The sequence below is a fragment of the Perca flavescens genome, chromosome 24 (assembly GCF_004354835.1).
Source record: "Perca flavescens isolate YP-PL-M2 chromosome 24, PFLA_1.0, whole genome shotgun sequence".
In the NCBI taxonomy this organism is placed as follows: Eukaryota; Metazoa; Chordata; class Actinopteri; order Perciformes; family Percidae; genus Perca; species Perca flavescens.
The window spans coordinates 14,049,317-14,103,221 of NC_041354.1; the positions used below are offsets into that span (position 1 = coordinate 14,049,317).

The 53,905-nt window shown below is 39.3% G+C and overlaps 3 protein-coding genes across 4 annotated transcripts; 1 reads left to right on the top strand and 2 right to left on the bottom strand.

Annotated features, from left to right (window-relative positions):
- Window positions 1-1,031: 1,031 nt before the first annotated feature.
- Window positions 1,032-18,663, bottom strand: atg3 (autophagy related 3). 2 transcript variants are annotated; one of them, XM_028571547.1, is made up of 12 exons: window positions 18,324-18,663; window positions 17,752-17,793; window positions 17,579-17,628; window positions 17,088-17,158; window positions 14,261-14,368; window positions 12,495-12,550; window positions 11,607-11,706; window positions 11,481-11,515; window positions 11,229-11,381; window positions 10,743-10,870; window positions 7,219-7,287; window positions 1,032-2,701 (listed from the first exon to the last, which is right to left on the bottom strand). In XM_028571547.1, exons 1-12 carry the CDS (start codon window positions 18,393-18,395, stop codon window positions 2,620-2,622), a joined length of 966 nt encoding a protein of 321 aa, XP_028427348.1. In that variant the 5' UTR covers window positions 18,396-18,663; the 3' UTR covers window positions 1,032-2,619. The 2 variants fall into 2 exon arrangements, with proteins under 2 accessions (XP_028427348.1, XP_028427349.1); XM_028571548.1 differs by having other exon boundaries at window positions 12,495-12,547; window positions 18,324-18,660.
- cars2 (cysteinyl-tRNA synthetase 2, mitochondrial) lies at window positions 18,480-31,297 on the top strand. The gene is made up of 15 exons (XM_028571546.1): window positions 18,480-18,957; window positions 19,048-19,098; window positions 19,180-19,297; window positions 19,398-19,469; window positions 20,174-20,279; window positions 20,384-20,464; window positions 22,256-22,385; window positions 24,163-24,296; window positions 24,617-24,684; window positions 24,806-24,872; window positions 25,313-25,451; window positions 27,750-27,873; window positions 29,625-29,723; window positions 30,114-30,326; window positions 30,416-31,297. The coding sequence occupies exons 1-15, from the start codon at window positions 18,728-18,730 to the stop codon at window positions 30,500-30,502; spliced, it is 1,719 nt and encodes a 572-aa protein (XP_028427347.1). The 5' UTR covers window positions 18,480-18,727; the 3' UTR covers window positions 30,503-31,297.
- On the bottom strand, window positions 30,694-41,726 carry ddrgk1 (DDRGK domain containing 1). The gene is made up of 8 exons (XM_028571549.1): window positions 41,520-41,726; window positions 40,484-40,633; window positions 39,241-39,359; window positions 37,260-37,361; window positions 37,057-37,179; window positions 36,925-36,963; window positions 36,733-36,838; window positions 30,694-31,796 (listed from the first exon to the last, which is right to left on the bottom strand). The coding sequence occupies exons 1-8, from the start codon at window positions 41,605-41,607 to the stop codon at window positions 31,636-31,638; spliced, it is 888 nt and encodes a 295-aa protein (XP_028427350.1). The 5' UTR covers window positions 41,608-41,726; the 3' UTR covers window positions 30,694-31,635.
- Window positions 41,727-53,905: the final 12,179 nt, after the last annotated feature.

Sequence of the window (53,905 nt, forward strand, 5' to 3'; positions counted from 1 at the left end):
AAACTCTTTATTGATTAATGTACATTACTTAATGTTCATGTACAAAAATGTTCAAGTGTTAACACTGAGCAAGTCACATCAGGAGACTGGACCAACAGGCAATACAGAGTGAATATTTAATCCAGTCAATTTAAAGTATGGGAGCCAGAGCTGATCAGCTATCGGGCTCCTCTCCTGTGGAACCAGCTTCCAGTCTGGGTTCGGGAGGCAGACACCATCCCCACATTTAAGATTAAGCTTAAAACTCTCCTCTTTGATAAAGCTTATACTTAGGGCTGGCCCAGGTTTGCCTCAGACCAGCTATTAGTTATGCTGCTATAGTTTTAGACTGCCGGCGGGGGCTTTTAGACTGCCTAGCAGATTTGGTGGTTCAGGTGGTTTGTTTTTGGCAACTGCTGTTGTGGTCCTGCTCGACGCGCACCCATCCCGCCACTGCTGTGGTCCTGCTCGATGCCCACCCATCCCGCTCTGCACTGGCAGCTGCTGCTGTGGTCCTGCTCGACACCCTGCACTGATACAACTATTATTTCTAGTCATATTTCGATTATCTTTATTGCTACTATAATATATATACCTTGCAGTGCCCTGTTACGCCATGAACTACTAACACTACTACTTTTAGTCATAGTTCCATTATCTTTACTGTTAGGCCTACTATAATTTCCACTGTTCATCGTACCCCCAACCAGCACTGTCAGACAACACCAAGAGCCTGGGTATGCCTGAGGTTTCACCCTAAAAGGAAGTTTTCCTCACCACTCAAGGTTTCTGCCTAAAAGGAAGTTTTTCCTTGCCACGGTTGCACTAAATGATTGCTCTTGGGGGAATTATTGGGTCTTTGTAAATTATAGTGTGTAGTCTAGACCTACTCTGTCTGTAAACTGTCTTGAGATAAGTCGTTATGATTTGATACTATAAATAAAATTGAAAACAAGTAAGCAAGGTTTAATTTAGTTGTGTAATTACTGAAATGCTTGTTACTGTATTGAGCGTTTATAATTCAAAATCTTATCAACAAAATAGACCAGAAATTCATTGAATAGTTTATTGAAGTACACAAAGAGGCTTGTGACAATAAAATAATTCATTTGTTTTGTGAAAATGCCACACAATAGATAGAGCCAACCTTCACACAGCTCTTAGACACAGTAGGTAGTGATACACCATGCTTGTAGAAACAAGTCAATCCGTCTCAAGAGTTTGACAAGCTACAGGGGGAAAATTGTCCAGTTTAAGTAAAACACAAAATCCATATGAGCCAACCACAAAAACCATGGATTAAAGAAAAGGCCTGGCCATCAATACATTCAGAGAATGAAGTATTAAGACAAACTGGCTTACAGAGCTGATTTGCAATAATGAGGTTCAGCCATGCCTTCTACAAAGTGCATCAGAATGGAAGCAATAATAATCACTGCAGTAAGGCATGGGAACAGTATTGTTAATAGTCAAGAAACTTCAATCAATGCTGCTGTTAGGTACAGATACATTTTAGACAGTGATGTTAGCAAGAACACATACATTTCCTACCAATAGTTGTCCAAGTCCAAATCCAGAGATTTGAAATATTTTCTTCTGAATATTATTTGTAGTGGTACAGGAAAATGATGTACTGTACATAAACAGATAACAAAAGTAAAGGTCCACAGTGTAGAACAGGGCATGCTCATTGTTTTGGTTTTATGGACCACAACTTTACGGTTGTTGAGTTTCACTGTTCTCATCAACCTGGTTTCCAGCAATGGCAGGAAGCTGTTTTCAGTAAAAAATATCTGCTAAACCAGCTTGTTCTGCTGTAACCCGTCTAATGTTTAATAACTCAAGAAGCTGACCCTTTGCATGACCAGGGTTAATTTATTTTCTGAAATAGACTCTTACATTTCAAGCAGCAAAGCAGTGTGGAATGGGGTGAATTTTAGTAACATCAGCAAAAGCTCAACAAGGAATTTATGAGAGCTCACCACATTGTGGTCACAACATTAAACCTGTAGAGAAACATCAGATGTACTGTCCAACTTTGGGATGAAGCCTTGTCTGCAGCCTTACCCAGAGTCAGATAATAAGGACATTATTTTCATTTTTGTGTATCCAGTACAGAGGTGTCCAGGATGTGGTTGGCCTAGGTTAGCAGAAAGACTGGAAGTAAAAAGAAACTACAAGCCAGTTTTGTCAAAAGTAAAAAAAAAAACACATAATTCAACAACTTGTTAGATAGCAAGCTACTTTCAATATATCCAAGCCTGTTTTTTCACATTTCTATTTTGCAACAGGTGAAATTAAACGATACATGAAAGTAAGACAGCTCTGACTTTAATCAAAGTTGCACTTTTCATAGCTAGGCTAGCAACAGTTATAAAAAACATGTGTATCTGTACTGAATGCACACCGATAAAACAGACATTGGTCTTCTTATCTGACTCTTGGTTTCCCAAAATGTTAGAACAGTTTAGCCACATACCTCCAACATTCCCCAATGTCCTGCACCCATGCAAAGTGTCTCAGAGTAATACAAACACTCAACAAACTGGTTTTAATCAGACCAGACCAGATATAATCTGATCACAGAGGCAGAAGAGCTGATCTTTCCCATGTTGCATTAAGAGAGGCAGATTTATGAAACTACATGGTGAAGTGTCTTGTGTAGTCGTATTCTATTGTGGGAATGACGGCCTGGACAAACTTGAGGAAAATCAGAAGATACCTGAAAGTCTCAGTTAAGGAAAACACAGTGGAGCATTGAGATAAATTACAATACAGTAACACAGTAGGTGTGACATGTTGGCAGACTTAAATATAACTTTGTATTCAAATGAACAGTAAAATGAAGAGTAGAATCCAAGTTACTAGCAAGGATATGGTTAGGAGTAGAATTAGTCTAAAGCATCAATAGTGGCCCTTTGCAGCTGCAATCATCCCACAAACATACTGTTATCAGACCCATACCACAACAATGTAGCAGTAGAGGAAATGACATGGGCCCAGACAGTTCAATACAACCCGAGATATAAGGGAGATATGAGATATAATAAATAGTATGACAAAATCTCTGACTGAAAATGTATATTGTTATATCATTTGTTTCATCATGATATTTTTTGTGTAGAAATGAACAGGTTTAACTGATGGTGACACTAGAGAAAAGGTCTAGAAGTCACCAACTACCTTATCCATACCAAATATCATGGGCTTAGTTGCTGGGATATCTTCCAGTGTTCAAAGTGTTGGGACAGATGGAACATCACAAGGCCCAAAACAAGCAGGCAAAAATGACTTCAACAATCTCACCAAGGGGGATATTTACTAAATGGACTGCATTTATATAATGCTTTTCTAGTCTTAGCGACCATTCAAAGGACTTTACACACTACACTATTATTTCTAGTCATAGTTCCATTATCTTTATTGTGACTATAATTGCCACTGTTCATTGTACCTCCAACCGGCACCGTCATACAACTGCCACCAAGAACTTGGGTCTGTCCGCGGTTTCTCCCAAAAGGACGTTTTCCTCACCACTCGAGGTTTCTACCTAAAAGGAAGTTTTTACTCGCCACTGTTACACTAAATGCTTGCTTTTGGGGGAATTATTGGAATTGTTGGGTCTTTGTAAATTATAGAGTGTGGTCCCTACTCTATCTGTAAAGTATCTTGAGATAACTCGTATTATGAATTGATACTATAAATACAATTTAATTGAATAGATTGAATTTCACTACATTGTACTCTACGATTGTATGTGACAAACAATAAATTATTCTTTCTTCTCCTCAACATCAGCACCCCAGAGAACCTGTCATGGTAATCACACGTCTCCACCCTGGTAAAGAACACTCAGAAACTGCTGCATTTCTTTAAGAAACTAATGAAGGCAAAATCCCCCTGCCAAGTTACGGTTAACTTTTAGAGGGGAACAATAGAAAGTATCCTGACTAGAAATATTACAAACTGGCATGGGATGTGCACAGCCTAGGACAGAAGGGCTCTGCAGGGGGTCATTAAAACCACCAAGAACATCATTGGTACTTATCTACCAAGCATCAGTGTTATCAGTGAGGTAAAAGACAATACCCGCCCCAGCAACAGTCTGTTCACCCTGCTGCTGTCTGGCAATCAATACAGGAGTATCCACTTCTTTCCTCAAGCTGTGAGACTCCTCAACTCCACCTCATTCTCTGCACTCCAACATAAAAAAATGAATTGGAACTTTCTGTTATGCTGGTTTTATTACATTACCATACCACTACATCACAGTCTCTTGGGCTGCCTACTGGAGTTTCCTGGTCAAAGACCTACCACATCTATCAACAGCGGAGCAAACAGCCTAAGCATCTTTCAACTGTTTCTGAAAAGTTGAGAATCCCTTTGTTGATGAGATTTGGAGTTAGCTTCACACACTTACAACAGAGCTAACAGCGGAGCAAACAGCTAAGCTAACAGCGGAGCGAACTGCTTAGCTGGGTTAGGGTTAGCGGTTAGCAACACGATGCTCTACGAACACTCTACTGGCCAGCTCCACTCCACACCAGCCTGAGCCATGGCGTAGAAGCAAGCACCACGGCAGGCCGTCAGGATGACACTCGTGCCCAGCCTACGACTGGAAAATCGCTACACCATTCTGATGGACGATGAGGAGTCCCGCTCTGTAGCAATCCACCTCTGCCACGTCCCTGTGCCGCTCATCCTGGTCCCTCTACACAGTCGGCGCCCCCTCAATCCCATCCTCTGCTGAACTCAACAACCTCCACCCTGGTCATCGGCAGTTCCATGTCCAGAGACGTCTACATTCCCCCTTCACCTAGCGGTCCCTCCAAGGTCTACTGCTTCCCTGGTGCCAAGGTCTGTGACATCCCACACAAACTCCCAAGCATCCTTGCCTGCCACGCTAAGGTCAACAACCCAAACCGACATGGAGCCAGGTTGCTCTCTGGGGCAGTGGTGGCCTAGAGGTTAGAGAAGAGAGCTTGTGACCGGGAGGTCAATCCCCAGACCAACAGGATAAAATCTGGGTGCGGAAAGTGAAAGTCCCTCCCTCATTACCATCACGAGGTGCCCTTGAGCAAGGCCCTAACCCCAACCACTCCAGTGGAGCTGTTCAGTGGCCAGCAGATCAGACTGTGGTTGTGCTGGGCAGTTTCCAGGTGTGTGTGTGAATGTGATCAGTGAACCTCCCCTGAATAAATAAATAACGACCACACTGAGGCATTAACATTCTGTAGAAAATATCAGATTCATGCCCCCCAGGTATAGATTTAAATGCACTGTACATGTGGATGGATATGAAAATGTTTTCTACATATAGTACTACTGCTTTTTTTTTTAATTCATGTAATAGCATGACTTACGCTTATAGTTCTATTCCAACATTGATTTCTGCCCAACGTATAGTGAAAAGGCAATTTTAAAATTAGAAACCTAACTAATATTCTTTCCATACCTCAGCATGTTCCTCTTAAGCCAGACACATTTTCAGCTAACATGAGTCTACTAAATATAGGCACTCTCACTACTAAAACTTTTTCAATCAATGATTTTATCAGTTTCTTGTTGAAACCTGGCTAAGATTAGACAGCGCAGCTGTTCTTGTTGTGTTGCGTTAACAGCATCGGCACATCTTCCGGAACTGATGGGGGCAGTATACGCTTCAGAGTGTTCCAGTCGATACATTCAGAAGTAGGAAGTCATGAGCAAGTGGCAGAAGTCACGCCCTTCTACTTCCGGTACATAACTTTCGAAAATCTATGAACAGAGTCAAGATTCCATATTACTACTACCTAATACTATATTCCATAGTATTAGGGGACCACTAAGGTCTATAAAAAAGCATCCAAAGAGCACCATGTCATGGGACCTTTAATAAAGAAGTTCATGTTTTAAGTTAAAGTAAATGAAATCTTAGAAAATCCTTTTTTTTTTTTTACCATGGTATTGAAATCGGCATCGGGAATTGTGTTATTTTACTGGTATTGGCACCAACTACTGGAATTTTTGTATCTTGACACCCCTAATGGTAAGACCACTCTTTCGGTTTATTCTACATTGGACTGCTGCTATTAGAGCTGCAGCCAGCCAGAAGCAGATGGGCTACACCTACTAAGTTGGATTCTCATTCTGTGTATGAAAGGTGCTATATAAATAAAGCTCATTATTATTATTACCTTTTGGACTACCCTCAAACCAAACCAAAGTCTCTCTAAGTATATATGCTTTATGTATATAAGGATTTCTATAAGTAACTGTATATATTGTTTTTATAATTTTATTGTTCTATGTGTGTGTGTAGCATAAAGGGGGTATAACTTACATTTCATTGTACAACCAAATTAACCATCAGAGGTGCAAAATGTTGCATCACCACAATTTGTTAATCAGTTAATTTTGTGTGGCATTTTTGCCTTTATTTGACAGAGTAAAGGCAGAGTGGAAACGGCTGGCACGAGAGGGGAATGACATGCAACAAAGGACCTAAGGCTGGAATCAAACCCTGTCCGTTGCAGTAAAGTCACCACTCGGCTTCAGATGCGCTCCATTATATAAATTATGATTGTTTTTCCTGTTGTTGAACTTGGAGTATTGTTTCAAGAAAAGGCACAAAAGGAGCTGCAGGCATACAGTTATTGTGCAAGAGGAAGGCTACATGTGAGGAAACATTACTTAAATAGCCTGATGTCATCTTAACAAAAAGATCAGTGATAGAACAAATTATTCAAGATCAGTGGGAGGTTTTTGGTAATAGTTATAAACCTCATTTGACTAGATTGTTTCTGTAAATAACTATCATGTCCCACTAGACAGGAGCTGCTGTCAGCCATTAACAGTCAAGAAAAAACAAGCAGGAGAACCTGAGGGAAACTGAAATGTAAATTTTTTTTGTAAGAACTAACAGGCTGTCGCTGCTGCTCTTTTGTCTTATGTTGTGTTACTGAACTGAGAGCTTCACTGTAATAACTTTCCAAAGCATCTTATATTTCTTGCATTTCTATCTCACTCATTCTTTTGAACTGGCTATAGTAGCTCTAACTCTTTGTGATAAAAAAGTGCTGCACTGCTGTAGAAAACGTGCAATTTTCTGTGGTGCATGGGGTGGGTCAGTGGTCCATTAGAAAATAGACAAACACAAAAGATTAGTACATATCCTCGTAAGTGTCCAGAACAGTCAACTAGAATTGTTGCATAAGTCAAAGAAGCAGACATATAACCAGCATTACCATGAAAGGATACATATGCACTCCCAGCTCTCCACCCCCTTCTGCCACAGTCTCAATGATCTTTTTCATCACTTCAGCATGTCTGAAAGTAAAGGGTGGATCACTGTCTGTGAAAAAGTCTAAAATAAGATTTTTAACACACAGTCACACTATCAAAACACTCTCATTCAAATCCATTAAGACACCAATATAAAGAAAAAACATATGTTTCTATGTAAAAAATAATGGATAATTGCCTGACATCTCTCCATTTAGTGCATGTATAGGTCCTATGCATTTTCAGGTGTGTAATGTGTGTAATAACTAACAAGCGGAGTGAAAATTGTGAACTTCCCCTTGCGGGATAAATAAAGGCATGTCTTCTTCATCAGACGCCGGATGTCCCTCACCTTCCACTCAATGTGCATTACCATTCTTCAAGTTTTGAAGAAAGTTTGGGTCGTGCAAAATATGGCCTGCTTGGTGCTTTTAGGGAATTATTGTACAGATTTACAAAGAAGATGTTTATACAGCATTTACCATCTAACTGGGATGTTTGGGTAAGGGCAAATTACGTTCAACCATGTATCCAGCTAATTTAAATAGCTCGGGTTACTGTATTGTGTAAACAGTTAACTTTAATTAATAAGTTATAAGAAGGAGTTGCTTTATGAGATTATTTTGCAGAGCCACTGTCGCTGTGTCTGGAGCTTAGCGCTGCCCAAGAGGATTTTGATTGGTTTAAAGAAATAAAAACAACCGAGAGCGTTTTTTCCTCCTATGCTAGAATGTATGTGTTGTGTAGCCAGACCTTACTCCACTGTGGAAATAGGTCTGGCAATGCGAGACTAATTTGATTCTGATTCTTGGGGTCATGATATAATTCAAAATCAATTCTCGGTTCAAAATGATTCCCAATTAAAAATCTATTCTGATTTAGTACATAGGGGTGCTAATTTCGGAAACTAGTTTCAAGTTATTTATTGTCAGATGCACAACAATTACAGAAGCAGTCGTTCTATAAAACAGAAAATCACAAATAAAAAATAAAGGAGAATTTAAGACATGCAATAGTGCAAGTTAAAATATAGGGATAAATATATAGGCTACATGATTAAATAATATGGTAACTAATAAAACTCTACTTTAGTCTGCTGTGTGTTTAATAAAGGCGGTGTAGCAAAAAATGTATGGCATGAAAGCAGAGTAAAGTGTGTATATGATTATGGAATTTATATATTTGAAAAGGTTGTATCAACTGTTTGCAATAGTGTAAACATGCAAAGGCAAATCTAAGACAAAAGGTAACATTGATTCATGCTAAACTTGCATTGACTTGGTAAAAAGTTATATTTGATCAGCAACTGTGTATTCAAACTCAAAATGAGCATGCTTAAAGTAACGTGCTGTGGGCCAGGCAAAGCAACCTACAGTACAGGCCAAAAGTTTGGACACAACATCTCATTCAATGCGTTTCCTTTTTATTTTAATGACTATTTACATTGTAGATTCTCATTGAAGGCATCAAAACTATGAATGAACACATATGGATTTATGTACTTAACAAAAAAGTGTGAAATAACTTAAAACCTTAAATTATTCAAAGTAGCCACCCTTTGCTTTTTTATTAATAAGGGAAAAAATTCCACTAATTAACCCTGACAAAGCACACCTGTGAAGAGAAAAACCATTTCAGGTGACTACCTCATGAAGCTCATTGAGAGAACACCAAGGGTTTGCAGCGCTATCAAAAAAAGCAAAGGGTGGCTACTCTGAGGAATCTAATGTTTCTGTGTTTTATGTATTTTGATCATGTGTTTTATGTACTTTGATCATGTTGCTTTGCATGACTAGACTATGCACGGTGTCCAAGACAAATTTCCCAGTGATGGGACTAATAAAGTAAAATATAAGACATGTTTTTAGTTATTTCACACTTTTTTGTTAAATACATATTTCCATATGTGTTCATTCATAGTTTTGATGCCTTCACTGAGAATCTACAATGTAAATAGTTATGAAAATAAAGAAACACATTGAATGAGAAGGTGTGTCCAAACTTTTGGCCTGTACTGTATATGCACTTTTTTTTTTTTTTAGAAGAGGTCTCCACTCTGCGGTCACATCTCATCTTTCTCAGAGAGAGTAAAAATGAGTACCACAATACACTCAGGGGCTATCAGCCCAGCTCAGCAGACAGGAAGTGCTTGCAAGCTGGGTTGAGTAAACAAAGATGGGGAAAGACTGAGGGCTAGGGGCTAGGCTAATGCTAACTCCTTATCGGTCAATTTAATCCAACACCCCTACTGGGCGATATAACAATATATATCGTAAAAATGATATACATTGTCTATTGTATATATTTTTTCTATATCATTTCACTCGCAATGTCAATAACCAGCGGCCAAACTGTGTGATGGCAATATTTACGTCATTCGGACAATAGGGGTGGAACGGCACATGTATTCGTATTGAACAGAAACGGTACGGGCGTCACGGTTCGGTGCATGAATTTACACAGAGAATACAAGGTATAAAAATAAATAAAACTTGCGTGCAAATTAATTAATGTAATGCGGAACTAACGTAATGAGGAACTTCTATTAGATAAACAGGTTCTTTAGAGACACCTAATCTGTAGCCCCGCCTTAGTTCTGAAGCTCTGAGAACAAGCAACAAACGGTGTATCCAAGAACACTTAAATCAGTGTAAATTACGTTAGATCAGACACAGACTGCTGTTGTAGATTAGGGTTACATTTCCAGCGTCGCAGCTCAAAACCGTAACGTTAGTTGAGACAGATGACTTGTTTCTTTATGCTAACTATATTAGCTTTAGCCAGGCAGGTGAAAAATGGCCAGGAGACGTCGTGATAACGTTGCATTAAATCAGGTAATTTAGTTCATCTTTGCAGAGAACAGAGATGCTGTATTTTATAGCTGTGTTTTATAACTGATGGTCTAATTTTGTTTACAAGTTACAGATGGAGTCTGGAGATGATGTGGGGTACTTACTGTTTACATCTTACTTTACACACTTCAGGCTGTTGCAGCTAGCTCAGGGGAGAGATTGTATGACACTAGGTGGTACAGCCTGAGACATGCACAATAAAAAAAATTGCCTTTTGCATTTTTGTTTTGCTTTTCCCTCCATTGTACCAAACTCGTACCGAACTGTGATGTCTGAACCGAACCATGACTTCTGTGTACCATTCCACCCCTATCGGACGAATTACGTTCTGATCCTTGCATGTTATATTAATTTCGCACTAAAGTTCAAAATGAGAAAATAATCAGACCTTTTCATTTATCATGAAGTATTTAACTCACACAACAGTATACAAAAATAGGCTTTGCCATGTGGTTTACAACTATTTATTTATTGAATTAACAGAAAACATGCTCTATTGTGATATCGTTATTGAGATATGAAATGACCTAATATCGGGAAAGAAGATTTTGGCCATATCAGCCCCTAGATTGAATTGCGTACGGCTGGGCAATATTTTAATTTGACCATTTATAGGCATATTGTTTGTACCCTTGTGTCTTTTTTTACCTGCAGGGGTGGACAGAGCACATGGCAGGTGGGGGAAGGTGGGGGTGGTTCTCAATTGTGACTGTCTTCTTCACATGGTCCTGGCTGATGTCCTCATACATCTGTTCTACAGTCAGCGGTTGCCTATCCTGGGAAATGCCACAACAGCTTGATGAGCAGATAGTTTATTAGTGCTGTGTCTAAGTGAGTTTGGTTTGTCTTTCTCTTACCTAGTTTTATAAAAAAAAAAAAAAAAAAAATCACTTTCGCTTACACTTACTACTCTGTATATGTCCTAAAAATAAATGTAACTTAACTGCTACAAAGTATGGTCAATTGTATAAAATCAGAGATTTTCTGAATCTGCTTTACATTTTCATATATAACAAAGGGCTCCCTTCTGCAATAGAACAGATTAACACTTCCATGCTTATATTATTTCAGTTTTTTCACTATTTTATTTTTATTAAACAGGGATATAAAGTCCCATTTTGCCCAAGTACTTACTTCATCATATCCAAACAGCCAGAGTCGAGGGGTCTGGTAGTATTTATCATATGTGATGTACAGGTCATATGTTCTAGTCTGAAGGATGGCATCTTCACTACCAGGTTCTGCTTTGGCTTTGGTTTCAACCATTTTACTGGTATCCAAGGTCGCCTAGACAGAGGAAAGAAGTGTAAGGTGGTAGTTGGAATGACGGTAATTGGTATTAGATCACACAATAAATGATATGCTGCAGCCCTTTGTGACGTCTACCTCATCGGTTTCCAACAGGCCACTCTCCTCGTACTCTGAAGACAGCATTAAGGACAACATAAATTAAAGAACAGACTGTCTGAAAGAAACAAAATAACTGCTTCATTACTGGTCGGGTGGGAGTACCTTCCATATCTGCTGCTTCTCCATCTTCATCATCGTCATTATCATTATCATCATCATCATCACCACAACATGCTGCCGATGTGGCATTCATATTTTTGTCCTAGAGAAATGAAATGAAAAAGACCCATTTGCAACTACACACTTCAACTCTACTGCGGTGCCCCGTCCTCCATTTTCCATTGCAGGTTTAGTACCGCCTCATGCCTGAGGTGAGTGTGGCTGGTCGTCATAGCGACGCCACAGGAAACTGCTGTGACCTAACGCGTCACACACAGAACGATGAAGGTGTGTTGTTTTTGACTCTTGGCATGTGGCTGTTGCCACAGCCAGAAGACAAATTTTGTTTCAAAAGAAGCTGGAGGCAGCAAAAAAAACACAGCCAGCTAAACTTATTTAAAAACGGTGACCCCCGTCTGTCGCTAGCAATGATGACGCAGTGATTAGTGACGATTCTCTCTGACCAATCAGTAGTCTGCAGGTTTACAGGTCACCTTTTGTTATCGGCTCAGCTCATTTGGAACCTGGACGGAGGTGGTACTAAAAAAAGTACCTGTTAACAGGTACCAGGGACTTTTTTTTTTTAATGGAAAACCAAAAAAGGCGAGTAGAGTCGAGGCGAGTCGAGCAGGTACCATGTAATGGAAAAACGCCCAAAGTCAGTGGACACCTGACCCTCACAAAGCTCGTCACATCACCGACAGTATGATAATAACATCAGGACACATACCCGTTCTCACAGCTATAAGAATCTCTCTCTCTCTCTCTCTCTCTCTCTCTCTCTCTCTCTCTCTCTCTCTCTCTCTCTCTCTCTCTCTCTCTCTCTCTCTCTCTCTCTCTCTCTCTCTCTCTCTCTCTCTCTCTCTCTCTCTCTCAATGTATGAAGCATACCTTTATATTGTCCAGTGAAATTTCTTGTACAGCATCTGTAACTCCTAACACACCTGCTGAGACACAGCAGTGTCAGGAAATGTTTAAAAAGAACTAGAATTGATAAGGAATTGACAAGTGGTTTCAGAATCTGGTTTTAAGAAATTGGTATTCAATTCTAAGTAATACCTTCAAGCACACTGTATAACAATTAACTGCAACCACTACTATTACATTAGGTAGTGTATCTATATAATATTCTGTGAATTATAGTGTGATAACTCAATATATTAGTGGATATGTGGTCCTCTGTAAGTCTCTGCTGGTTAGAATGAGGGGTTGATGCACAGATTGAGTGAAGTGAAGCCAAAACATCTCGATCGCCCCATGGTGGCAGGCTGCACTCTAGGTCATAAATCCTTCTCCATCCATGGGAAACGGACCGAACTAAAAAATCAAAGTATGTGTCAAATAAATTTTTCCCAACGATGGTGGCTGTCATTTTAGATATTTCCTATCACACTGACGTTCAAGTGTTAATTTTTCTGATAAGTTTGGTTTTAATTAGTTATTTGATGCTATAAAAACAGGGTGAAACTTCATGATTGACAGCTGTGATTGACTCGCGATTGGATGGGTGGGTGTATGAGCGGGACTTTGATACCGGGTCTCCACCGCCCGATCCTCCAAAATTACAACATAGCTGCGCCCATATCCGGGATATTTTGGCTTCACTTTTGCACAGTGGGATGATGTAGATATGCTTGGTCCATCTTTATTTATTGTCTATGGGTAGAACAAGGTTTGTTACTTCTCAGGCCCTTGACCTCTTTTTAGCTCACACATATACCACAGATGTGATGTGAATTAGGGCTGCACGATTTATCTAATCGCAATTGCGATGCCACCGCAAAAATTGTGCGATTTGAGTAAACGAAAAGGTGTGCTGTGTGCGTGGCCCTCTAGTCTCTGTGTGCAATGCAGTCTCCACCTTGTAACACCCTTCAATTTGCAGACAATATTAACAACAGATCAACGCCAATAACATCTTAAGAAGCTTGTTGTTTTATTGTTCACTGCTGACTCACTTTATAACGTCTTTGCTATCTCTATTTCCTCTCGCTTTTTCCTTACACAGCCGCTACTCAAAGGCCGACACTGCTCACCGGAGGTCGCAATCTTCTCTTGCTTCACCACTCAGTCACTGACGTCACTCATTAGCACCTGCCGTTCTCGCTCTGACTAATGCCTGATTTATGTTGTGTTGAATCTGCCCTCTGAATTACACTTCCCCATGGATGTATTAAGAGCTGCTGTCGGAACAACTTCCACAAAAGATATGACCAATCAGTGTGTTAGGTAGTAGCATGTGTGTTGTGTATGGTCACGTGAGTATCAGAAGCGTAGAAAGTTTCACAACATTCAGACTTTGAGAAGAGGCTGTACAAAGCATATTTTTAAGCAATATTACACAAGAGGGAAACGGACCGAACTAAAAAATCAAAGTATGTGGCAAATACATTTTTTTTTTGATTTAACGTCATTATTGGTACGACAGTAATGAGGCTAGGACCGAAGCGCTTGCGTAATTGCAATATGACTTTTTCTTCAAATCGTGTAGCCCTAATGTGAATTTAAGTTTTTATTATGTATTTTCAACAGCATCAAATTTACTGCCACCCCATCTGCATAATTGGTTCAACCAATATGGGCTTAGAAAAACTGAACTAGATGCAACCATGCTCAGGATAAATGCAATGTATGGATGTTGAGAGATGGTGTCCAACCTGAGTTGTGGTAAGTGTCCACCCAGCCCCCATCTCCGTCATCCTCCTCTATGATGGCTTCCAGCTCATCTGAATACTCCATCTGTTTACAACGTTTGTAACAGGGAACTGCAAGACCACAAAAAAAGAGTGACACACAAGAGAAGGTTAAAAAAGCTCTCAATGGTGATCTATGTTAGCCAGTAATGGTGTTTTGATATTAAAAGGTAAAATTTGTTAACAATAATAGAGTTCTCCTAAAAAGATTTCTTTGGAGGCTGCCAAAATTAATTCATGGGATGCTTATGACAAGCTGCAACCAGTAGCATTTTCTTGCAAAACAGAGAATAAAGAGCAGAACAGCTGCAAAGTACAGAAAACTACTAGAGCAGGTTTAGCCTAATTGGATATATCCCCTGAAAAACTACTAATAATACCTCTCTTTCACACCAATGGCCAGGGTTGGGCCCTGGTTTTCTGACCAGTGTTCAACCCTTCTTTTGGAAATTCATATCAAGCCAGTCAACATGGGTATATCCTTGGCCATGACAATTCAGAAATTACCTGGGTCACAAGTGGGGAGCAATGCATAAGAATTAAGTGCTAGAAACTGGCAGGGCTTTATAGGGCATCATATTCAGTGAACACCTTACATCACATACTCCAATCCAGCTGTACACCAGCAGAACTAATGTTCCCAAAAGGGGGCGCTACATGTACGAAAAGTTTATATCTTATGAACGACTCCTCCGATTTTTACAAAATTTGAATCGTACCATCTAGGGCCACTCCTGAGGCCATGCCTACAATTAGGGTTGGGCATTGTTTGGATATTAATAGTTCTGATTCCAATTCCGATGCCGGTTCTTATCGATTCTCGATTCCAATTTTTTGAGTGGTGGACTTGAAACGGGCCACATGCTTATTTCACAAACAAGAGGAAAGTTTTATTTTGATTCAAAGGTGGGTTACAGTTTGACAGGGCTTTTTCAATGTAAAATAAAGCCACAGTAGAGCGCTGCTTACTGTGCTCCATGGCTGCAACACAACAAGCGCCTGGCCGCTACGGAAACCAAAACTTGCGCATGTTAAATTTGGAACCCATGATCAGATTTGAAACCAAATCCTCCAAACGATTCCAATAAAAAAAAAACTATTCCGATGGAATCGGAATTTTTGAAACGATTCCAAGTAGGAATCGGTTCTCGATGCCCAACCCTACCTACAATGGTGTACTGATTTGTTAAAGTGGGCGTGGTCTAAAGGAACCATGTTTGGATTCACCTGTTAAACTCATGTGAGCAACTTCAAATTTTCAGGGTAGATGTAGAATGCATCATACACCTCACATACCAAAAATTACACATTTGACGTTAAACATGTTTTTGCCTATAACTCCCATATTACATATTTAAAAACCTTATATCCACACATTTGTTAATTCAATCTGAATCAATTACATAGGACACACCCATTTCCGCGAATTACATTTCTCTCACAATCGCGAAATGTACAAAACCTACTTTTTTGTACTGTTCCAATGCTGGTTTTCACAGGCAGCTTTTTAACTACCTCCATATCAACTTTGGAAGTGAACATTGACCTGGGTTGTGAAGCTGAGTCAATCAATTAGAGTTAACCCTTTCAAACACCCTGGTTGACACAGTCAACCCTGGTTGAGCCCTTGGTGTTAAAGGGGTAGCCTGGGGCTAAAAGTTGAAATGGGGCTAAAGGAATGTAGGTTAATTCTAGAATGTTAACATGACCAACTGACACTAAACCCAGGGCTAGTAGAATAAAGTGTGAATCGTGCTTGAGTTATGGTGCGTTCGATTATTTATCCGTGTCGGAGTTCCGACTAGGAAAACATACGTTGCCTAGCAACAAGCACCAACACTCCACTTTTCCTCGGATTTCCGAGCTCGGAACTTGGACAACCGTGAGGACACCGAGCAAGAATTCCGATACGGATTCCAAGATGGCAGCGCCCTGTGTGACTTGTAGTATGAATTGTTGTCATTATTTTTGGACCGCGTTGGCTGTTTAAATGAAGATTTTAATCACTCGTATTACTGCAATACCTTACTGCGTCCGTTTCTCTGCCTGTTGGTATGGGAATCGGTCTTGTTGTGAGTGCAATATTGAATGAAGCCTTGTTTGTTAAATTGGCTAGCGTTACTACTCGGCCAGTGCTACCATAGCAACAGCTTTCCGGGTGGTGTCCGTGTTTTTTCTCCGACTCGGACGCGCAAAACATACCAGAACGCTTGAAGTGTGGAAATTACGTCATATCCGAGGTCCGAGTCGGTTCATTGAGAATAATAGAACGCACCATTAATCCTGGACTAAAAGAATGCACTGTGAAAAAGGCTTTAGAAGACAAACACAACCACCCTATCTGCATTTAAGGAGGCTGAACTGTGCCACTGAAATAAGAATTTAAATGTTGTTAATTAGAAATTGTTTAAAATTAAATCCAGGAGCCTTTAAAATTATGTACTTTTCATTATTTACATTTTCTAATGTGTCATGCAATTACATCCCTGCCAAAATTTATTTACAGTTCTTTTTGATTTAAACAGTAATTTAAAGATGCTTTCCCTTTAATGTAAAGACATGCAGCCGCACTGTGGCCCACACTGCAAATTAAATTAAGTAAAATGCATGGATAATGCAGAGTTGCTTCGCTAGAGAACTTAATTAACTTAATTTATGGAGGAACTGGAGAGTTTTAAATGTAACAAATACATATTGTTGATGTGACAAAGTGATTTGTGGAGTGGACTTCAAATTCAGTGAAGAACAATGACAAAACTAAAAGATGAAATTAATGAAATACACCTCTTACCGTTGCGTGTCAGGAGAAACTGTTTATCCTGGGGCAAATATGGCTTCACCTTGACTTCTTCTCCAGTAGCCCTGACGGGAGATGGAACCACAGATATAAAATACATATCCGTCCTTATTTTAACCGTCACTAAGGCCCTGTCTACAAATATACAGATATTTTTGAAAACGGATGTTTAATGTAAGTATATCAGCAATTTAACGGTAATAGCCTTTCTTATCCGTACTACCCAGTCCAATATATGAGCAAACATCACCGTTGTGGTACTATAGGGTAAAAACAAACTTTACTAAATAATTACAAAATAATAATAATAAAAAATAATAATAATTTAAAGTACTGCTAGCCTCTGTCTATATGAAAGTTAATCATTGAACTTACTCTCCCAAACATCAATCATGCTTCCAAGAGCAAATAATCATATTTCAGGGGGGGGGATCTTACCATGAGGAAATCATATATCTGTGATTCACCTCGAAGTGAACACTCACCATTTCCATGTGGGGCAATGATGAACCATGTGATCTCCAGCTGCTACAAACTAAAATACAAAAAGAGAGGATTAATGAACCATACTTTTACAGATAGGTACTCAAAAATCATACAGCCTATTTACATAAAGTAAGTTAATACAACACATAATCCGAATTTTGTATGTTATTACCTCTTCTGGTGTAATGACTCCAGTCTCTTTGAATTTCGATTCCTGTAAAAACAGAACCAAAACTGTATCATAGAGGGATATACAGGCTTTTAAAATATAGCATTAACCTCCAGCTCTAATGTGCTGCGTATTTACAAAAAACAAATGCAATTTCACATAATTTTGAACCATTATTACTACTTCCATATCTGTGTACATATCGTTGGAAAAGCTAGAGAAGATTATAAATAAACAGGACCCCAAAAAGCTTAAAGACAAAACTTGCTACATAATTCCACTGGGGAACAACTAGAACCATTAGATCTGGGGGAAGTAATTTAGTTAGTTTTGATGCTAAGTGGTATGGCCCAAATCGACATGGGTGCTGCTCCTAAGCCTTATGCTAGTAACGTTAGGTGAAAATCCTGCATTAGGAGTATCCAAGTAAGTCCCATTGAAAACACTAACAAAAATAATAATAACGCATGTTACTGTAGGATATAGCGTTGATAATATGTGCATGTTTGTATGATATCTCATAGTAGCCACCACCTAACAACAAGTTAGCTCGTGTAACGTTAATGGAAGTTTACCTTCAACACTGGAGTGAGAAACTCAGCCACTCCGAGAGCTGTCCCTTTTACTGTGTTTATCACGTTCTGCATCTTGTAGAGTTCCCTTTAGATAAAACCCAAGGTTCTTCAAAACCGTAACGTGAAAATTATAATTATAGCTACTCAAGCACAGTGCCAACAAGAGCAAATCACATGATACGTGTAAACACTTCCGGTATCCGAATCTCACGAGAAGTGTGGGGATGACATACTGTAAATGCGCGTGAAAACGGTCGTTGAAATAGCGCCTAGTTTGTTGATTATAAAAGGGGCTCTGTTGCTACATTAGCTGCAAAGTGACGTCCCTGTTGTTTTTGTGCGAGTCAAGTAGTAAGGCTAAGGTATCAGTGCGCATGTGGCTCCATTCATAACAAGGTCTCACCATGTGGAGGTACTTAAGGTCGGTGTTATGGAAAGCAAAGCTCATCCGCGGCGTTTTCAATACAGCTCAGTCAGTCAACACTGACAAATTCATTTCAAATGGACCGTGTAGCAGTGTTTCAGGGAAGAAATGGGTGAGACCCAGCGGGTTTGCCACGGGTTTAAAGACTTTCAACAGCCTGACCAAACAAAAGGAGCCTCTCATTCTGAAAAGAGAGAGAGTAGCTACCTGGTACGGAATATCATTATATGACAAATGTAACGTTACACCGTATGCATAATAACCTAAGTTACACAGCATTTTACATGTTTTGTGTTACAGGTATAGCTGTGGACCCACCGTATACGACCATGCCCATCTGGGTCATGCATGGTAATGATATAAACACTTTTTTTATGTAAGCCAAAGATTGTAAAATGTGTTTGAGCTAAATGCTTTTGTGTCTTGTCATAGCTCATATGTCAGGTTTGATATCCTGCAGAGGATTTTGTCCAGGTTGTTTGGAATCACTGTCATCCATGCCATGGTCATCACTGACATTGATGACAAAATTATCAAAAGAAGTTGGGAGGTAAGATCACAAGAGTGTGTTAAAATTAATGATTCTTATGACTGCTGCTTTTGATCTGTTGAAAGCATTATTCAGAAAATTTGCTTCTCTTGTTTAATAGGAAAATGTTTCCCCAACCACCATAGCCACAGTGTATGAGGATGAATTCAAGAGGGATATGCTGTCATTAAAGGTGTGTGATTAGGTCAAAGCTAATGTATAATATTTAATTTGCTTCAAGAATGACATAAATTATTTTAGATTAATTGTGTGAGACACTCTTAGAATAGCGCATTTAAAGGTGCCCTAAGTGATGTGACGCGTTTTTTAGGCTACAACATTTTTTGTCACATACAGCAAACATCTCACTATCCGCGAGCTGCCTGTCCCCTGAACACACTGTAAAAAACATGCAGCCTCTGTAGACAGCCCAGGCTCCACAAACCGCAACAAAAACAAACCACGCCAACCCGCACAACGAACCATAACAAACCGTGTTCCAGCCAATAACCGACAAGAAGGAGTTGGTTGACTCATGAACGCACATTGTGGAATAGCATATGTGCTATCGCTGCTGCAGTGATGGCTCAATCAGCTCCTTCTTGTCTGTTATTGGCTGGAACACGGTTTGTTATTGTTTGTGGGGCAGGTTGGTACAGTTTGTTTGTGCTGCCGTTTGTGGAGCCTGGGCTGTCTACAGAGGCCGCATGAGCTTCAGAGACCGCGTTTTTTTACAGTGTGTTCAGGGGACAGGCAACTAGCAGATAGTGAGGAGATGTTTGCTGTATGAGACAAAAAATGTTGTAGCCTAAAAAATGCCTCACATCACTTAGAGCACCTTTAAACATAACATGGAAAAAGGCCACCACTTTTGTTAAAATCACTTTTGTTTTTAAGGTGATTCCTCCTGCAGTGTATTTAAGAGTCACTGAAAATGTGCATCATATTGTCACATTTATTGAGGGGATCATCAAAAATGGACACGCTTATGCCACAAAAGAAGGTGAATATATAGTAACTTTAGGAATTCTTGTTATTTCTCCTATGAAATAATGGCTGTATCCCCACAATACCTAATTCAACATTTGTGAAATGCCTTGGTTGTAGGTGATGTGTATTTTGACATCCAGTCCATTGGTGATCGTTATGGCAAATTTGTAGGAGCAGTGGATTCTCAGGGAGAACCTGGTAAGTGTTTCTGTCTGCTTCACTCAGTGTCAGTCATTTAGCCATATAAGAGGACTGGGGCTGTATTACAGAAACTTCCTGGAGAAAGATTTTTACAAAGCAAACCCTATCTAACTTTAGGAATCCTATATTTTCTCCCTTCATCCTATCTTATGTCAGGTTAGGAAATACTTAGTCTGGATCAATGAAAGTACATTTCCAGGATAAAGCCTGACATCTGGCGCAATGTCAGACCTGCTTGGTTCTTTCAGCGAATGATTGTAAATGTTTACAAGGAATATGTTTTTGGCATTTACTATTTCTAACTGGGATGTTTTGGGACTGACTGGCAGGGATTGCTATAAACGAAGTACACACAGCGATACACTGGTAAGAGCAAATTACGTTTAACCATGTATCCAGCTAATTTAAATAGTTCACATTACAGTATTGTGTGTGAACAGTTAACTTCATTTAATATATTATGTGGTGTTTTTTTTTTTTTTTTTTTTGGGTGCAAACTCATGAGACTATCTAGCAGAGGCACAGTTTTTGCAATTTTTGACATTAATAAATATTAATATATTACAGTAGGTTGTTTCTCTCTTGGGTGTCTGATTGTAATTTCCTGCCTATAGGCCATAATACCATTTAGCATTTGTACATAAGAAATTGCTTAAAGTAGTATATTAGCCATTTAGAATACCAAAGACAGTGATTACATATTAAGATCAGGCAAAATTGAAAAATATTGTCTGCAATATAATGCATAATTATGAGATTATCTTCATGATTGAATGCATGATTTGTTCTCTTGGAGCAATAATAATCAAAATTCTACCAAAATCTTTGTTTTTAGTTCATTCTAGACAGGCACGGTTGACTTACACTCATTAGTTTGAATAAAAAACATTGTTGATGTATTGGTAGAGAGAAATGCAAGTATTATAAAGACAACATGAGCCTCTTTCACCACAGGTTCCAATGCAGAAATTCTAAAACTTGACGCCATATGGTTGATCCCAGAATGGCCAAGTCAAAATTGCATGTCATATGTACTGTTTTATATCTATGTAAAGAAATGCAAACAGCCCAGAGCATTTTTTCTTTTATGAGATTATACGAGACTAGGAAATACTCAATCCAACATCGGTTATCAACTTTTACGTCTGCTACCTAGCAACTGATGCTACTTTCTTATCTCGCCAAGCTAAACACACTGAAACCTACCCTACATTGAAACATACAATAGAAACAAGAAACTGGCATTTGTTTCCCAAATAGATTTTTCTAAATTTGGTCCTTACCGTAATTACCATGTTTACCAACAGTTAGGATAGGATCTGCATGTTAAGAAGTTTCTGTAATTCGGCCCCTGGTCTGTATCACTAAAGACAATTATTTGGATGCTAAAGATGCATTTGATAGAGCGGAGTGCAGTCATTTTTTCCAAATGTGAGACTTTTATGGGAGAACTCTTCCCACCAGGAGAAGTACTTATATCTGTTGATACAGATACAGACTTTAACAAAGTGGGATTATTTCCCACTTTGTTAAAGTAGTTTTGGCCTCAACTCTAAAATAATGTATAATAATGACTCAGTAATAACAGAATATTATTCTCTGCAGCTATTCTTTCAGTTTTAATTTCTCAAAATGTCATTCAGAGTTCTGCTCACTATTCAGTGGGCCATTAAAGGTTCTGGAATGTGTTTTTTTGAGAAACCGTGTAATAAATGCCAGTGCTTGTTCTGTATTAGGCAGACTATATGTTGGCTTTACTAATGGACAACAAACTGCACGGTTCTACAGGCAGCACAAATAAACGAGACTCAAGGGATTTTGCTCTTTGGAAGCAGTCCAAACCTCAGGAACCATACTGGGAATCTCCATGGGGCAGAGGAAGACCTGGCTGGCATATTGAATGCTCTACCATCGCTAGGTTTGGATTTACAACACCTGTCTGCTTTATTTAGTCTTATATTATACACTGAGTTTATCCATGGGCCTTTCTGAGGATGCAGGTTCAACATAACCATGCCCTCAATGCATAAAGAAAAGACTTGAAGAACTGTATTCTTAATTAAGATCTATGCGCCTAAAATGTTGTTAATGAATTACTATGAGCAAATGCTTCCTTTTTTTTTTTTTTTTTTTTTAAATTGAAAGGCCTAAAAAATGTGGTACTGAACAAATGGGAATAATATGAAAGGATTTCAGGACAACTCATATGCAACTGTGAATTTGATTTATTACAGATAAGCGCAGTCTTATAGAGCATCGCAACAGAGACAATCGTACTGCAAACTTAAACTCAGCTGATGTTTTTTTAGGTCTACCTAGCTAAAGCTAATGCAGTCTAATCCTGTAAGAATGTTCCGTTTTTGTTAAAACAGTTTTGGAGAGATGTTGATTCAACTATGATCATTTTGGAGGCTGCAGTTTGTGCTGCTTTTGGATTGTATTAGGTTATGCTGAGAGGTGTTCCTAATATTTAGACTAACCTTGCTGGTATAAATGGGTTGAATTAGTTTAAGCTATGTGTACTTAAAAAAACTGGCAACTGAGCACTTATAAGCCTATTTCGAGTGTATTAACTTGTCATGGACAGTGTTCAGGCTGTAAAGAAAAATGTGAATGCAGTATTTTTTTTCCATATTATGATTGACATCAAATTGATTCATGGCAATTTTAATAGCCTTTTTTTTATTAATCAAGTAGAAAGTTGATAATTTTCTCTCTTTAAAGGGTAACTACCGTTTTTTTCAACCTGGACCCTATTTTCCTATGTTTTTGTGTCTAAGTGACTGATGGGAACAACAATCTTTGACATTGGTCCAGTGTTAAGCAAGAATGTTGCAGTCAGCAGCGGCGAAACAATCTACAATGTAAGTTAATAGGGCAATTATCCAGCTTGTATTTATCTTCTCAAAAGTGCTCGTTTTGCCACTGAAAGGGTTAGATTAATATAAGTGTTGGAAAAGTGGAAAGACAACCTAAAACGGCTTTCCATATTTTTATTTAGTTTCTGTCGACTTTGAATGAAGTGTATTTTACAATGCTAAAATTACTGTTTATTTACGTGGAGTCTGGTGGGTTTAGCGAACACAATTTCGCAAATGTTTTTATGTTTAAAAAAAAAAGGATCTTAACAGAAAGGTCGACCTCTTTAGAAATCCTTTTCATAATGTTGTCAGACAATTAGAATATAAATCTGAGCCTGTTAGTGACAGAACGAGCACTTTTGTTAAGGTAAATGCAAGCTGGACAATTGCCCTATTAACTTACATTGTAGCTTGTTTCGCGGCTGCCGACTGCAGCAATCTTGCTTAACACTGGACTAATTTCAAAGATTGTTGTTCCCATCAGTTAGCCTGATGTGGTCATACTCAGATTCGATAGTCGAACTTCCCGACCTCGAATGTTGTGGGCGGGGCTAAGTTCGGCTGGCATCCAGGCTACCCATCAGTCACTTTGACAAAAAAAAATAGGAAAATAGGGTCCAGGTTGAAAAAAAAACGGAAGTTACCTTTTAATATCATTGTAAAATTAATAACAAACATTTGCAGTTGTAAAAGATCGCTATGGTCTCTTTGAACTTGTGATTGCCATTTTACAGATTTATCAATTCATGGAAATAATCAATAGACTGTTTAATAATTATATTGCATGCTCTTCAGACTCAGTCTTTTGTGTTGTTTTCTCTGTTGCGGTTTCAGCTCAGTGTTTGGGAGTCAGCTAGATATCCACTCTGGAGGTATTGACCTGGCCTTTCCTCACCATGAGAATGAGGTTGCTCAGAGTGAAGCTTATCACCAGTGTGGACAATGGGCAAACTACTTCCTCCACTCAGGTAAATCCTAACTCGCAAACTGTTATTGTTCCTAAAGATCTAATAAATTGTGTTGTGTGAATTCTGTATTGTGGTTGCCAGTTCACCAGAAAGACTTCTTTACACAGTGGTTAGAGACCAAGGGAATATTAAAAATTAAGTATATTCCTGTATTTTTTTTTCAACTAACCTCTGTGAGAACTCTGAACACTGCACAACCACAGCCACTTGGCTTGACATATGGAGAATATGTCAAGTCAAGTGGCTTCCTCTCTAAAGATTGCCAATCCTAGTGTTTCTGTTTTTTAAAATGTTCACCTGGTTTATTGTTATGCTTCTAGGACACTTACACCTAAAAGGCAGTGCAGAGAAAATGTCTAAATCTTTAAAGAACTATGTCACCATCAAGGTAAAGTCATTATGAATTATTCATCACTTATTGAGTAACTTTAAGAATAAATCTCTATCTTCCCCATTGTAAATTGCAGTTTGTCAAAATAGTAATTCTGTCTTTTCTTGTCTTCAATTAGGATTTCTTGCAGTCTTACTCTGCCAGTGAATTTAGGATGTTTTGTCTTTTGACCAAATACAGATCAGGTGGGAAAAATAAGTGGTTCTTTTTTTTTTTATGTCTTGGTTTCTTCACTCTGTGCTTTTGCCCAGTGTAATGTGAAATGAAGGCAAATCAAGAAATCAAATCATTAAATACATTTGAATCCCTATCCAAAAAACTAAATGTATTCATAATTAATGACAGAAAAAATGATTTAACTTCATTGGTTTTAACCTATATTTTTGGAACTGCATAATTTAAAAGCAAAATCAATTGTTTTTCTAATATCCGGCAATTCATGTTTAATGTAATGAACACTGAAAGAAGTAGGTAATTATTTCAGTGGCACACTTCAGCTTCCATATTCTACACAGTAATGGTGAAGGATGTAAGCTGTGTCTTGTGTGACATTTATTGCAGTAAGATGTTTATTTTTAAATATTGAACAGAAGAGCATTCATGATTTCATGGGGTGTCTCCACAGCTATAGACTACAGTGAAAGCAGCATGTTAGAGGCTCGGACCTCTCTGGGCACCATCTCCACCTTCATCCACGATGCTAAGGCCTACATAAAGGGTCAGCTGCAGTGTACACCTGTACAGGAAGCTGTTCTCTGGGAGAGGTAGTAACTTCCTCCACAGTTTGATCAATTCATTGATGTTTTGGATTGTCTTCATTGTATTTGTATCTCATATCTCTCATATCAAAAAGTGCTGTTTTAGCCACTAACAGGCTCAGATTGTTATTCTAAGTGTCTGACAAAATTATGGACAGATAGTGTTTCGCTTTTCGGCGAAAATTGCCGTTTTGGCTTTTCACACAAGTCATTTGGCCAATGACAATCACTGACATAAGCCATTATCTGCCAACAATATAATTGTTTTCTCTAACGTTGTTGTTAACATGTTTAACGTTAACGTTCTAATGGAAAGCAAGCTTTTCGGCTAGTCGCTAAACCATATACCGTGCACGCAAACGTTCGTTGAGCCTCTGTCCAAAATTCTGTCATTTCGTTCAGTTGACAGTTTGTAACTGACTTGACCACCTGACTTTGCTATTTATATACATCAATGATTGAAACAAGGGACGTCCCTTACATTCTAAAACCACCCACTGGCAACTTGACAAGCTGAGTCACAGGCAAAACCATCAGCTTGCTTGACCCGGGCTGAGACGGGCCAGTTTTGACCGCTCCAACTTTTTCCTGCAACGTTCCTAAACGGTTTTGTCTCGCGAATCTTTGGTCCGATTTGGGCCTCACTTATTTTGTTCTGGTTCTGGAGAAAGCCGCTTTGGTCTCTATAGATAATTTCACCCTTCATGACAACCGTACAGGGGGGTGAAATTTTGTATAGCTTACCTGTTTAAATTATATTAAGGCTTAAAGCCACTTACTGTTACTGTCTTCACAAGATATGGTATTGTGGTATGAAAACCTGCATTTTGAATTTAATCAAGTATCCTGTAAATACATTTCTGGCATTTGTACCAAAGCACCCGCTTGAAAATCGGTTGGAAATTAAGCAAGAAATTATGATTTTAATTGTGGATAGACCTCCTCCCTTGATAGACATACATGTATTAGGAGGCGCAGCTTGTCCATCCCAATATGGCAGCACGGTCCAGGCAGGGCCTTTATGTGTGCATGTTCTCCCCGTGTTTGCATTGGTTTCCTCCAGTTGCTCGGGGTTCCTCCCACCATAAAAACATGCATGCTAGGTAACTCTTTAAGGTAGGTACTGGCATTACAACTGGAGTTGGTCCCCAGGCACGTATGTGTAAAATGTACTTAGCACATAAAATAAATATTATATATTACGTCATAATCGCTAAAGTGAATCTGTGACTTAAAACCGACTGATGCATTGTCATCCAGCAGAGTTGGACCTCCGGGCACTGGCATTCATCTGCGCGTACGGCAGTACACATAGCTGGTAAAAAATTTAGCAGACTTTCCCCATAAATTACCAGCTAACGCTAGCGCTAGCTAGCTAGCTTTGGTTGACAAGGTGCTATGGAACAATCAACGAGACATTTTTAGGCTACCAGAATGTTCCATTCAACTCTGATGAAGTCAAAAAAGTGCTAGTATCATCTATTTTAAAAGAAATGGAACCATAATTTACTAAACATCATGCTGTTTTAAGAAATTGTTGAAATTAGCGCTTGAGACCAAAAACTTGTTAGGCAAATGTTTATTGAGGTAATAAATCAAGTGAGAAATGGGGTAATTTCCCCATAGACTTTTATGTAATCTGACTACAGCCATTGGCTTCACTTTTCAGGCCCTGAAGTTGCCGCTTGTTTGCGGCACAAGTTTTCCTACATTTTGACCCAGTTTTAAAATCTGTGTTCAGAACATTTTCAGGGGATCTTACAGCTTCTCCCCAGCCGAGGTGTGATCTCATCCAGTCTAGCTCTGAACGTTCCATTCACTAAAATCTGAAACGGTCTGAAAATTGGACGAAACAAACTGCAGTTTCTTAAGAACCATGCTTGATATCAGAATGCCCATTTAGCCCAATAAAGTCCAAAGTGTTTTATTAAAAATCAATTGCTGACATTAGGATAAACTCATAAGAGGTAAAAACAGGTTTAAACAACCTGTTTAAACTATTAATCATTTTCCTACGTAAAGTATGGCGGACCGGAATGGCTCCAAAAGAGGGGAGGTTTTGAGCTCTGTACACATCGTTTCCGGACTATTTCCCATTATTGTCTATGGGGAAATTCAGCACAGTTCTTTGCGATTTTCATGAAAAAAGACATTTCATTTCAAGTGTTTTTGAAGTCTGTTTTCACGGCGAGATGGCCATATGCACTCTATAGGTAACCCTCCCCCTCAAAAATGAAAAGTAAATACAAAATGATTATTTCTTATTCTATTCATGATTTCAGATGAGGACTTCTTTTGTTTCAGATTGGCTGAGACTAAATACAGTGTGGTGAACGCACTGGCAGATGACTTTGATACCCCAAGAGCCATTAGTGCTGTGATGAATCTGGTTTATCATGGAAACTGCCAACTTCAGCCTGTTTCTAAGGTAACTCACTGCGTCTGACATGTGACTCCTGGAATTACATGGACAGACTAAAGGTTACAGTTCTACTATTTCTGCTATTCATTCAATGGTTATTACTACCTTACCAGTAGTGGATAGGGTTGGGTTCCGAACTCTGTACTTTTTAGGGGGCCGACCAAATTACGTCGGAACTACTGAGTACCGATTCACGTTAAATCAGTCCGTGCCAAATTTCGCAAGCTTCTCTGTTCTCTCCTCTGCAAGCTTGACAGAGGGAGGGGCTCGGCTCTGACACACTTGCGAACAGAGCTGCGGTGCAGATGGAGTTACAATGCAGTGTAAAAAATACATAATTATTTGATTTAATAGGTTGTAGGGACGGGTTTATTTTGTCGATTATGTGAAATTTCTAAATAAATAAAATGTTGAAATTGAGAGGTCTGTACTTTACAATGTGGTTGTACGTCAGTAGCATACATGAAATTGTGTCCCCCCTTCTATTTAGCACCTTGTATTTATTTCTTTTCAGTCACGTGTTTGTGTTAGCTTACTATTTTCTTTTTGTCCCCCTTAACTTGTGTAAAGCATCCTTTGGTTTCACGAAAGGCACGATATAATCTAAGTTATTATTATTACGTTGGTTGCTACGACAAACTCTTGCTAATACTTTAGCTCTACAACTGCTTTACGACAGCAAGTGTGGTGAAAACACTACCCCTTTTGTCCAAAGGTCGTAGAATCAACACAAACTGAAAGTTCCTATAGGCCACTTTAATCAAATCTATATTGTATACGTATACATTCACTCACTCTTTGTAAACTTCCAATGTCAATGATTGTCATAAATTGATATTGTGTATTTTGGTAAACAAAGGGCAATGATAACTTTTGCAATATGGTTTTGGTAAGTTCTTAAATCATGCGACTTAGGTAATTTGCCTCGATGTTATAAAGATGAGAAGACGTGCTGATCAGGCAAATAAGTTAAGTGTTTATAATAAGTTTTTTATTTTAACAAATGCCATCTGGTAACAAGTGGTACCTCTTCGTGTTCATATTGTAGTAACCTGGGGGCTATTTCACAAAAGCAGAATTGATAAATCCACTATAACCAATGAAGCGAGGCTTGACCTAGTCTAATTGGTGCATCCTGGCTATGTGCATTTTACGAGGGCCAAGCCAGGCTGAGGAGGTGCGATTAGGTCGAGCCAGAATTAAGTAATTCGCATAGATGCGCGTTCTTCAACCGACTGCAATGTCGTTAACAGATTTACTGATGCTAAAATGGAGAATATGCAGTGTATACTTTACACAGAGTGAGCAGTTTCTTCTTATGGTCAGGACCAGGGTAGCTTCACAGAATAAATATCATAAATAAATACATTTATGCGTAATAAAGTAATTATAAAGTCTGCTTTCGTGAAACCGAGTAAAGGCTAAATATAGCCAGGATAACTGAGAAATCCAGGCTTAATCTATCTAGGTTTTGTGAAATAAAACAGTTTATTGCACAACACAATGAGTGTGTCAATAAATAGTTTTAAGCACTGTGACTGACTCAAGTAAAACACTGAGTCCTTCCTGGAATTGTGTGTGTGTGTGTGTGTGTGTGTGTGTGTGTGTGTGTGTGTGTGTGTGTGTGTGTGTGTGTGTGTGTGTGTGTGTGTGTGTGTGTGTGTGTGTGTGTGTGTGTGTGTGTGTGTGTGTGTGTGTGTGTGTGTGTGTGTGTGTGTGTGTGTGTGTGTGTGTGTGTGTGTGTGTGTGTGTGTCAGTCTGACGGAGTGGCTCGGAGCCCTGCAGTGTTCGGAGCGATGGTCAGTTACATCAGAGATGTCTTGGATGTGTTTGGGATCGATCTGCTGCATATTAAGGTCAGAGCTCAAGGATAACATTTACATTTACATTATTTTTTGAAGATTCAATCAACTGGCAGCAGGAGGGTGTATGTTGCTATGAGTCAAAATAAATTGTTCATGGTAATGAAAGAACATGCCACCCAGTGCAACAGTGTGTCTCAGTGTGTTTTGAATAGTTTTTGGACAACAATGGAGCTCTGGTGCAGAGGAATAAGATACATCAGGCTTTGGTACACACATAATACTTGTTAGTAGGATACATTCATTGTTGGTTTGGCTCTGCATATTGGATTTGTTGACAATAAGACAAACACAGAATATCACCAGATATTTATAGGAGTCCAGATTAGAAGCTGTTGTTTCTGACACATTTCCTTACCTGTGCTGTTCTACCGTCATATTCAGGAGGCTGATGTCAGTATTTGTGGAAGTCTGGAGGGCATCGTGGAGAAGCTGACTCATTTCAGAAGTGAAGTTCGAGCGTTCGCACTTGCTCATCAGGATGGTCCAATCACTGGATCCCCCAACAAACCTGGACTTTACCCAGAGAGAATCCCTCTCCTCAAAGCCTGTGACATCCTCAGAAGTGACCTGGCACCCTTGGGAGTGCTGATAAAGGTATGCTGTGTTGGCTCACATCGAAATGAAAACTGTATATTACACAATTTGAGTTAAGACTGGACTGATACATTTTTCTTGTTTTTCAGGATAGAGGAGCCACTTCCACATGGGAGCTAACTCAGGGAAAACCGAGTCAGAGAGGACAGGATAAAGATCAGGAGACATCCAGTTGAAATACATCTCTGCCTCCAAGACTGACTCTTTTTGTTTTAGGCTTGTGGATTCAATTTAACTTCAAGAGACCAAACCATCCTGATTTTAGATCAACAAAGGCTAACTTATGGTTAAATGCCTCATGTGCCTGTCATCAGTGTATGAACTATCATATGTATTGCTTCATAAATCGGAAAGTAGATTATGTCTATTTAACCGGTTTAATACATTTGTTTATTAGTTTTTATGGTGCAGATGTTAATATGTATGATACAAGTGAGTAGAACACAGAAGGCACAATGAGTGTTGTCCTCCACTCAGTTTAAATAGTAGTCCCACATCAGGTCATGTGCTGATCCTACAGGACTATAATGCTACTACACATTTAAAGTGTATTTATGGAGCAGTTATATAACATTTGGGGAAATATTACCCACAGTCAGATTAGACATTGGTCTGATATCTCTTTCCACTCAGTACATCAAAGTAATTTGTGCTACATATAAATCCTTGCAAAAATGACATTTGTTCAAACTAGTCTATATCCACGATGTTCCACTTCCATAATTGTTCTGGTGCTGCCGGAAATTCCGCCAAATGACTCTTTTCGGCTGGATGTCCGTCACCTTCCGCTTTCCTTGTGTGGCGAGATGCAGAGATCTACTTATAGCAGCATACTCTTGTCTAACATAGATCAACTCAGATGGATTTAAAGATAATTTTGGACATCTCAATTACATGTTAGGTGAGAAGTTATGTTTAATTGGTACATCTTATCCTCTCACAGCCCTTATATGATGCAATTGTCATGAAGTCATGTCACCGTAAACAAGCCCAAACAAAAAACATATGACAGAAGTATGAATCTTAACCTGTATTTCTTAATTTTCACAATGTTAAATCATTTTTAATGTTAATGGGCTTGCTAATTTAATGTCATACACAGCAGTTACAAGTCCGAATCTATATGAAGTCTGACACCTACTGAGCCTGAAATAAAAGAACACCGGGCACCAAACACCAGCTTATAGCAGATGAACAGTCCAGAATATACTTTTCGCCAGCGTGAGCGCAATCTTCACACAGATTATAATATTCTTCAGCAGTCTCAAGAAAACTGTCTTCCAGGTGTCCTGCACTAGTAAGGTGTCCATCAGGCGGTGCTGCGGCTCTCTGGCATTAGGTTGATCAGAGAGTTACTGGCCTGAGCCAGCTCTGTGATGGACACTCTGCCTCTCTGTCTCATGAAATGAGCCACTGAGTTCAGCTCTTCTGGAGTGATGGAGATGAACTTCCCTCTGTCATCAATCACTCCTGTAAGGAACATACAGCAAAATACAGCATGTCATGTCATTGGAGATACACTAATAACAAAATAACTTCCATTACAATAAGGCCTTTGCACTGCTCAGGCACCAATAAAATGGAAATACTACTTAAAGGTCCAGTGTGTAACGTGTTTAGTTAATTATCAAAATCTGTGTTGCCCGTTCACAAACTTGTCCTTTTTCATGAATATTTACCACAACCATCAATTCCAAGTATTCCTTTTGGTTTGAAATTTTACATTTGCATTTGCATGAACGCTCCATATTCATGTGCCATCTTAAAATACGTTAGCCAGTAAGGGACATATAGGACATACTGCTCCGCCTTTCGCGTTTTCACGGTCACATGATAAGCTCACAGGTGTTGCTAATAGGTTTCGTAGCTTCCCGGCCCCGGCGAGTTTGAAGAAGGAAACAGAGGACCACACGTATTCAAAATCCAAATTTCAGGAACAGGAGTCTTCTTCACCCAGAAAAAGAAAAAGGTATCGAAAAGAGCAAGAGACTGGCTTTTTGAAGTGTGAAGGCTGTAATACGTAATTTGAACTGCATGGTGCGAGAGAGTTGATTGCGATATATGACCTAAACGCAAGATGGGAGAAATTCCTACACATTGGACCTTTAAAGCGTAACTCCCGCCAAAATGCAACCTGGGGTCTTTTTGTGAATGTACCCCAGTCAAACTTTCATTTAAAAGCATAATTAGGACGGAAACATCGCTTTTAAGATTTGGACTTACATCATATCTAACTACCACTGACCGAACCAGGTAGTTTTTTATGTTTGCAAGAAGTGAAGTGGGACGATATGGAGTCTAGATGACATTTATGGTTTAATGTAGCCTGCAATTTCATCCACCGTTAATGGAAAACCTCCCTAGTTCATCAGTGCTGCATTTTCACAGATCTCTGATGTTATTTGTTTGCTTGTCATGCTCCAACATAAATCTGTGGCATTGTTTTTAGGGATGCAACTATCACTTATTCTTAATCAATAAAGATGTGGATTCTTGTCCCAATTAATTGATTTTTTGAATAAAAACAAAATCTGAACAGCTAACACCAAAAGATATTTATTTGTACTCAAAAGAAAAAGAAAATGCTCACAAGTGAGAAGAATGTAATGTAGCCATTAATGCTAAAGCCAGTTACTTCTTTGTTGATCGACTTATCAACTCAGCACTAGTTGTTTTGCTGACATTTCTGGTATTTTAAAGCTTTCAGAAAACATGGAGCTAATTTATGATCAATGTGGTTTTAATGACTGTACACAGCACATCGAATGGTTTTTATTTGTTATCTATATTTCCTGTGTATATTAGGTGTAGGAAAACCGTAGCATTCCCTCTACTGCAACACAGATCTCCGATAAGAAAGGCATTCATATACAGTGGGGGAAATAAGTATTTGACCCCTTGCTGATTTTGCAGGTTTGCCCACTTACAAAGAATGCAAAAATCTACAATTTTAATCATATGTACATTCTAACAGTGAAAGACAGAATCCCAAAGAAAATTCCAGAAAATCACATCATATGAATTTATTAAAATTGATAACCATCTGATGAGGAAAAACAAGTATTTGACCCCCTGGACAAACAGCAAGTATTCTGGCTCCTACAAGCCAGTTAGTCCTTCTTTAAGACACAGCCCCAATCCAAACCAATTGTCTACATCAAATACACCTGCCTCACCTCGTTACCTGTATAAAAGACACTTGTCAACACCCAAACAACCAGCATCCAAGATCACCACCATGGGCAAGACCAAAGAGCTTTCTACGGACATCAGGGACAAGATTGTTGATCTGCACAAGGCTGGGAATGGCTACAAGAGAATCGGAAAGCAACTTGGAGAGAAAAGATCAACTGTCGGTGCAGTTATCAGGAAATGGAAGAAGCACCACACCACCGCCAACCTCCCTCGGTCTGGGCCTCCACACAAGATCTTGCCTCGTGAGGTGTCCCTGATCATGCGAACGGTGAGGAATCATCCCAAAACCACAAGGGGGGAACTGATGAATCAACTGAAGGCAGCTGGGACCACAGTTACAAAAGAAACGGTTGTAACACACACTACGCCGTCATGGATTGAAATCCTGCAGCGCACGCAAGGTCCCCCCTGCTCAAGAAGAAACATGTACAGGCCCGCATGAAGTTCGCCATTCACCACCTGGACGACTCAGAAGAGGCCTGGAAGAAGGTGATGTGGTCAGATGAGACCAAAATAGAACTTTTTGGCCTCAACTCAACTCGTCGTGTTTGGAGGGCAAAGAACACCGAGTACAACCCAAAGAACACCATCCCCACCGTCAAGCATGGTGGTGGCAACATCATGCTTTGGGGGTGCTTTTCAGCCAAGGGGACGGGACAACTCCATCGTATTGAGGGGAGGATGGACGGGGCCATGTATTGTGGAATTCTGGGCCGACATCTCCTTCCCTCAGTGAGAGAGCTGAAGATGGGTCGAGGATGGGTGTTTCAGCACGACAACGACCCTAAGCACACCGCCAAAGCAACAAAAGAGTGGCTGAAGAAGAAGCACATCAAGGTTCTGGAGTGGCCTAGCCAGTCTCCAGACCTGAATCCGATTGAAAATCTTTAGAGGGAGCTTAAAATTCGAGTTGCCAGGCGACAACCTCGAACCTGAATGATTTGGAGGCTGTCTGCAGGGAGGAGGGGCCAACATCCCTGCCGAAATGTGCACAAACCTTGTCACCAACTATAAAAACCGTTTGACATCTGTGCTGGCCAATAATGGCTTTTCTACAAAATATTAACATGCCGTTTGTCCAGGGGGTCAAATACTTGTTTTTCCTCATCAGATGGTTATCAATTTTAATAAATTCATATGATGTGATTTTCTGGAATTTTCTTTGGGATTCTGTCTTTCACTGTTAGAATGTACATATGATTAAAATTGTAGATTTTTGCATTCTTTGTAAGTGGGCAAACCTGCAAAATCAGCAAGGGGTCAAATACTTATTTCCCCCACTGTACATTTCAGGCTTCATAGATGCAAGATGTCGAGAAAAGAACCAAGAGTCAGACACTCTGTTGTTGGACATCAGCACACTGACTGGAACGAAAGTGGATCATCTCTTGCAGCAGAAATGGAGCATAAGTAAACCAGCCTTAAGTTGTCAAACCCTGTAACTTTTTGTAAATTCCAGTCACAGCAGTGTTTCTCAACGGGGTCGGTACTGCCCCCCAGGGGGCATTAAGAAGATGACGGAGGGAGCTGCAAGCAATATTTTGGAAAGGGGAGCGTTGAGGTGCCCTTGGGGGACATTTGTTTGAAGGCTAGTTTAAACCAAATATTCACAATAACAATACATGTTTACACTTTAAACTACTTGCTAAAAACAGTGGTCTGCTACATTATAACCTGCCAGTTTACGGCACTGCAACTGGACGAGAGGGTGTATCATAACTCTTCTTCTGTGCTTCTGTCAGCTTTTTTTGGCGCAGCTCCGTGCTGCCTTCATGGAAACAGGACGTCAGAGCATCATCTTAAATGAGCTGCGTACTTCAGCGTGAAGCTGCGTTCAGAAAAGAAATCACCGCAGGGTGGTGCAACATCCTGTGTGTTCTGGGTGTTCTTTAACCCCCAATGTAGCACAAGTAGACTTTATATTTCACAGTAACAGTTTTTTGTCAGATCGTTTAGAGAACTTGACGTTTCATACTGCACCTGAAGGCAGCTTCATTCATTCAGAGAAAGAAAAGACGAGCGAGAGATATCGACTGTGCTTTGTTGTTTGGCAAACATTTAGCCGTTTCACAAACTCCCGGGCATTTCAGTGCTTGTGTTTGGTGTTTTAAAACTTTCTTGTGGAAGCGATAGAGGCAGTGATGTTACTGTTTACTGTACAGGATTCTCACACCTCCTCAAAAGACAGCGCGATGTGGGGTTGCGTTTCTCCAAACTTTTTTTCTGCTATTTACTTGCAAGACAGGCGATAGCAAACATGTACTCTTCTAAGCATAAAAAAAACTTCAAATAAAAGCAGAGTCCAAATTAATCACCAGTGGGCTTGGTGTGGCTGCAGGTGAGTCTACCCCCACTCTGTGCCTACTTTAGCTGTACAGCATGTTATTATAATTAAACTTTTGTCAACATATGCATGCTGCACCTTGTTATGATAGTTAGATTTCACATATTTAGGTTGTTCACTTAATTTTGCAGAAACACAGAGTATAATTTGTTTTCAGATTGAACAACTAGCATAGTAAACATGAGACTGAAAAAAAGTGGCAGCTTCATAACTTTGAAGCGTCATTAAGTGTAAATTAAGTAAGAATAATTGTCATTCCTCAATTATTTATATTCTTTTAGTCCATAAGGATCCACCGAAAAATGTCAAAACGTATCCAAGTTGTGAATGTTATCATGTGAAGTCCTGTCATGTATTCTTTATTATCTCTTTTCACTGGGTGCGCTTGTTTAGGTCACCTTGGTGGAGACAAAATACGTTTACCTGCATTTCTCGGTTATTCAGTAGTGTATTTCAAATTATGGTTTCAGTCATCAATTTGACAGTCCTTCAAATCATTGCTGAGTAAGAGTTCTGTGCAAAAATAATTAAAGCAGGGCTCTCACTAACTTTCAAAAGTTGTAAACTTATTACCATTCGGAAGTAAATCCTTCTGCTTTTACCCCTTGATAAGTGCCTGCTTGTTTTCGGTTGGAACAATTCGATTATAGATGTTGATTTTAATGAAAAATAGATTTGAATGTTAAATTGCTAGCTCTTTCTGATTGGCTACAGTTAGTGTTTGTAATACCTAATTAAAGTTTGAATGTTACATATCTAGTTGTATCATTTCTGTGTGCCATTTATTCAAAGAAAAAGAGCTCATGTTCTCATGTTTCTCCGTTTACTCGGATCAGCTTTATACATATCTGCCCTGGTCACACTAACCTGTGAGGGAGCCTTCAGCTAACAGGTCTTGCAGTCTGGCAATAGCATCCTGTGTCCTCATCCCAAAATGAGAAGCCAAGTCCTCCAGGAGAACCACCTTCGAGCTCTGCAGGACAAAGGAGAAAGCTTAAAATACACTGTATTCAAATACTTCAGTATAGGTTGGAGTGTGAAGAGTCTGTCAGCTCTTACCTCAATGTACTGTATGAATTCTTGCAGCAGGTTGCGTGACTGAGAGTCAAAAACACTTATTTAAAATATATTACAGACAAAATACAGAGAATATGGAATGTTAAAATGATTTGAGCTCAGCAGAGATGTGACCTGGTCCTCAGTGAGCTGCTCCTCTTCTCCCTGGTCTTCTATGATGAAGGAGGCTCTAAGTCTTAAGTACTCCTCCTCCTCTCGTCTTTCTTGCTCCTCTTTAGCGTGACGCTCCTCCTCCTCCTGAATAAACATCACCAAAGAGTCTCAGCATTTCCTGGTATTAAAACACAGGGAGGAAACCGTTGGTGAACGTGTGTAACCTGTTTCTGCTCCAGGTGTCGTTCTCTCTCTTCCTCCTGACGTCTCTCCTGCTCTCTGAGCTCTTGCATCCTTTTCCTCTCCTCCCTCTCCTCCATCTCCGCCTGGAAATAAAAAAACGCAATACAATGCAATTACATGACAACACTGGATGATACTGCAAACTGTTGAACTCAGGCCAGTTCACAGTGGGGTTTTAAAACCTCAACAGAGAGCTGAGATTGTCATTAGACACTGTAACTAAATATTTAAAGTTGCTGTACTAGAAATACTAAAAAGTAGAATTACTGCCTTGCAGGTTGTATGCCTCCACCAACCAGTGAAGTTGCAGTTCACATCCATGTATGTCCAGAATCATACAGTATATGTAGTGAAGACTTTGAAGCAAGGGATGGATGGATGAATGGATGGATAGAACACATGTACATGAAAAATGTATCTAAAATAAATAGCCTATATTAAATAAAAATATGCTCTCTGAGAATGATCCTTTAGCTGTTTTCAACAACAATAAAACAATGATTAAAAGAGGACGACAAGAGTGCTCATAGAGGGGTGCAATGGACTTAAGTGAGGTGTGGTGTATGAAATGTCTATCGTCACTGCGCTGCATTTTTATGAACTATGACAATCTGGTCATGGTTCACATCTCTTGCCGCGTCCAGGCGCAGTCTCGCCTGCTCATAAAGCTGAAGTTAAAGTTACATCCAGTAACAACTGTTCTTCAAGTTTTTCATCGTTGCACACTGAAAACAATGTACACTGTCATATCAGTCAGAAAGACGGGTCACAAACAAATTAAGATGAGGGAGGAGGCATTACCTCATTACCAAATTTTTTTTATAATAAGGCTATGACCTCAATCGCTACTTTCAAATCGTCTTCAATACTGTAGGATGTTCATTTTGTAAATTATGGTCCCATTCATTTTTTGGTCATGAATTGACAATAAAGCAGGTGATGCTTTAGGGGCACTGCTACACACCTACCTGTCAGTCATGACAGAGGCTTAGCAATGCTAACCATGGCCCTGTGTGCATTTTAATAGCTGTGAACTTGTTTTTGGGTGTTGTCCATGTTTTTTTCCTAAACTTTTACTTCATCAAAGTTAATTGGAACATTTGGTCACCTAAAAATGTCTTATTCATCGTTATGACAATCAAGCTAGCTAGCTACCGCTAGTACTTCTGTACTGCAGTACATGCAGATGAATGGCGGCAGTACCCGGAGGTCCGCAGTTACCCGCCCGTAAAATCCCCACTGCATGACTCGCTTCAGAAGGGTTGAAAATCTGCAACTTTCCCCCTTTAGCGTTTAGCTTAACACAGCGGCATTTTGGTACGCTTGATTTTTCCAGGTGTAAAACAAAACTGAATCAAGGGGAAAACACTCCAAGTTTACAAACTCATCAACTGATTCGGACCAAAGCAAATAAACTATAGGTGTAAAAACTTCCTAAAAACACTTGAAAAAACAAAACAGATTTTCTATCACTGTGCTTTAGATTGTAACAATCAGAACCACCAGAAAAACCATTAGAAAAAAAGTTGTATTTCTCTTATTCAAAGCACCGCCGCTTTCTTTTTCTCTCTGGCACGCCCGAGACACACTTCTGCAGCTGGTTCAGAACGAGCGATGACTCACACAATCTTTGTTTTTTTCTCTCCATCTTTTCATAAATTAGTTGGAATGCCGACAGCAAAGCCTAGCTTTACTTTAAATGTTACCAAACCAAGAGAAATGTTCTCCCCTTTTCCTAAAATGTGTCCCAGATGTTGACTTCATGATCCAGAACTTTTTCTGTGTCCGTCACTCAGACTTTTCTAAAACCCTCAGTCCAAAAAGTCGTGACAGGGGATTAACCCGTGTTGACTGGCTTGGTTTGAATTGACAAGAGAAGAGTTGAACACGGGTCAGATAACCCTAGTCCACTCTTAATCATTGGTGTAAAAGAGGTATTAGTGTGAAGTATGGACCCCTTACCTCTCTCTGAACTTTCTTGGCCTGTTTCTCCTCCAGCTTCTTCTGCTTCTTGGCTCCAACTTTTGCGGTCGGCTGAAAGTTCTGCTGCTCCCCCTCTTCTTCCTCCACATGATCCTCCTCTGAAATAAACAGCCCACTTGTGACATGTTTTTTTTTTTACATCACATTTTACATGTATCACAAGACTTCGTTTGTTGAGATGGGAGCTTCCAACTAATAATTTTGCTCTTAAAGTGATGCACTTGCAACTCCTAAAGAGAGTTTGTCATATTTTGATTTCCATGTAAATATTTTTGTACTTATGTACGTAGGAACCCTATAGTTCGGTTCTGCTTTGACTCCATTCTTGGTTTCCCTGTCACACACTGGGCCCATAAATCTTCCAAATGTTGATATACGAGTACTGAGTCAATTCACTCATTCTGTAGCATCTAATATAGAAGTTCTGCATGTTTGACTATATGTCTTTTTCATACATCTGATTATCCCAAAGAAGAAGAAGCACAAACATCATTAATACAACTTCTCATTTAGGTGCATCAGTTCCAGGGTCCTTGTATTGTTCCTTTTTAGCAACAGTTTATTTGCAATCATTTTTTAAGAGCATCATATGTGTTACAATTACATTCCAAGATATAGTGTCCTTTCTCTCAGAGAAAAGATTTTTTGGATCAGAATAAAAATTGTTTCACTACTGTGAGTTCGTTCAGCTTTACAGATATCATACATAGCTAATGAACAATTCCATATACATTTTCACTGACTATGACCACTACAACTGTCATTACTAAACATTGTGCCAAAATATGAACAATAACCTTGCTGTCAGTGGGCTTATTTGCTAGCTAACCACCGCTAAGGAAAAACGCAGCACATAGACGGTACCTTAGAATAGCGTTACGTGATTTTACATACAGTTTGGCACCGGAGGTGGGCCTGAGCCTGAAGCTCTGCAGCGGGACGCTATTGACTGAGCTGTTGAGAGCTCAACTGAACTGAGAAATGTACGGATCTTTTCAGGAAGTGATTTGGTTCAGTTCGTTCCCCCAGAAGATTCAATCTTTCGCCAACGACACAACAAGGGGCTGTACACATGAACTCGAGCATTGAGAACATTTTTTTGTGTACACAGTTTACTAAAAAGAAAGATTTTGAACGACTCACTTTAGCAGTTGCTCAGTATGAACCTGAAAATGAGAATGATAGGTCTCCTTTAAACAAAGTTATAACTGACAGTGTTTACCTTGTTCCACAGCTTCTCTCTGTGGTCTTCTGTTAGCCATCACCGTTGCGAGGTTCCTCCTCCTGCGAGGCATACCGGCACCTCGCTCCTCGGCTGCCCGCTGAGGGGGCCCCACTGCCTGGACAACATCCCTCTGCTGCTCCTCATCAACTTAGCATGGAGAGATAGCACAATAGGTCATAGTATGGTCTATGCAATACACATATGTTAAGACTGCAAAGGAAAAAAGCACTATCTGTTTATCAGATCAGTACAGGGCATTAGTTAATACCCTGAGGTTGGGCACTAGAACTGGAGTGAGATTGGTGCATCCCTGTCCTTACACTGATAAGATTTATCTCTCTCCATTCATAGAATTAGGTAAAAAAAACCTTCAGACATAAAAAACGCAACAATTTATCTTTCTTTGAATAGGTTTCAGCTAAGGATGTCATCATCGCCACCAATTCTGATCTAAAACCATATGGCTTTAGATCAGAATTTATGAATTGATCATAAATTAGGCATTTGCACAGTCCTGACTCGATAGGTGCGTTAATGTAGCCACAGAATACATTATGTTTAGGTATCATATGCATAAAATATAACAACTTTGCAGTAAGGCTTTCACTTAATGTAAGAACAAAGTAAACATTGTCTTGTATAGCTAACTGAGTTTACGAGTTTCAATAAAGATTCAATCACTTGTGTGTCTCCAGTAAAATTGTTGTCAGATGAGGAAAAAAAGTTATTCTCGTTCTGGTCGACAACTGCACCCTCCCTAGTTGATGACAGGTTGACAGCTGTGAGCTGACGTTGCCTAATATCGCAAAGAAAAAAATTAACTAACGTTACAGCGGAAAAGATTTCAGCTTGAATGTCTCCTCCTACTTAAATATTTATTATAATGTCAAAATACGACACTGTGTCGAAATGTTACGTTAACTTTACAGTTTGTTAACGACTATACTAATAGTTGGCTAGCTAATATTAACGTTAACGTTAGCTAGCTAGCTAGTTCACCAATGTAACATTAACGTTAGCTCTAGCTCCTTACTTTCCTGTGTTTTCCTCCGCAACTTCAACGCAAACAAAATCAGGACACTGAGGATGGCAGCAGCTATAAGGTACAACGTTATATCCATAGCTGTTTCTAAAATATAATTTTACTAAATCTATATTAGTGTCCACCTCATTACAATAAAGTAGACTGTGGAGGCCCCGACGTCACGTGATTCTTCTTCTTATTGTAGAATTCCGGCAGTGTAGACGCTGCTAAGCGTATTACTGCCCACCACAGGTCAAAGTTTGAACTTACATAGGAGCCGTTTCTCAAAGTCAAAGATCCAAGAAAACGGCAGCAGCTAATATAGACCCAGCACCGGAGGTCTGATCCCTATGATCTGATCCAGAACCGCCTATGACTCTCCGCCAGATCAGCAAACTCAATGGCAGCAACAGAAAGTTTGCTGGGATCAGACCTTGGCGTGGTAACAGTAATGTTAATGTAACAGTAACGTTACAGCCGTGAACTGAAAGTCTACATGTGCATATATGGATCATATTGGGGAATATTTTTTTGTTATTACTCCCATTAAATTTTTTTTAGCAAAATATATTCCCCCAAATTATGCATATAGCTGTTTTTAAAAACCAACAGAATACTAATTATCTGTGAGGTAAGTTAAGAGACCCTACTCTTTTTTTATTATTAAAATATTAGATGTTTTTGGCAAAAAAAAAAAAAGATTCCCCAAAATTATATTATGCTTATTTTTGAAAGGTAAGTGCTGTAGTACAACCAGCAGAGAATGAGGACATACGTCTCTCTCTCTCTCTCTCTCTCTCTCTCTCTCTCTCTCTCTCTCTCTCTCTCTCTCTCTCTCTCTCTCTCTCTCTCTCAGAACATACACTTTCACAAAGGCTGGTGCATGTTTATCATATATTGTATGATGCTGTGGACTCAAGTGCCAAATCTGAATCAGTAAAGTGGCCTACTGTAATATTCTAGCAGTAAACCACAAGTAAGTTGGTCAACCATGTCACGTGAATATTCTGCAGAGTTGCAATAAAAAGAAGTCTTTTCCTTTTCAAATTTTAGATTCTTCAAAGTAGTCACCCTTTGCTTTTTTTATTAATAAGGGAAAAAATTCCACTAATTAACCCTGACAAAGCACACCTGTGAAGTGAAAACCATTTCAGGTGACTACCTCCTGAAGCTCATTGAGAGAACGCCAAGGGTTTGCAGAGTTATCAAAAAAAGCAAAGGGTGGCTACTTTGAATAATCTAAAATATAAGACATGTTTTCAGTTATTTCACACTTTTTTGTTAAGTACATAATTCCATATATGTTCATTCATAGTTTTGATGCCTTCAGTGAGAATCTACAATGTAAATAGTCATGAAAATAAAGAAAGACATTGAATGAGAAGGTGTGTCCAAACTTTTGGCCTGTAGTGTACACAGACAGACAGACAGAAAGACAGACACACACACACACGCGCACACACACAAACACATTTACGCATTTATGCATGCTCTTGGGGGGAATCACTGGAATTGTTGGGTCTTTGTAAATTATAGAGTGTGGTCTAAACCTATCTGTAAAGTGTCCTGAGATGACTCCTGTTATGATTTGATACTATAAATAAAATAGAATTGAATCTACCAGTCTGTTATAATCCAAAACAACTAATCATATATATCCTCATTTTACTTAGGAATTACATAATTCATGTAAATGAGGTTTGTTAACCATGAATGCAAAAAATAAGTGTAAAACTAATGAGTGCAATGAAGTTGGATAAAAGGGGTAACCCAGAATTAAGTGATAAATTACTTCATGCTTTATGAAATGGTCAATTTTGTTATGACAATAACATTTATAATGACCCAATTTATAAGACAACACAAGGGCTAAACCACTTGACCACTTACAGGAAAAGGCTTCTTTTTATTGCAACTCTGCAGAATATTCATGTGACATGGTTGACCAACTTACTTGTGGTTTACTGCTAGAATATTACAGTAGGCCACTTTGCTGATTCAGATTTGCCACTTGAGTCCACAGCACCATACAAAATATGATAAACATGAACCAGCCTTTGTAAAAGTGTATGTTCTGAGAGAGAGAGAGAGAGAGAGAGAGAGAGAGAGAGAGAGATCTCGGTTGTAACATTAACCATTTGCATGATTCTGTGCCATCTGCTGCTGCTCCAACAATACAATGGCAGTAAATATTTACATTGCCTACCAGGAGATGTCAGTTATCTTGATCAGAAAAATAATGCATTGCAAATTGAGGACTGGTACCAATTATTTAATTTACAACACACACCTGCACACAGTTCACTTGTTCATTCCATTCCATTACATTAAATGACATGTCATTTAGCTGGCACTTTTGGGAGGGGAACATGCAAACTCCAAGCAGAAAGGCCCCGGGCCACCAGGGTTCCAACCCAGTACCTTCTTGCTGTGAGGCCACAGTGCTTACCATTGACCATTCCTTATTGTAATTCAACCACACAATACCTATCATCTATTATATTTTATTATCCAATATTGGCCAACTACTGTTTCAAGGGCTTAGTATGAGCAGTGAACATCTAATGAGCTTGGTGATCCAGGCACAGGCCCAGCAGTGAGGAGGTCTACCATGCTCACCATGAACTCTGGTCCAGTCTGCAGAGCCTGAGGAGACCAGACCAGAATGAGAGAGTGTCCAGTACACTTTGACTTGTTAATTTATGTTCTTCATCACATTGACATGTTCATTGGCAGCTAATGTGGTCAACCGTGTCACATACAAGTAAAAGTAAGTCAATAACGCCACACATAATGCTAGGGGAATGCAGATTTTATTTCAAATGTGATTTTAAAATTATTATAATCCTATTTCTGTTTTAAAACAATATCCATACTCCCTTTGTGGCTATTAATGAATGCTGCTCAATTAAATACTTTATATAACCCTAAATCATTAACTGTAGCTTAATCTGACAAGCTACAGGAAAAAGCTAAAGTACATTGTTCTTCTGGCAGTTATTACAGCTCTCATACTTTTATTTTGACACGTTAATGTTACTTCCTGTGCAGAGCGCATTGGTTTTAGTCAACTTTAAGCTTAACACTTATAAACAAGACCTGTGTTCCATCAGATTTTCAATGATTATGCACATTATAAAAATGAGCCCGTATTCTAACTCTTGGGTTAAAACGGAAACATGAATAACAAAAAAAACAACAGTTGAAAAACAAGCAGTTTTCCAATTAATTTTTAATTTCCATGGACATTGGAAAAATTAGAAAACGGAGATCATAGTTCGTTGACCCGTTTTTTTCATTTTTGAGTTAAAACGAAAAACGGATTATACTTTAGTACCCTGACCAAAATCGGAATATCAAGTGTTTTTTCTGATTTCCGTGCAATGACGGGAAAACCAAAAAATAAGTGATAATTTCATTTTTTTGTTTTTCTAAAAAAACGGAAAAAGGAGTTGTTTTTTCCTTTTCATATGTGAAAACAAAAACAAATGATCGGATGATACACGGACCAACACACCATTGTAATAGCCTAATTTAAAACATGTTTAATTTTAAATTAATAGGCTATAATGTCTATAATTAGCAATAATAGGCTAATCAGTGTCATAGGTAGCTTGATAGATCATACATATCATGTCAACAATATTATATATATATTAACATCATTAACATATTATAATATGTCAGATTCAGTAGAAGCAGATGTTAACATTGTGAAACACATGACTCAATTTCAGAAACTGTCACAGCAGGGAGCAACAGCCTCCTTTTTGGATTTGAAACAAGTGAAGCTTATATCAAAATTAAAGCAAACCATGTTTAGCCATTTTGACTGAAAGGTGTTAAGTAACATTAACATCTTAGTGTGTTTTATTATATTAGGTTACAATTAGGATAAGAGGTTAATATCAGATGTATCCTTCCTAGAGAAAGATGACAGAGAACATCTGATTGAGGATGATGGGAGTGAAGACAGCAGGGAGCATGAGTGTTGCTCTGAGCACAGTGTGGAAATGAGAGCTGAGGAACTGGAAAGTAGGCAGAGCAGTGCAGACCAGTTTTTGCCAGAGGATCCAGGACTATGGCCAGATAAATTAACAGATGAACAGAGAGACACCATAGTACGCAGGCTGGCAAGTAAAGGTACAGAGAAAACAAACAAAATGTAGTTGAATGAATGAATGTTGACAAAGGAGGTTTGAAATGAGTGTTATCAAGCATTACAGTTAATAGTTATTACCTTATAAACAGCTAGGCCTACAGATTCATGTGTACCGATTAGTTTTTATTTTTTTCGGGGGGTCGGAACATGGGGAGCCATCAGGACTGCCTATGCATAGGGCCCAGGGTCGGGTGCTACGCCCTTGTCCTTGTCACATCGGAGACATGCTCTCCTTCATGCTTTTTCCATGTAGGTAAACGGAAAAACTTTAACACATGGTTCCTGTGGTTTCCATGACAATCGTGTGACACACTGGAGCATTTGTTTTTACAAAGCAGTGTTTTCCAGGCATTTAAAAATAGTGAGGAATTGCAACAACCTCCTCTTCTACCAACACAAACAATGAACAGTTCTGGCGGGTATCCTCCCAAAATAGCGAAAGTGGGCGGGGCGCTGTGTAGTGACGTCATCTCCACATTCTCAATAGAGTAATTGATCCCGGAAGTTGGAATCCGTGAATATCTTTCTAACTTTGCTTGTTCTCTTAATACATCCATGCTTTGCTCACGTCTATGAAACCGAGGGAATGGATTTTTATTCTGTGTGCACGGTTTAGTATTTTTTTAGTATTGTTAGCTGACCCCAAGGGGTACTATCACCGTGCGTTCATGGACATCGGAAAAACGTTTTTCCGAGTGAAAACGTCACCATTCACGTAACTTCCTGTGGGAATCAGAGGTGGGAAACTCGAGCAGGATTTTCCGTGCGTTCATGGACATCGGAAAAACGTTTTTCCGAGTGAAAATGTCACCATTCACGTAACGTCCTGTGGGAATCAGAGGTGGGAAACTCAGGCTGGATTTTGCTAACCGAGTTCCCCAGTTGGTGACGCGTTGCTGACAACTGACGTTTGATGTAGGCGACTTTGGTTCACTGAACATATTTTAATGACAATAAACTGTTTATTGTGGACAAATGCCTCTGCCAATAAACACAAGACATAATGTTTCAAATTATTCATAAATAGGCCTATGTATAAAAAAACAACACATTATCCGTGTCTTTTCCCGTTTGTTGTCCTGCAGATAACACAAACAAACACCTGGCGATGTGCTGTTTGGATGCTCGTATAAGAAAACAGCAGCAAATCTTTTGTTATTGTGGCCTCCATGTTTTCACACACCTGATGCTCTAGGCTACGGCCAACAGTTGGTGGCAGTCATGCAACAAGTTGTTATGCCAAACGGCAATATAACAGAAGAAGAAGAACACGCATCCCGACCATGTGAACGCTGCCAGTCGGAAAAACAACGTAACCACGGGGGCGGTACCTGTTATTCCGAGGTGGCAGAACGCGTTTCCTGAGCTGGTATTAACTCTTTTCGCAGCAAAGTTGTCTCTCAGCAGGTGGAGATAGTAGGCTACAAGCATTTTCTGAGAAAAAAAAGGAGTGAATCTTCCACAAATTGCAACAGAAAATCTGACAAATGTTCATTACTCATAAAAGTCTCCTCTATAACATATAAGTTCAAGTCCAAGTAAAATAAATACTGAAACACCATTATTTATGCAAATTAGCACATATTTAATTAGACAATGCCTCAGTAAATTGCATAATTAAAAATACACGTTCAGAATACTTTTAATACAACAGATTTTTGTCTTAATGTAAATAATCAAATGGAGAAGTTTAATGGAGATATCTGCTGGCATTACTGATTTCAGTATTTTTCAATACTTTCCACCACTTGGATTTCGTAGGACTTTTTATATGTTATAGAGGAGACTTTTATGAGGCTAGATCAGTTGAAAGATTTTCTGTTGCCATTTGTGTGGGGACATATTGCATAATGCCGGTACTAAGAGACAAAGAGTCGGAGGGAGGCAGGTAGAGGGAAATAAATAAATGTGACATTTTTAAATAAAAGTCCGCTCAAGCATCAGAGTAAGGTTCCAAAGCCATTTTTGCCTGTGCTGAAAGCAACACTGGTACACTGGTGCTTTTGCATTGGAAATGACAACATCCGGTCTCTGTATATATATATATGTAATATAAAAAATTGTTTCTATTTTCGAGGGATTTTATTTTTTGTTATATGAAATAGAAAATGTTTTTTAACAAAAAACTTTTAAATATCTCTCATCCCCTTTTGACCATGAAAAGGAAAAAAAAACGCCTTGTATTTCAATTTCAAATTTTTTATTTTACAAAGAAAATCAAACAACCATTTGTTTTTTGGTTTTTAATCCCTGTTTATGAAATGAAAATCGAATGACCAAAAGATACACTGTTGGTAACCGTTGTTGTATAATCGCAATATTACACTCAACGGTTTGATTTAAATGTACAATATGTAAAGTTCTGCCACTAGGGGTCTCAAAACAATAGATGGTAAACACGGAGTTTTGATGACGTTGGGAAGTTGCGTGAAATTGTGGGAGTTGTAGTTTTTATTGTTAAACACCATCAACGATTAAAATACATCTGTTCATGGACGAGTTTATCCATTCAAGTTTATTCATGTTACGTTTAGTAACATTTATTAATGTCATTTTAATGAAATAGCTGCAGTTTCCCAAACATAATTAAGTTTTTCTTGATTCGATTTGTATTGGTAGCTGATCAGTTAGCTAGTGAGATAGCATGCTAACATTAGGCAGCAGCTAACCACACTATCCCAAATCATTGTCACCTTTTGGATGTTTTCAACACCGGCGTGAAGAGGGTTTGTTGTAACATGACTCAAGGAGAATGAGAGACCGGTGTATGGCGAGGACGTTCGATGGCCGCCAACAGAACATATCGCAGCTACCCGGAATTCTCCCCCTTCACTTTGCACCTTTTGTCAGGTTAATCTAGCTGACTGTAAAGACAGCTAAGCGCGAATGGGGGGAGAAACACCGGTAGCGTTTGTGGAACTGTAACATCATGGATGGACGCTGTCATGACTCGGGTACCTGGGTCTGATATGGTCTGTTTCCCGATGCTTCATTAAAATTTGTGTTGTTAGCACCCAGCACTGAAGTTAAGTGCTGTCCAGGTTCGGATCGCTGTAATGATAGTGGCTTGCTGCTAGCTGTCTGGGGGCTTACAGTAACTATATGTCCGTAACTTTATACGGTAACTATCAGCTGTTGTCAGCTGTCATCCTGACTGAAGTCTCTCTGGGCCGGGGGAGTGAGGCAGACCGACCGGTGTGTGCTAGCTTGCTAAATTAGCATTAGATTCGGCTATCTATACAGCTAACGTGAACGTTACTGGTGAACTTATTCGTGGGTTAGCCCAGTGCTATTATCTGAGATCAAAACAATCATACTAAAAGTAACTTTATGAGCATGTCTAACAATGTTGTAACCTTATAATGTTACCCACCAAGCATTAGCATTAACGTTAGCTACTTGTCAATCAGCACATTTTAGTAACGTTATGTAGTGGTGTGTGCAGTAAGCTTTGCACCCTGTTGGTTCTTGAACGCACGTTAACTAGACCAAATTAGCTCCATCCAGACCAAACCCCCTCATTAGCTGAGCTTATATAAAGCACCTGTATCATCATGGCTGCCTCTTGGCTTTGTCTCTGCCTGTTGGTTGCCACATGGGACCATCTCTGTGACTTTTAGGTAGGTAGGTAATTGTGTTAAGTCAGTTTATGCTTTTAAGGTGTTTTTAAATACTGAGATGTATAGTCTGCTGCCTGCCTGACTGTTGTCCGCTTGGGCCTGGAAGGGATTCCAAGCTCCCCTGCCTGGAGTGGTGTTATGAATTCCCTCTTAGCCTACTGAGTACATTTGAGTGAAGGTATGTAACTTAAAGTAGCAACTCTGGTTTGATCACTACCTGAGCTAAATGTTATCACCTGTTGACCACTGCTTTTAAACTTGTCTTTAATGTAATCTTCTGTCTAAATTGTAGGTTTTCAGCTGCTGTTTTGCCTTAGTTTAGTTGTTTTGGGATTTTAATCATTTTAGTACAGCTTTGTTACGGTACAGATCCACTTTTGCGACACGACTGACGCTTGGACTGCCTCCCCTCATTTGTACGTTGATGGGCGTTCCTCAATTTACAGCATTTTTGCAACGACTAGCAGAAAAAGGATCCCGCGTTCTCCCCGTCTCCTCTGTGCTCTACTTCTATTGGATAGTCAAGTCGCGTTCAACGGATTCATTTGCATAAAGCTGGGCATCGGCCAGCTTTTTGACGCACAACATTTTCTCAAATGTAGCGCCGCCTTCCCGGAATGCTTTGCGTGCACGTTGAAGTCGCTAGACGTCACCCATAGGAATAGAGTGGAGCGCGGCGCGACAGAAGCGTCGCACGGACAAATGGATCTGTACCGTTAGTACCCCCAGGACACCCCTGTTTGGTTTGCTTGTATTTTAGGTTATCAAGTGGTTTGTTTTCTTTATTTTGTTGTTTTGCTTTGCAGTGGAGCTAGTAGCCAGCTAGTGGTGGAGACTAGGCACATTAGTGTGGTTCCCTTCACAGATTGTAGTGATAACTGCACGGTGACACGATTTGCAGTGAACCAGTTTGCAGTGACTATCGATTGCAGTGGGCACATGCAATGGGTAAGTTGGTGTACCCCCGGCACTAGGGTGACCAGACGTCCCAAAAAATTTTGGATAGTCCCGAAATCCAAGCAGTTGTCCCGAATCCCGAATCCTGCCCTAATTGTCCCGAAAATTAGAGCAAAGTCTCAAAAGCAGACCCTCAAGTATTTTTTATTTTGTTTTGACTCTCGAGTATTTATACTCTGATAGAACATTAAAAACTGTTCATGGTGATTGAGTTGATTGAGACTCCCGTCGGCTGCTCATTGGCTGCAAGTTGCAACGCAAATTTTCATTCATTCATTTTTGAAATGGAGGCTCAGGCTGGTGTCCCGGGACCCGATCAAGATCAACACGTAGCTAAAAAGCAAAAAAGTCTCTGCAGGTACTGGGAGGACTGGGTAGGGAAATACCCCTAGATGACTGCAGTTTTACGCGATGCAAACAAAGCGTTTTGTTTGGAGTTCTGTGTTTCACACGGGGGGGGAGTCCGACGTCAGGCTGCACACTAGCAGCAAACTACATATAGCCACGTATAGCCTCGCTTTCCAAAAATCTTAACACACAACATTAATTAAACCTAGATTTTTTTTTTTTAATGGTATATGTTTGGTTTTTTTTACTCTTGAGTAGTAAGTCTGATAGAACATTAAAAACACCAATTCCAAAAAAAAACACCGCCTTCCCCCCTCCAAAACTCCAAAAATGTATGTATGTATGTATGTATGTATGTATGTATGTATGTATGTATGTATATATAATATAAAAAATGAAATACAGCTAACTGTGCCGTGCAGCCTCTGCTTGCCAGCAACCAACCTCCTTTCAGCTCCAAATTACTCCACTTCTAACCTAAAGGAGCATCTTAAAGTAAGTTATTTTTTTAATTTGCCAAGGGTAGTCGTCTGCTGTAGTTTTACTGGTCACCTTGCTATTTTAACGCTGACGTGCGACTTTATATTCTCCTCGGTGCTGATTTACTAGCTCCAGAGCCGTTTAAAGACTATAGCCCCGTTTGACATGCTAACTAACATTAGCTAAAATTAGCTTGTGGTATCTTAGACTGCAGTTAAATTTTTGTATGCAGTTCGGGACTACCAATACAATAATCTATCTGCTTGTTCAGGTACACATTCAGCCAGTTGTAATAAAAGGAACACACCATTATAGGCCTGTTTAGTAAGCTGGATGTGATAGCCGCATTCCTACACTTATAAAACGCAATTCAATGTGGAAGTAATCTTGAAGTAATCCAAGTATTCAGAATACGTTACTCAGATTGAGTAACGGAATATGTTACAAATTACATTTGTGGGCATGTATTCTGTATTCTGTAACGAAATACGTTTTGAAAGTATCCTTCCCAACACTGTATATTAGGGCTGTCAAAATAACGTGTTAATTTCGATTAATTAATCTGAGAAAAAATAACGCGTTAAAAAAAATAACACAGATTAATCCATTCCATATTGACGTTTGACCCGGAGCCGTTCTAGCCACTATTCGACTGTAAAATGAAGGAGGGAGACGAGAATGTGCTGCCTGGTGTTAGGTTTAAAAAAGTTAAAACATTGGTGATCACCCAAAACCTAGCTTCTAAAGAATTAATTAGGTCATGGCTGTTATTTAGCATACTGTAGGAGACTCATTGTCCCCACAGGACAGGTAACTGTTGTCTCTTTTTGGGGAGCCATCCCCTGTTGAGCTAGACGTGATTAGAACAATGAATGTGTATTCATATAGTTGAATTGATTGGGAACGTACACTTTTCTTTTGAGAGACATCTGACCAATAGGGAAAGATTTCATTTGAGGAACCACCCAGGTGTAGGGAATAAATGTGTGATCCGGAGAATGTCTCAGGACTGTTTCGATGTGACTCCACAAGGAGATGCATGGATTCAGTCCGCTGTCAGCTGCAGTGTAACATTTGTTTTGTCATGTCACGGGACTACAGCCTGCTGTAGTCCGCTGGTTATAGTGTATTGTTTTGTCATGTCGCATGGCTGCAATCTGTCCCCACAAGGGGAATCATGTTTGCAGTCTGCTGCTGGCAGTGTTTTGTGTTTTATGTTTAATTGTGTTTTGACTGTTGTTTTCACCGTGTTGTTTTATTAAACCTCTTGCTTAACTTTCAATTCGACCCAGCCTCTCCTTTCTCCTCCAGAAATCGAAGAACACGTCTTATAAATAATTTCTTAACACTGGATCATTGATTGGAACATTTAGCTACTTGTTACTTCTTCCTGCCAACCCTGGTTACCGAAATCTGGTGCCACTGATATGTCTGCTCTTCTCTCTGATGCTCTGAAACGGACGATACAGGCAACACAAACACCGCTGCACGTGACTCTATTTAACACTACTCGACAGCAGCTAACGTTAGCCTACTGCTAGCTAGTAGCTGGATTAAACACTGTTAAAATGCTGACAGCTAACGCTAAATGGTGTAAAGTTTGACTGTGTTTTACTGTAGAGGATTCAACACCGGTGCTAGCCTGACAAGCCAGCTGCCACTAGGGAGCGTCTAGATTTCTAGGCTAACAATCTGCAGCTGCCGTCGGAAAAACAACACAGACGGTTCAATGAAACTGGTAAACTACAGCGTCGTGGTGCATTTGAAATTATTGTAAATGTCCTTTTCCCATCTGGTATTTTTTGTCGTTCAACAGCAATTTACTAGTGAAATAAGTTATTGTTATAGATTATTATCAAATCATTTAATTTTGACCATATGGCCTTAGCAATAAACAAACCCTTTTTTAATGTCACCGACTGTGGTTTTTCTTTTCTTTTTTTACTTTCTTAAAAAGTATCGGTTCAGGGACCATTAATTATGTATGTGATTAATTTCGATTAATTAATCACAGACTATGTAATTAATTCGATTACATTTTTTAATCGATTGACAGACCTAATGTGTGTGTATATATATATATATATATATATATATATATATATATATATATATATATATATATATATATATATCTATATATATATCAACAGCAATATATATATATCACACACACAGTGGGGGAAATAAGTATTTGACCCCTTGCTGATTTTGCAGGTTTGCCCACTTACAAAGAATGCAAAAATCTACAATTTTAATCATATGTACATTCAAACAGTGAAAGACAGAATCCCAAAGAAAATTCCAGAAAATCACATCATATGAATTTATTAAAATTGATAACCATCTGATGAGGAAAAACAAGTATTTGACCCCCTGGACAAACAGCAAGTATTCTGGCTCCTACAAGCCAGTTAGTCTTTCTTTAAGACACAGCCCCAATCCGAACCAATTATCTACATCAAATACACCTGCCTCACCTCGTTACCTGTATAAAAGACACCTGTCAACACCCAAACAACCAGCATCCAACATCACCACCATGGGCAAGACCAAAGAGCTTTCTCACGGACATCAGGGACAAGATTGTTGATCTGCACAAGGCTGGGATGGGCTACAAGAGAATCGGAAAGCAACTTGGAGAGAAAAGATCAACTGTCGGTGCAGTTATCAGGAAATGGAAGAAGCACCACACCACCGCCAACCTCCCTCGGTCTGGGCCTCCACACAAGATCTTGCCTCGTGGGGTGTCCCTGATCATGCGAACAGTGAGGAATCATCCCAAAACCACAAGGGGGGGAACTGATGAATCAACTGAAGGCAGCTGG

What these genes read in the sequence shown, in the direction of transcription:
- ddrgk1 (XM_028571549.1), bottom strand. Translation starts at nt 41,607, where the DNA reads ATGGATATAACGTTGTACCTTATAGCTGCTGCCATCCTCAGTGTCCTG. An exon ending in GAGAGAAGCTGTGGAACAAG is followed by an intron (nt 39,360 to 40,483) that starts GTAAACACTGTC and finishes TGTTTATTTCAG; the next exon opens with AGGAGGATCATGTGGAGGAA. An exon ending in AATTCATACAGTACATTGAG is followed by an intron (nt 36,839 to 36,924) that starts GTAAGAGCTGAC and finishes TTTGTCCTGCAG; the next exon opens with AGCTCGAAGGTGGTTCTCCT.
- cars2 (XM_028571546.1), top strand. Translation starts at nt 18,728, where the DNA reads ATGTGGAGGTACTTAAGGTCGGTGTTATGGAAAGCAAAGCTCATCCGC. An exon ending in GGATTCTCAGGGAGAACCTG is followed by an intron (nt 20,465 to 22,255) that starts GTAAGTGTTTCT and finishes ACGGTTCTACAG; the next exon opens with GCAGCACAAATAAACGAGAC. An exon ending in AAACTACTTCCTCCACTCAG is followed by an intron (nt 24,297 to 24,616) that starts GTAAATCCTAAC and finishes TTATGCTTCTAG; the next exon opens with GACACTTACACCTAAAAGGC.
- atg3 (XM_028571547.1), bottom strand. Translation starts at nt 18,395, where the DNA reads ATGCAGAACGTGATAAACACAGTAAAAGGGACAGCTCTCGGAGTGGCT. An exon ending in GGACACTTACCACAACTCAG is followed by an intron (nt 12,551 to 14,260) that starts GTTGGACACCAT and finishes GCTGTGTCTCAG; the next exon opens with CAGGTGTGTTAGGAGTTACA. An exon ending in AGAAGCAGCAGATATGGAAG is followed by an intron (nt 11,516 to 11,606) that starts GTACTCCCACCC and finishes TGCTGTCTTCAG; the next exon opens with AGTACGAGGAGAGTGGCCTG.